Here is a 72089-nt window from a genome sequence, read left to right on the forward strand (position 1 = left end):
TATTATATACGATATGGTGTCAAGTGCCATGCTATATGTATGCGAGTGAGATAATAGCTAATGTCATAGCATGATTGATGCATTCACATCATGGAGGTAGGAAAACACAGTATGATCACATCTTATAGCAGCCATGCCATCACAGAAGGGTAAAATTGTTAGAAATGTTTTTGTTTGCATTTATTTATATTTGAGTAATTAACTTAAGCAAACCACTGTACTTTACTTAGTTGTTGAGGAAATTCTTAGCAGATATATACATGTTTTATTTTCGTATATCTCTTGTAGAACCAGATGCTTGTGTCTGGGTGATTGGTAGTGGTCAAAAGAAGAAAAAATCTAGCAGTGTTCGGGCAAGGTCATCATCACCAGCACGTCGTATTACCACCAGTAGTAGTGGTGGTAGTAGTAGTACAGGTAGTGGTAGTAGAATGTCTAGCAGATCAAATAGTGGTAGAACACCAACCTACGGCAAACCACCTACACCAAAAACCAATTCAGCAGGAAGTGTTACAAATCAGAAAAAAAGATCTGATTACAAACCTGAAAGAGAAAGAAGGAACATCTATGGTTCAGAACCTGATTTAAGTACTTTTGAATCTAGTAACCAAACTCCAAATCAGCATTTCAACCATCAAGCAAACAGAACTAGTGCAAATTCATTTGACAAAGGAGCTACTTACAACATTGAACGGATTCACCATGTAACTCCACCTAGTACTGCAACTGATGATCTCAATAATGATGATGATGGTGAAGGATTGATTGGTGGTAGTAAAAAACTTATGGATCCTGAAATGTTTAATAAACTAGCTGATCAAATAGCAAATAGAGTCAAAGCTGAAATAGAACAAGAACAGTATATCAGGCCAAGAAGAACAAATTATAATGAAGACGATGATGCTATTTCTAGTCATAAATGTTCAAAATGTAAACAGTTGATGGTAAGTGTTAGAGAAATAAATCCACTTGTTAACCACTTGGATTTCTAGAAGATAGAATGTTTGCTGTCACAATTTAGAAGAATGGCGTGAGTAAAATATATGAAAAATACATGATCTTCAACATGTATTGTTTTGTCAGATAATGCAAAATGATGTTACTACCAGTAACTACAATGACTGTCAAAATTTTGGTGGCAAAATTCAGACATTAGTACTTGCAATTTTCTCCCTGAACAATATAACTTGGGCACAAAGCCCTACCACAACCAAGAAATGTTCTTTTGCTTGTTTCTAACTGCAACTATAAAAGATGAGCTCTCTTGTTAAAAGAAAAAGAAAAATCTTGAAAGAACTCTTGACTCTCATGAAGAAATTGAGAAGAGTGTTATTATTCATATCAATCTGTTCAGGTATAATTGTAGCTGTATGTTTTATCCATCCTTCAGATTCCTCCAGATCACACACCAACATTATTAATACCATGTGGTCACACATTTTGTGAAGCTTGTGCAGAAGACAGAATCAAGTGCCCAACATGTAGAACAAAAGGTAAGATACAATAAGTATTAACTGTCAAATCCTGTCAGGTTTATAGCCTGGAGGTTATAGGTACAATGAAAATCAAGTCAATACACTACTTTAGATTGTCATGTAGCTGAAAAGAGTTTTGATTGTTTACACCATAATCAGTTACTAGATATTTGATGTGAGAAATACACCAATACCAGTGGTAGTCCGGCTTGCAGATGAAGTATGTTGGGACATGATTCTGATTCTGTCCTTTTTCCTTCTCTGTCCTGCAAAAAAGCTGACAAAACTAGAACTAACATCAGCACTGCCTAATGTCAGATGGTCAAATATTAGCAATTGGTTGACTATTTACTCATTTGACATATCATTGCTAGTCCCTGCTCAGATGACCAAAAATCTCAAATTCAGAACCTTTCATATTTTAAAATGTCATACAAGTACATGTAATGGCATTTCCAATATCGTTTATGCAATGAGGGATGTTTGAAATTATGGAAAGTTCCAATTTCGAGGTTTTGGTTGGTTAAGAATTTTGGTGTGTGAACACATATCGGTAATCGGTACATGTACACAAAATTTCATTGTTATATCTTACTTCCCGTTTCAGTTTCTTCTGTTGCTTGCAACACAACTCTTCAAGCTATCATTCAAGACTTTTTTGAGAAGAAGCCAGCAACAGGAGGTCTTCATTCCGGTACCACTTCAAGTTCAACCCAAGACCATGGACAGTCACAGAGAAAACAATATAGTCCTGCTAATTATGTGGACAGGGGACAGAAGCACAGACAGAATGACGAGTACAATTTTCAAACTCAGAGAACTGAGAATTCAGTAGAACTAGGCAGACACTACGCAGAGGAATATCAGTCTCTTATGATTAGAGCTGAAGCACTACAAAATGAAAAAGAAAATATTCACGATAACTTTGAAGAAGTGGCACATAAACTGAATAAACAGAAGGTAAACAATTAATATCTGAAAGTCAATCACTACTATTATATTGGGGATTAGGGAGAGTGAACATCTCATGATTATGGTATTGATAGCGTGCATATATATTGATTGGTAAGATATTAAAATCAATCAGAATCTGCAAGACTTCCTAATAATCATATCAGTTATGTCATTCAGTCAGCTGCTAGGTGGACTTACTCATTTCCAGTATGCTAGGTGAGCTTTTTCAACAGTACCATGTTTATTTGAACAATCTTTCATTTACCAGCCAATGAAATCCTGTGCTGGAGAAGCAATGTAGATCATAGGATCATTCATTCATTCATTCATTCATTCATTCTTTCAATGATAACATTGATAAAGAATAGTTGTAGTTTGCACGATCGAGGTGCAACTATTGTAATATGTTAATTTATAAGTAGACAATCACGTAAGATTATAAGCAAAACCGATCTGGATATAATTTTAAAACAAAAAGGGACATCTATTCACACTTGCCATACATCATGGGTTACTTCCTCAGTTGTTAAATTTTGACATCTATTACTAGTCTGTTACATATGACATGTCGTGCCACCCTATCAGCTAGCACTCATTTCAGAAGCCTGATAGGACTGAATAACACAATTTGTACCCCAGCTTGGGTGTTATAGTTTGACTGACAGTAATATTAATGAAGACATTGACCAGTCATGGCATCATGGGAAAAATCATAAAGACATGTTAATCATCAATGTATCAACGAGTGCCCGCAAGTGCATGAAGTGTGTTTCCCATGTATGTCATCCAGACAAGAATGATTAGACCTTGGCATTTATTAAATATCTTGCATTCTAATCTTTCCTTTACAGAAACAGATGGGTAATATTGAAAGAGAAGAACAGAAATTGATAGACCAAATAGCAGAGTTACAAGAAAGACTAGAAACACTACAAACACACAAGAATGAATACCAAGAGAAGTTGAAAGAGTTAGAAGATACTCAACAGGAAGATACCCAGAGATTGGCTATGATTGATGAAACTTTGAAGACAATTCACAATAGTATGGAAAAGGTATGATGTAACATTTAGCCCTACTGCCAAAATACTACTATGGAAATCAAGCTATCGGCATATAAGATATAAGCAAACTAAAAATATTGTTATTGCATGTGGTAGATTACTCATGTGCGGGATAGTGATGCTGTGGCTAAGTGGATATAATCACCCTGTAAGCAAAGTAGTGTAGTGTAGTGTAGTGTGGCCATTTGAGGAAACTAACTGTGAAAGATCGCACCCTAATGTGCATGCAATTATATCGATGTCCAGGGATACAATGTAGCTTGTTTCAACATGTTGCAACAATAGTTTTAGTTTGTGTCTATCTTAGTTTGCCTATAGCTTGATTTCCATGGTAGTAATTGAACCAGGAGAAGTTGCAATGTAGTGTAAATACTATAATTATGTTTGCATCATTCACCCCTATATTAGTAGTGCAAACATGTGTAAGAGACCTTACAACTTTAGTCAGGATTCATTATTATATTCATCCATAAAATTCCTTGAATTTCAAACCGTTCCTTGAAAGTCCTGAATAAATTTAATATTCTCAGAAAAATGTGGAAAATGAAATTCATAGAATGGTCAGCTATAAAATGGTAACAGTTATCAGAAAATCCTAAACAAGTTGTTTGTGGAAAATATTTTAGCAGTCATGTCGAGCTATTATTTTTATTATATTCTTAAAAGCAATATTCACCAAAAATGTCAGCCATCATGTGAAATCATTATCATCTGTCTGTTTTTTATTTCAGGCTAAAATGTTAGCTGGCAACTTTAATGTTCACATCGGAGATTAAAGGATTGGGAAGATTTAAAAGCTATTGTTGGTTGGATCAGGATTAAAATTTGGGTCTGAAAAAACAGAAAAAGAAAAAGTTGGTCCTGAATAAAAGTTGGCCCATACAACCTTTATGGGCTCCACTGAGAAGAGAGTATGAATTGGAGAACTGTGTTTTCTAAGAAGACTTTTTGTACACATATTGGTGCTCACACTATATTTGTATCTGTTGGCATCTATCCATTGATTATACCCTGCAATCAGGATTATTCAAATTGAGTACATTTCATCATGGCGATTATCCAAAAAATGTGTATTGAAACTGATAATATAAAATATTCAAAAAACAGATATTAACATAGATGCATGCATAATTTCATATATCCAAAGCTACAGCTTCATATTAAGACAGTTTTTTTGAAGCAGAAGCAAACGTTAGCAGCAGTGAAAGTGCTGTTATCTATCAAATCAAACAATAACCTCAGCAATAGTGTGTTTCCTATTGAAAAGTAATGTGCCATATGACAAGCTGCAAATCTGTAACTTTTCAAGACCGTAAAAATATACATTGTATCTGTTGAAGGATACATACAGTACTAGTGTGGCATAACCAATCAGCAACATTGAACAGAACGCTACTTTTGGAGTCAGGTACTTTTTAAGAAATTCTGTTGATGAAGTGATTGATTGATTGATTAATTGATCGATTGATTGTTTCTTTGCAGCCATGCCCATAAACAGAAACAAAGTTGGCTATAAATGTAATATAAATCTTTTCAATATTTGCAATGTATATCTTAAGTCATGTCAAAAGCTTGTGACCTGACTTGTCATAATAAATTAAAATTCAAAATTCAATTTCATATGTAAATATATTTAGATTAACTCTGATATGTAAATATTTATATATGATCATAGATGTACAGTGTTATATTTATGTACATAATCATTTGTAATAAATATTGATAATTTTACATTCACGCAAAGTATGCACATTTTTTTGTTTTTTGATTGACACTTCTGTCAACCAATCAGCACACACACATAGAGTGATGTTTACCGTTGTACAGATTATGTTGGTAGGGTGAGCTCTCTGGATCAACTGTGATGTTTGTTTATGTCAAATATCTCAAGTAGCACAGTAGTAAAATTAATCAAAGGAAGAAAATTATTTTTAAAATGTCACCTTCATTTCTTCATTGTCGAAACATACCATGGCAAACTAAACGGGATATCATGTGATTTCGTTCTTCGATGTTTGGTAAGATGTATCATCTTCTACCAGTGTTGAAGTGCGCCCTCAAACGTCACTGTTGTTGTTGACCCGCCCTGTTTGATCGACAATGGCGTGACTTAATTTTACTGCAGGGAAGTGAAAGGTAGTGTATCAAGTGATTTTTTATATGTTTCGGTTGCTGTGATAATGAATTATTCGCCGTATACGTCAGTCATTGCTTGGCGATATATCTTATCACTGCAGGTATCGATGTAAACAGCATCCGACATAGGACATATCGCGATGTGCAAGCTCTTCTACATATCCCTTTTATAGCACTGATAAGCTTACGTCAGTGCACTGATTTAACAAATGGGGACTTTGAATTCAGATTATTTGTTAGGAATATTTCACATGATTCCGGAAAGTATTCGTGCAATAGATATCTCCAAATTGAATCTCTCTGTTCTGTATACACCGTGTTGTGATCATTAAAGTGAAAGTACCTCGCGTTGACCCCAAATGACCGACCCATAGACAACTTAACTACATGTATATCATGATGTATACATTCCTATTGAGACGGTAGGACCTTCTATCATGATACATATTGTACCATCGTATGAAGTTGACCACGAGTGTTTTTCGTGAGCATATTTACTCGTCATCCATGCCATATTACGACTGTCCCAGTATCATACCGCTCTCCAGATTAACGTAGTAACTATGTTTTGTCAATTGAGTTTGTCGACTCCTCGACATTCCAAGTACATAGAAACATGCACTCACGAGAATTCACACCATACGTTTGGTATGTGTATGTTTATGATAGTGTACCAAATATATAGTAAATTTAAATAATTATCGATACTATGTTCTAAACCAATATCTCGATTCGAGTCGAGATAGAATTTTTCCCAATTTGAAATTAAAAATATAGAAAAACACAGTCAGCTATCTCGATTCTTTTCAACATTGAACCTGAGTTTTTCGATATTCCGGACGTTGTGTTTCCAAAGGACAGCTCAATTATCCTCGAGGATCGAACACAAAAATACGTTATATAATAACAGAAAACACACACTATAGTCTTATATCTATCAAACGAACCAGTGAACAAGTACTACTGTGTTTCCAGGTTTGCGATTTCCTTTATGTTAATTGTTTTTTTTCTTTTCTATCAGAATTATGCAGACATGGCGGGTAAAATCAATTACTTTCGTCGAGGTAAGGTTTGCTATTCATCGTGGTGTCGTATATAGTTTAATTAGTTTAATTATCAAATATATAATTACGTTCGTTTAATTATGTTACTGTTACAGGTGATCAATCAAATAGACCATGTAGTTGCCGTTGTCTTTGTTGTTGTTGTTGTTGTTGTTGTTGTTATTATTATTATTATTATTGTTGTTGTTGTTGTTGTTGTTGTTGTTGTTGTTGTTGTTGTTGTTGTTGTCGAAGGTGGTGGTGATTAAGAGGGATTTTGGTAACTGTAATTATATTTATAATTTTGTGTTCATGGGTGGCCCTCAACAAATCCAACTTATTCTCATCTGACTCCCAGTCCTTTGATAACACATCGTTTTCTTTTCTTTCTTTTTGATTTCCAGAATACTATGAATACAATGACTTTAAATATATCAAACTAAAAGCTAAGTTACCCGGACTCACAAAATCTAGGGTTGCCAAAGATGAGGTCAAAGTGGACGCTGTCTTTAAGGATACGTAAGTTAATACTGTTCTATCTTTGTAAATTAAACAAGAAGGATACTGTTCTATCTTTGTAAATTAAACAAGAAGGATACTGTTCTATCTTTGTAAATTAAACAAGAAGGATACGTAAGTTAATACTGTTTTATCTTTATATATTAAACAGCAAGGATACGTCAGTTAATACTATTTTATCTTCGTATATTAAACAACAAGGATGAGTAAATTAATACCGTCATCTTCTAAGTAAATTACAACACAACAAAAATAAGTAATACAATTATTACCCCATGTCAATATACAGAGCCACTATCACTATCACAGCTCCATCACTACCTGTGAATGGTATAAATACATTGTAACAAACGCCTATGTTTGTGTTGAGTTTTCTGTCGTATTGCGTTAAAATCTTTGAATGTCTGATAACAGTCACCTTTACCTAGCATGGACTACTGACTAACTGCATCTGATGTGATGGTCGCTAACTGCATTTTTTGTTTTTCATCTCATTATACTTTCTAGGTGTTTCAGTTTGACGGTAACTGGTTTACTAGGGCACTATGAACTACCCTTTAATGGAAGACCTCTCTACGCACCAATAGATCCCAGACCGGGACAAAGTTATGTTAAGGTGAATGCTCTGCATTATACAAATCGGGTTTTGATATACATGTACTAGTAAACAGAAGCCTATATTCAAAACTCCATTACTTGGTTGCTCTACATTACAAACACAAAATGTATTGAGCTTGACATGTAGAGGAAGCAGTATTTTGTCAAAATACATTTTAACTCATACATTACCATAATTTACTTCGATTTTACTATGATCATTATTTTAATGTAAAGAATAGTCTAAAATCGATGGATTGTTGATTCGTGTTTTGGGTTATAGTGTTTCAGTTGCGACCTACGATGAACATCACCAGAGAACATTTTTCTATCTTCCGTGCTCTATTCGCCCCTATTTTCTGATCCATTATCTCAGAGATGAACTTGTTTTGGTTTCTAGATTGAAAAAGATTGGATAAAAGTATATCTAAAGAAGAAGGTTGCTCAGAAATGGGCCGATAAAAGAGGAGAGATTATGCTGCTAGCTCCAGAACCAGACTCGGATGATGAGATGGATGATAAGAAAGAAGAAGATTTAGTATGACGTCGGCTTGTATCTAGGCAACGGATTTTGAGGAGCAAATAGGTTATAGTTGATAATTTACATAGACAAGAAACTCATTTGCATACTGTAGATGTAAAGCTAGTTGTAATGCCTGTCTGGATTGATCTTAGGTCTCGAGTCTGGATAGATGGCACGAATAGAAAGTTACTGTTTCAGAGAGAGGCTGTGATGTTGAAAATAAAGTTGTTGTGATTATATTGGACAGTGGTTCAGCGTTTACATAGTAGAAATTCACACATGTAGTAGTATTTGTATCAATATAAGAAAATGTGTTAAGAGCACTAAATGTCACCGGATTCCGATATGTAATTTTCTTTCCACTTATGCAATAAATGTTCATTTTCTATTATTTAAGCAAGTGTTTGTCCTTGTGAAATGTATGTTTCCTTCATGTTACTGGCATAACCATGTGCATCTTGGCACATACACGCACGCACACACACACACACACACATACACACACACACATCCATACATACATACATACATACATACACACACACACACACACACACACACAAACACATACATACATACATACATACATACATACATACATACATACATACATACATACATACATACATACATACATACATACATACATACATACATACATACATACATGCAGAGGAAAGTTTCTATCTTTGTAGTTTTCAACTGGAAAGGAAACTAGTCCAATTCAATAAGCTTACACCATATTTGCAAGAAGAGATCGACAAATGATTACATGTCTTTTGATATTATATAAATTTGTATTGTACGTTATAAAATTGTTACCATCGTTTGATATACCTCAATAACTAAATACATTTAGACACCATGTGTACATGGCTTTGCAGTTGGGTATGTTTTACCTGGTAATTATCTGAATTTGATCCGATATGACGACATTTCCTGGCTCTGTACTAGCACCTTAATTCATAGTTTGGAGTAATCGACATACGTGACCCATGACCTCATGAAGGTGGTCAAGGTCAAGGTCTAAGTATGATGTCCTATAACAACGACAAATGACATTAGCTATAGTTTTAAATTTGTCAAAGTATGTGAAATAATCATTGTATTTCAATTCATAAGTCATGGTGGACATTTTCTGAAACTTAGCCGGAAAGCTTCAAAAGTTCAAAAGAGAATAATAAGCTTCTGTCTGGTATCATTATTCATGCACTTTTGTTGTTGTTGTTGTTGTTGTTGTTGTTGTTGTTGTTGTTGTTGTTGTTGTTGTTGTTATTATTATTGCTGCTGCTGCTGCACATTTTAAAACAAATGCAGGACGGGGCGGCTACTATATCATGAGCTATGTAATATTAAATTCACGGTAACGTCGGCACTTCTGCGTTCTAAAATATCAATGTCTAACTTTGGAAGTATGCGCTCTGAGAAGTCGGAGCATCTATAAATGTCTATCTAATGTGAATTTACACATCGTTTTTTCTTTGTATATGCGTCAAATAATATTATACATTGGTAAATGCTGCAATATTATTCTATCAAGTTTTCCCAACTACTTCAAATCTTCTTCTTTCACCTCAAAATCTTGACGTAGTTCTCGTTTGCATAGAAACATTCCCTTGTTTTCAAAAATCACTGTTCCCTTTGAACCCTCCTCAACACGGAAGCCTTCTTCATCACCGAAAATTTCCGCTGCTTCCCCTTCCACGTTCGTACCATGCTTGTCTCTTATGATTGCCTTAACGCTGCCTTTCACACGATATCTTATTTTGTACGTAGCAGCGTAATCCTCTTCCCAAATTCTCAAAAAGACGCTAACTTTCTTTTGTGGTTTGACTGTGATTTCTGAATCTAGTGTACTCTTACGATTCTTCTCGAACACCTTTTCTTCTGTCTTATCTTCATATTTCTGACGATTGAACTCTAGGCCAGCTTCGACACAGGAAGAGGGTGGTCTCAAACTTATTCCTCCCTGTGCGCCAAAGGTATGACCGCTACTCAATGTCCAGGTGTACGTGGTCCGCAAACTTCTTTCCGTCGTTAGTTTATGTTTTTGTTCGCTAGATGTGTTGTTTACAAACGTGGTGCAATGGGTCATCTCCCGTGCTTCAGATCCCGCATCTTGTATTCTTGAATATGCGATGTCTCCAATCTGGGTAAATCGTAAATTGTTCCGTATGATGTCGACGTCATACTTGTCACGTGGTCTGCCTTCGAGCACCCATCGTTTGATGATGTCATCTATATCTTCAATGATGTGAGGTACTGTCATATTGCTCGCCATGTTTGATCCTTTATCTTAGTTTCAGTTTTACTGGAGATGATAAAATAAAAACAAAAGTTACGTTTATATGGCAAGGTTGGGGCAGCATGGGTGGTGGCTGCAATGCATGATTGATCTCACAATTGTGTATTTATACATTTCTTACTGACTTTGATATTGCGTTTTGAAGGCTTTGAATCTGATTTGACTTACTGTATTGTTCTGGTTCTCACTAATGCCAAAATAGATAGCAATATGAACGTTATATTGTATAATGTATTCAGACTGGTGACCGACAACGGAAACCAGTTGGTTTGAAACAAACCGTCGTCTGGCGTAACAAAATCGTACCAACATTTAAACATTTTATCGTCTGGTTCGACAACAATCTTACTAATACTGTTACATTCAATCGCGTGGCGCAACAATAATCTTACCAACATTGTTCAATTTTCTTTGCGCTAAATACAATCATCTTCGCAGAACGTCGCCAAACGTAACAGCGTATGATTTTTTTTTCGAACCAAGTCAATGGATTGAAACGTAGCAATTGTACTTTAGTTTTAGTCAGACGATAAGATTTGGCTATGATATAGATCTTTGTCAATCTAGAGTTAATGAAATATAGCAATTTTAGTATGATTTATGGTGAGCCAGACGATGATTTGTTTCAACTTAACTGGTTTCCATTGTATTATGTTGGTCTGCCGTGTGAAATCGAGAGCAAGCTCTGTCTGATTAATGAATTAAATCAAAATTTGAGACAGATAGAGCGCTGATACTTGTCTACTTCTTACTAATCTACAAATTGGAAGGTAATCTCATTATGACATTCACCGATCCTTCACGTGACACAGATATGTCTGTGTCTATGATATCCCTCACAAGATCCGTTCACTTATATCCATTATGTGGATAAGCTATCACATACACAGAACAGACGTAGCCAGCATACTCGAGCTCCAAATTCAATGTTCACCATATACCATGTGATTTTAAAAGCCACCATTTCAATTATACACAGCACAACTCATTAACAATGACACGTAACACACACTATGTCAATGAAACGAGGTAGAAGTTTTCTTCTATCTTCCAATTTTACAAGAATCAAATAACTGCGTCGATATTAATATTGAAACAAATTCACAGACCACTAGGCCCTATAGTAAAAAGAAATTACCGTGGTCTGAGATGAAATGTACCATTTAAAAAATAACCGCAAAGTACACGTTATACTTTATATGCATTGAATTCTGTGCCTCATAAATATTGCAATATGGCTTGCTTTCTTTGTTGTTACCATATGGCATATGGTTGAACTTGTTTCCATGGTAACAATTCATGGTATCCACGGAAATAATTGAGAATTTTTTTTTATTTACTCCGGTCGCAGAAACATATTTTATACTGGTGTATACTTAGCTTGCTGCAAAATAATGTGTGCTTAGCTCGGTAGAGGTCATATCATTCTGTATTATACTATTATTAACTGTCTTAATAAGGGTCAGTATGCCTACTCATCTCGCTTAAAATTCCATTAATACCTAATATGTGTCTATCATATATCACTCCCTACGGTACCACCGTTGTCAAAAAAGGAATCGTCGGCATCGGATCACTGACAAAGTGTCAACCATTGTAAACACTTACAGACATGACACTGAGCACCATTTACTCTACTTGATCCAAAATATTTTCATCTATTTTTTAAAAATTATCTCAACGATCTAATCTTTGTAACTTGTTCGTGATCAGATATGTAAATATGAAAGGAGGACATATATTTTAATTTAGAGTTATTTAAATTATTCATATGCATTGTCTGGCTTGTATTAATTATGAAACACATGTTGTTGTCAATTTCGTGCCGCCATAGGAAGCCATTCGACGCTATACCGTGTAATTTGAACGTTCCATACGATAAACGATTTCATGGTGGTGATAAAAATTTGCATAACAATAACAAGCATGTCATATTGCTTTTTGATACCAGTAATAAAAGCATACATTTCCAAATATCAAATGATTATAATTTTACGCTATTTGACAATGAAACGTCAAGCTCTTTTCCATCTTTCATCAAGGAACAACAGCTTTTGGAAAAATTTCAACAATCTCGAGTGTGTATGTGCAGTGATATTTTTAGACCAATAAAAATGAAACCCACAACATTCATAGCCTAGAAACGATAACCAGCTGTTGCTATTAATCAATTCTCACAAGGCCGGCCATCCTTTCAAAATGCCAGCCATATTTGATGTAATACACGCAGTAAGAAAAAAGACAATGGTTAATTTATAAAACCTTGTCAGGAAAGTCATGTTGTACATGTGTTCTTGTTAGTACACTAAGTCTTGTACCCTTTGTATAAATAGATAACACTAAAAAATTTCAAATTAAATTGCAATGTCAATATTATAGATTTATATAAATGAAGTGTACTGGGGGAGGGGGAGGGGTGATGCTTAAATTAGGATAATGCATTGTGTTCGATCATATCGACCGATTATACCACAATGCCGACAAAGCAAAACGAAATTTAATATGGCTGCGGTTATGTTTCTTTCATTACACATGTAAACAGATGTTGGAACCATAAAAACAATTTTATAATTCATTTTTCATATAAAATTGGTGTAGTACGCTATATATACAATGATGTCATTCTTTGCTGTCGTGTGTTTAGAATAGTCACACATGATTTGAACACACCCGAGACAGAATTTTATATTGAGCTTACAATCGGTTAATCTACCCATTGAAGGCGTCATATTTGTCAGGGTCGATAATATCACAAAATTGTGAGCATTTTATCAGTTATCTTCCATTGCATTTTTCAAGGAGTGCATGAGAGTATATTTCTGATATGGCTGCCGACACGAGCAAGGAGAAGACAATTATTACCCGTTCATCCATCGAGAGAACTAAATTCTATGTATAAAATGCTTAGTTTACGAAAGCGTGTTTTGACTACTTTGTTAGTCTGCTAAATTTGCACCAAACTGTCAACATTTTAGTCTAGAATTATTATCAATTAAAATATCTCCACCCAGTTTGCTTGCATAATAATTTAAAGACACAAATAGCCGATCAAAATACGTCATTGCATACAGGAATGACAAAATCGACAAAAATGCCAGTCCGACTATTTCAGATGATAGCAACGAAATCTCCCAAACGGCGTTATAGAAGTGTTCTCTGACAGTCATTACAATATTTTAACAAGCAGGTCCATCATAATATGCGACCCTATTAATTCTAATATTGGCGACATGCCGGTAAAATGTCATATGTATGCAAATATCGAAACCGGTGGTTGTCTATTGCTGGCATATACTAAGACGAACGAGGATTTGTCTGCATGTAATCTTCACTCCAAAATGATACATGTTGACGATAATATTTTTTTTGGGATGTACGATCGGATGAAATAGGAAACAAAACTATATTTCGGAAGGGTTGTAGTCGCACATCTCTTTCATTTATTAATGATATTTTCCTATTGGTAAGAAAGGGTAGTTAAATCGATGAAAAAATTGTGGCAATTGTAAGAAATTTTCGATACTTACCGACATCAAATTGCCCCTGTATATCACAGCTATCCTTCTGGAATGTGTTGGTCCGTTTTATCCTAAAATTTGTTCATGGAAAAATTATTTGGATGCCAAAATAACTAAGGTCCGGGCAAAATTATAGAACTCGTCATATAAATGAAGAGATGATAGGTGGGGTTCATTCAATTTGATTGGTCGAGAAGAGTCCACGTGATGCATCGACGTAAGCCGCCCTGACACTCTCTAGCTCAACTACATTTGTCATATACACAGCAGTACTAGTGATGTGAATAGCAGTGGTGATATTGTTTTTCAATGGATCAAATGCGTTAAGCGGCTGGTAAACTTATATTTTATCATCTTTTTGAGCGTCATAAATTTTGTTATTCTCTATCGCCCTCAGAGTCTAGCCATGTATTAATAATTAAAATTAGTTTAGCCTGTTAAGGAGCAGTGACCGAAAGGTAGCTATAGTGTGCTATCAAAAACAAAAGAAGTTAAATTAATGATTACTTATGATATGAGCATTAATTATGTTCTACGTACTTCCATATAATGAATAATTTGATAACTCACAACCAAAAATTGTCAAAATCAACACGCTATATACTATATTCCAGTGCCAAATTAGGTTCAGCAAATACTATCAAAATGTGTGCTCATTTCCTTCGTGATCTTAAAAGTAATTATTTTGTGACAAAGACACATATAAAAAATATCATTACATCGATTGCATTTATAAATGGTTTTGCTAAACTTCGTACACCTTAAATTATTCATTATGAACAAAATATAGTTATTTCGTATGTCGTTCCCAGCAGGCCATAGGATCCTAAATGAAATACATGAATTATTTACTATATGCCCTCTTATCGACCAAGTTAAGGGCTGTATGTGTTCAGATATCAATTATACTCATATGAATTACTGTTAATTGCCTCTCTGTTCAGGACAGGTGGTCATATGTTACACATGAGAGTACACAGTTAGGGACTCGCATATTTCATTGCATTAGTTTTTTTTTTATTTTGTATTATACTTACCTTGGAAAATTGTTCTGAGAACCTAACGGAACATCAGCGTATTAAAATTTGACATATACTTGAGAACCAGAACTATACTGAATATGCGAAGTGAGAATAGACTTTAGAAATGTTTCCTGTGATAAGAATTAACGAAACTAGGATGTTGAACTAGTCTGTTTCCTAGACAGCATGTGGCATTTATACTCACTTCTCGTTATAGTGACAGCCATTAACCGAAACATGAAGTCAGATGTAAAACTATTACGGGGTCACGCTTCTCAAACATACTTTCATGATCAAGTTTTCGCATAGCTACCAATATGTTAGAATTGTAAGATCTCGAATACCTCAGATCTGCGCTTTGAAGGTTGCCGAACGAAAGCCGAGGATGACAGTATGTCTGATGCGCAGCGTAAACGCCATTGGTGTGTTTCTACAGTCACACAAAATCAGGAAAGCCCGATAGCCCAGAAGGTACATGAAATATTTTACGAAGGCTTCATCTCTTACCTGTCTACAGCATCTTATAGTGTCTACTCATTGCTTGGACGAACGAAAGTAATCTATTTTAAGCGAAAGTCATATAGAACTATGTATAGTCCTTCCCCTTTCCATCATCACCCACAGTTTTTCCTCATAAGTTTCAAACAAATGTCCGAATCACACTGTATACGTAGTCGAAAAAAATTCTCACACCCACCATTATAGATAAATACGGCTTTGCCTAAGTACGTTAAGGCAAAGTGGCAACATCTCTTCTTTTCATTTTCGACAAAGGCCTATTTCAATTTGTTTATGTTCATACTTTTCTCTGCCCCCCATCCCCCCGGTCAATAGATTTTTTAAAGTTTCATTTGAAAGATCATCATACTTCCAAGTTCGAATTCGTTGAAACGTCACGTTTATGTTTTTTCCCAGTTATTCGTCAACCACGGGAGATTTGTAAAATTCTTGTAGGCCTTCATCAAAACTTTGTATTCATAGATCCTCATAAGCTTTTATCTACTGGTAATCTGGTATCTACAAGCCATATGCATAAGCTTATATCTACATGTTTATAATTTAGGATGCGTGAATGTAATATCGAATATATAGTTATGAATCATAAATATCTATGAATTTCAAATCTATGTTTAATATTCTGTTGAAAATAACAACGACGTGATGAGGTGTCGAAGTGTAGGGTTCTTCAAGCCCCTCTCCAAGAGTTCCGGTGTTTACGTTTTATACATAGTAACTTTATTACACAACTTTTTCTTCAGTGGGTCGTATGGTAAAAAAAAATGGTTCACGGGTGAGGGCGCTCTCACAACTGAAACACGACTTTAAATAAAACATCAGAATCTTTCTTTGCGTCAGTATTATTATTTCAGTCGAGGAATCACTGGTTTGAATATTTGATATTCACATTCCAACAGAGGGTATAGTTGCTCGATCGTGCGATACGATGACAAAAAATCGTGGACCCCGGCGGAGGATGCGGTTACATGCGCAAGGCATTGTGGTTGTAAAACTTTTCATGACGTCACGACAAGTATGGCGGATTTTCGTCTGCACAAATTTATTTACTGATGTAGTTGACAAGCGAAATCTCGCTAAAATTACTATTTATTTTCGGTAAGTATCAATTACATGAAATTCAATTTACACGAATATCTCATTCATCGTTTTAAAGCACATCTATGAAAGTATGGAAGTGTTGAAAACTCAAAACTCACTTTATTTTAACGCCGGTTGTTATGTTAGTTATGTAACGTCTGTTGTATGTACCACTGGTGTTTATTTATAAGTGTACAAAATACCAGTTCGAATGTTAGTCCGGCTTATAAGTTACAGACGGGACTAGATTCTGACTGCCGCTCCTACTTTTTGCCTCCCGTTGCTTCCTGCTGCAGTTGGCAGTTCAGTGGCACCCATTCTTCAAGACTTCTATATCATGTCAATAATTACTAGTATACTCAAGATTACTAACTAGGTTAGTACTAGTCCTGCTTCCATGACGGTGCACGAGTCTGTATTACTGACTTGACTCTAAACACCGAGACAATTGTCAGAATCGAGTCCCGAATTCCTCCGTATGCAAGCAGGACTAGGTTAGTACAGCTGCAGCCTGCAAAATGTACATAACTAGTATTTCAAGCCATACTTACAAGTGCATGTTAAAATTTGGATGCAACAAGGAAATGCAACTTACAATCTACATGTACAGGACATATACATAAGTCGTGTGTATTTACTTTCGTATCTGACTTTGAAATTCGAACGGAAGTAATATGTAACTATAATGTCCTATGGTGTCTTGAATAGCTTTGTTATGAAGGGATTGATTGACTGGATATTGATTATTTTCTTTCTTCCAGAAATGGTTTGAACTTTGACAAACAAGATGAATTTTTCTCAAGATTCAGAAAATAATGCCAGTGACAACAATTTGGGAAGGGATTGCTTGAAGATGGACTTCTCCATGAATTTAAACAGGTAATTGTTAACGTTCTTGTCCTAGTATTATCAAGGTAGAATGCACATCAGGCAGGGACTCATTTCCATGGAAGTCAAAGTTCTTAAGATCTCTGCAATTTTGTTACATGAAAATTTGTTTTTGGTTCCTTAAAAATATATATAAAAAAAGCATTCAGGGTTCACTGTCTTGTTTCAAAGGAAATTGACAATTTTTTATTTCCCCATCTAGTTAAACATGCAGTATTTGATGGCCATGTGAGATTCTAAAAAGCCCTTTGTTTTGATATAATTTTGACCTTTTACAAAAGGCATGGTCCCCATGTTACTTTACTCAGGGAGAACAGAACACTGAGAAATAACACTCTTGATTGTTATTAGTTTTAGTGAGCACAGGCTGGAAGATAAGTCAGCCAAAGAGAATGGCAGTTTAGATGATATACAGGAACAACACAGTGATGGTCGCTTCCTAGAAATGATGCAGCCTGACGTAAGTATAACTCATATTTGATATTACATATCGTGTACCCTGAACAACGTTAGAGTGTTTTACCCAGATTCTGTGAATAAAAATTCATTGTGTAGACTACCCAGATATTCACACAATTTTGTGTTTATTATTGGTGTCTGTTGTACACCTCTTGCAAACTTACACAATCTGATTGCAGTGTGTCAATTTGTTGCAATATACTGACACAGTACCAGTAATTCCCAGGAAAATCTGCTTTTTTTATTAGACTTTTTAGAGGTATTGTTGGTAAATCCAAGTAATGTAATGTGTAATCCAAGTAATATTATAATGTACACATTTTATATTGGATGTTGTCTTTTAGGCTGATGGGTTTGTTCCTCCAGGACCAGTAACTTCACATAAGCAAAAGGATTTACCTGAAGAAAACAAAGCAGAAGGTATCATATCTTAATGAACATTCTTGCATGCACATCACTCACCACAAAATTTCAAATCCATTTCCATCTATTTTCCAGAGCATGACCTTGTGTTTTGTCATAGATAATATTGATATAACATGGTTTTGCTGTATATTGTTTGCAGAGAGTATGTCATTATAAATACTTTCCTTCGTCATTATCATTTCCATCTCCCAGATTGTAACTCTGAAATGCTTGGTACTGAATCCAGTGCAGTTCAGGATATCGGTGACTTAAAGGGCTCTACAAACCTGACTCCACAGTCATCATCAGAGTTTGATACTCAGAATAGGAATAGCTCTCAAGTACCATCTGCTGATGACATATTAAAAGGTAACATGCCCTATACTGCTTGCTCTTGTTTCCGGTGTCATCTAACAGCTAAACATTTCAGTGACCCATATGTAGGTCATTACCTACTCCTGCATTATGTGGGTTATTACCTTCTCCTAGAGTTCCTCTTTCCCATGTAAAGTAAGACAGTGTTATATTAACAAGTATTATAATAGTGCTATGGAGTCAAACATGTTCACATGCAGAGCAAGTTCATGATTGTTTCAAGATACCTCAAGTTGGTATCCTAAATTACAACACAGGTTCATTAGTGATATTTTCATAGCAATAAACATATTCTGACTAAATACCTGAGATATGAGTTAAAAGTTGTGTTGCCCATGTAAACAGGACTCATGTAATTTCCTAAGGTAAATAACTATTAAAGTGTAATTAAAATTGAAACTTCATGAGAGCACAGACGAGATATTACCAATATAACAAATTTTACTTCAAAGATGTGTCTCGGGTATGCTGTATACAATAAAGTTACTAGTATTTGGATGATGAATTTACATACTATACATCCTCACATATAGGTAACACAACATGGATAGAATGTGACGTTTGAATTGGAGCATGATCTGGAAAGTTAGCTAGGGTGGGAAAAAGTGTGGTTAAATATCCAATCTTACCCTATGTATTGGTGTTTGTTTCAGATATGGGGCAGCAATTGAAAATGAACTGCACACACTGGGCACAAGTATTTGAGTAAGTCGTACTTTGTTTAAAGTGATGTATTTATATGACCCATTTCATTTAGGAAATGTGTATGTTATACATGCTATCATGCTGCATTTAGTTCAAAATTACTTATATTTAATGTTTATTTACAAACAGAGAGAATTTCCAGTGACATTATTTACACATTATTTGTACACGTCATAAATTTTATCATTCATTGATGGGTGGTAAATTTTTTATTTTCATCAAATGTTAAAATCATTATAAGTTTAGAGGTATGCATGTACGCATGCACATATGCATGCACACACACGCAAACATAGATACATGTATACATATGTAATAGATACTTACATTCTAGAAGTACATACATACATACATACATACATACATACATACATACATACATACATACATACATACATACATACATACATACATACATACACACAGCTTTTCTGTAACATATATTATATATGGACGTTGTTGTCCGAATTAAAGACTATAATAATAAAAAAATAAAAATACATACATACATACATACAGACAGACAGACAGACAGAGAGACAGACAGACACATACATACATACATACATACATACATACATACATACATACATACATACATACACACACACATACATACATACATACATACACACATACATACATACATACATACATACATACATACATACATACATACATACACACACACACACACACATACATACATACATACATACATACATACATACATACATACATACATACATACATACATACATACATACATACATACATACACACATACATACATACATACATACATACATTTGTTAACACTGCTCTTGGTACCGGTAATAACTGCAGAAATATATGTTTCAATTTCAGTTGAGTGTGCTGAATAAAAAGTTATGAGAAACTCATACTATCATCAGTACATCACTATTGAATAGAAATCTATTAATCATGACTCTTTTGTCAACAGTGAAAGTCAGCAGTTTGAAACATTGTGTCCTAAGAGGTTAGATAAGATGCTGATTGAGGCCAAGGCCTTGGAACAAGATCTGATGAAACAGAAGGAGCAGTTACGTGCACGGTTACAAGCTATTTCAAAAACACTTCAGACTGTAAGCTGAACAAGGTATTCCAGGTTCTCAGTGCCACATGTTTACGTCATCTAAAACAGAAGACGATTTAGTACATATTCTGTGTCAGATTTATATGACTTAATAATTTGTATGAAATGTACAGAGTTGTTAAATATATTTTAAGTGTTACAAATTTAATAGATTTTATTCTGAATGTTTTGTTTTCCTTGTGATGTATTATGGTAGAGAATTTTCCTGCCACCAATATTTCTATTTATTCATAATTATAAGTGATAATACAAGACATACATTGACGTACTAAAACTTCATGAAAATAGTATAAATGTCGAACACAACTCATTTTTCGGATGTTCATCGTGGGTTTTCACTACCACAAATAGAATGGTCATAGTGCCCCCTAGAGGTGAAATGTAACTACTAATATTCCACACGGACATCTGCTCTTTACATAAAATTAGTGTAAGGAAGAAGGGCCAGGTTTCCTGCAACTTTCAAGTAGAGTTGAAGAGTAATCATTTGTCCGACATGACTGTTCAATAAAAACACTGAATCAGTGACAAAGACATAAGTCCTGTGAAAACTCAAATGATTTGTTTCAAGGCAAACCACATGACTGAAATAAGGACCTCTATATTATTAATGTCTGGTATGAAACAAAAATTCAAAAGATGTGAAGATGTGATGAAATAGAATGTTGTTTATTGAATTGTGAAATATTCTTATTGTGTAAAATATTGAAATAAGTGTGTATGTATTGTTCTTCTTTCAATTTGTTCATGAAATAAACACACTTTATCAAATGTATTGACTGATATGTTTTGTATTGTTTATTTGTTGACTTGTGAAAACAATTACATTTTAATTTGTGTGATGAGTTGAAGTTGAATTGTGTTTGTTGCTGTTAGCTTAGACAAATGCAAGAAAGAAAGGGAACTAACAAATATGTATTTTCCTGCTTTCAAAAAGCGGCTGCTTTAAGAAAATCTATAGTGATACATGTAAGATATGACTGATATAAATTACTTGCTTAGAAGGCGAGGTGAAGTGCGCCGCCAATAATATGTCTTAGTAAACTTTCGTTTTTCATTTGTGTGGCAGTCGGTTAACGGAGCCTAGATCATCGCGTAAATGCAAAGTCAATCGATATCAATGACGCATTTACTGAGAGCTCTACTTGGACTTTGAGAAGGTTAAATAAGGGGGTCGATGTAATATAGTGGTGAATTAAACACTAGTGAGCGCTTTGCTGTGTGATACGGTCCACGAATTGTCCAAATCAACACACAGTTTAAGTCTTTTCATTGTCGATTTACGGTACATGCACATTTCAGCATTCCATCAACTGCTCAGACAATGAGCCATTTAAACTAAACATACGTGAAAAAGTACATTGAAAATGTTGTATGCATGTGAATAATATTTACCACGTTATTAACGACGTAAATGTACACTACAAATAGTTAAAAGTGAAATTATCTACCATCTGGTGGGGAATTTGACAAAATGATTTATGCTTTTGTCTCGGATACTATTTTTTAATGTTTGACATTCAGAAAATTGTAATGTATTTGTGTAACGTTTCCCATCATGGTGTTTACATTACACAATTTCACCCACACAGACTTGACACAAAGGCACACAGCAATTTCATCGCAATTGTGCCATACATAACCTACCCATTACCCGTATAATTTATTTGTATAGCCTCGTAAACGTATAACCGACTTTAGCTCACAGACTTTCTCACCCAGCGACAACGTATATCGCCGCAATAGTTAAATTCCGAGAAAAGGAATTTGCACAGCATTCATTCTATCTGATTTGTAGCTAGCATAGTCTGAAAACAGTCATTCCAGATACATATCAAAACATTGACCAGCGAAGAACGGACTCATTAGATTGTTTCCATTTCGACATATCGACTAAGTATAAACGTAGTATCAAGCTCAGCTACGTCTAGCGTCTAACAAACACCTAATAGTTATTTAATTATCTCTGTCCGCCGCATCGTCCGCGATGATTATACGAGAGCGTCCTAAGTCTGCAGAAAGCAAAAGCACGTTTTTTTTTGTAATTTAACCAGGGTAAATATGATGACTACATAATACTTATCTGAAACTAATGGCTTTGAATTCCATTTATCGGTTGCACAAATGGGACATTACAAACAGAGGGAGATGGGAAATGGACTCATTTTCTTTTTCTAAGATCTGCGATAGTTTATCCTTACGCCGACGGCAATTTTCCAATTGAGTAAACTGGTATAAATAGGTATGCCAGTCTCAATAGCAATTCACTGTTAATTTGGACCCAAGTGCCAGTTAAATAATTCAGCCTATATAACTAGTCGTGACGCTTACAATATCGAATCGTTCGTCAAACTGTGTTGAACGGAACTGGTTTTGTTTGTTAGCTTTTTTTCTTTTTAACACCGAATATGTAGGATTCACCCCTCAATGCAGTTCATTTCCCGATTTGTTCTTGTTTCTTTTTTGGCCCTAAATATTCTCGCGAACCAAAGCACATTTTTTTCGCTGACGAAAAAAAAAATAATGACGTAAAGAGGCCAGCAGTTTTACGACGATTCCAATATTACAACCCGTAGAATTCATGAAAGTTATGATCATTTTCAATTATCATAAAGACTTGCCAAAAGCAGAAGAAATATCCATTTGGTATTATTAAAAATCAAATCTTGTTGTTGAACAACAACAACAACAACAACAACAACAACAACAACAACAACAGCAGCAGCAACAACAACAACAACAACTAACTGAAGATAGAAACGGCAATGAAATTTAATTTTTTTTAAGAGATCACCATTTGACAGGATAAACAGAAAATAGCATAGGGGAAACAATTAGACTAAAGCTTGCACTCTTAAGGATTGTCATGTTAACGATTCATAATATAACAAGGGGGAATGTTCAAAACAGGAAAAGAACACAACATGACCATCTTTCAAATTATTGTGAGAAAGGTACCTTGCACTTTTTTTTGTTCCAGTCTGAGACTGTATTCTTCCGTGAAATTGAGAATGATGCAGGACAAAGCAACTGTCGTTAGTTTACTTGAACACAATTCATTGCTCATACACCGACAAAGTCCTTGATTTCCTGGGTGATGTTATACTGCGACTCCGGTCTTTGTTCAGAATTTCAATAGATAAGCGGAGTGTTGCCAATGATTGTCACTGAAAGAACAGTTCAATCAATCTATATGAGTAAGAACTTTCGAAATCACGAAACATATGGGCACAGTTCCCCCTCGTTCTTCTTTTGAATTATTCACGTGTCTTACTGACCGTAACAAGCGTCGGAAATAACCACTGTATAAACTGTTAATGTGTCATGCAAGGCTCCTATAAATTTAGAAAATGGGCAATGACATCGCACTAGGACTTCGAAAGTCGCGGCCTTGTTCTCGTGAGAAAAAAAGGGTTTTACACCGTCCTACAGCTACAGCTACAGCTACAGATACAGCTACAGCTACAGCTACAGATACAGATACAGCTACAGCTACAGATATAGATATAGATATAGATACAGATACAGATACATGCATAGACACAGACACATACCGACCAGATACAGACACAGATACAGGCACATACACATACACATACAGGTACACGTACACATACACATATACATACATAGACACACACACACATACATACATACATACACACATACATACATACACATACACACACACGTACACGTGCACATACACATACATATACACATACATACATACATACATACATACATACATACATACATACATACACATACACATACATACATACATACATACATACATACATACATACACATACATACATACATACATACATACATACATACATACATACATACATACATACATACATACATACATACATAGACACACACACATACACACATACACATACACACACACGTACACGTACACATACACATACACATACACATACACATACGCATACACATACACATACACATACACATACACAAACACATACACATACACATACATATACATATACACATGCACATACAGAAACAATCTAAGGGAAAAATACTTACCGAAGTGGTCGTATAGACAACCTGCTATAGAAAGATTTTATGCCCTCATGTCATGTAATAAGAATTCTGTAATAATCAACTTAGCAATTATTGTGTACAAATCTTTCAAGTTATTAAAGAAAGGAATGTATTTTATACATTAATTACATTTAATACTGTTTCATTCATGTATGTATAATTAATTTTATTTTCTCTCTATATGCTGTAAATTAAAATATTTTGCTCGTTTTTTGTAAATGTGCGATTTGGCCCGGTGGCCTTTAAGAACAATAAATATTTGACACATACCGACACAGATACAGACACAGACACAGACACAGATACAGACACAGACAGATACAGACACAGATACAGACAAAGACACAGATACAGACAAAGACACAGGTACAGACAGATAAAGACACATGAAACAAAGTGTATGTGTATTTAGTAATCTATCTCACATACTACTTGCAATATAAGCAATAAACACCTACATGACAAACTATTGCGGTCTCATTTAATTTCAAAAATGATACACACGAGTGTCATAAACACGAAAAATAAGTGTAACAAGTACACTACTATACATGGTGTATTAGCAATACTAATCTACAGAGTGCGGGGTTTTCGTTTTAGTTCATGTTCTCTTTATAGATATTCATATCTTATTTTGATCGTCATGACTGTAGTTGGGGTTCTTTTCTTCATATTTGTAACTTGATATCATAAATATGCCACTTTGTCATATTTTTGTAATGCTGGCCGGGGACAGGTTTCTTCATTATATCGCGAGCTTAAAAAGTAATGTTTTCTCTTATGTATCTGTCCCTCTCTGTACACTATGCTTAGTGTTTTCTCTCTCTTTTCTTACTCTCTCTGCGTTTTCTCCCCTTCTTATCCTCCCTTCCCACTCTTCTCCATCCCATACAATCCCACTCTGTCTGTCTGTCTGTCTGTCTGTCTGTCTGTCTGTCTGTCTGTCTGTCTGTCTGTCTGTTCTATATATCTCCCATCTCTCCATTACCACATCTCTTTCAATAAGAAACACTGATATATATATTTTCGGTATTACATTTATTTCCTGAACAAAGCTGCCACAGCAAGTGTATCAAAGTGGTCCACAGGGAAAGAATACAAACATACTATATACATTAAGACAGTTCTTCTAGCACGGTTGCGAAGATAACATCTCATCTTAAAAACTATACATAAGAAACAAAGCTTTGGCTATGTTGTAATAAAACAAACTACAATATCCTTCACACTATTTTTTTTATGAACGATTCCAGCTTTATTAAAACAGCCTACTCCGACCTATCAAATCAAGACATTCTACGATAAAAGGTTATATAATGTGAATTTCTCTCCTCGTTACTCAATATAATAACAGTATATATACATACAAACACACATAACGAGAAGGATTTTTATGGGATCGTCCTTGAACAAATTTTGCAAAGGTAAAGTTACATCAGTGCATGTTTGTTGAGATGTTATTATCTAACTCATTATTGCCAATGGTGGCGTTTGTATTTGTCCAGGCTTTAGCAGTCCTAGTCAGAGCACAACTTGTATGGTATAACTTCCCCTAGTCAAATTAGCTATAACAATTCGATACTATTCTTGATAACTTTGCTTGTTACAAGCAATGAGAACATTCCATACAACAGACCCCTGTATTAATGGAATAAGGGTAACATGTACAATGTCTTTTATTTTCAATAAACGTGTAGCACATAGGCCTACGTTAACTAAATAACAACTGTGCCGATTCGTGTCTATTTTCGTCTTTCATTGCTGATGAAAACGTTCTGTAGATATTAGACTTGTTGCAGTGCACAACTGTCGATATCAATCAATCAATTAATCAATCAATCAATCAATCAATCAATCAATCAACCAACCAACCAACCAACCAACCAACCAACCAACCAGTCAGTCAGTCATCCGCCCGCCCGCCCGTCCACCCACCCACCCCCGCTCGCTCACTCACTCACTCACTCACTCACTCACTCACTCACTCACTCACTCACTCACTCACTCACTCACTCACTCACTCACTCACTCACTCAATCTAGCTAGCTAGCTATCAACCAACCAATCAATCAATATATCAATTATCATATCAATCAATCAATCAATCAATCAAAAATAATTTCTATCACGCCATCCTCCAATACCATAGATTAGATTTGTTCAATGGCACCGAAAGGTTCGTTTCACACCGAATGCTTGTTTTAACAGAAATGTTTTTAGTTTGTTATTGAAAATGTTCAGATTTTATGCTTGCCTTAAAGAATTCCAAGAAGGTAAAGAAACACATAGGGATTGTTCACGAATTTTATAGAAAGCAGATTCGTGTTAGCTGAACAAAGAGATTGAACACCTTAGGTGTATTACGTTTGGAGTAGATTATAGATGTAGGTGACAGCTTTGTACGTACCGTGTCTTCTGAAGAGGATCAATATAAACATCCACACAAGTCGTTCAAAATATGGACAGGACTTAATCTTTGGACTAGTATCGGTGTATAACTTAAACGTTTAGTGTACGTACTGAGATTGGATTGTTGCAAGCAATGAAAGAAAATTGAAAACATAAAATTTTAATTTTTTTAACATACAAATTGTTTAGAAATGTACATTAACGCTTGTACTTCTCTAAGCGTGCTGTTGAAAAAAAACCCGGAGGAGCAACTGAAAATGGGACTGATGAATATATTATATAATTATGGCTTCGGAATGATAAAGATATTCGCCTGCCCTTAAACTGCATAACTCTGCAAATTAGTAAATTAACTATTCATTTTTCATTCCAATAAGCCACGAAAGGTTCACACATTCAATGTTGACGGTTGTCTCGATTGGAAAAAAATGTAGGTTTGCCATGTTTTGCTTCTCCAAAACGTCTTTAAACCAATATGGACCGTGGTAGTAACTTTTCGTCGTTTTTTATAACTGTTGGCATATCTTCATCTATATTATTAATATCGGTGTCTTCATTATCATTAGTGTCTGGATTTGTACTGGAGGGGTCACACGGTGTTGTGTCTGTCTGTGGGGTACTGATTCGTCGCTTCACACTGGTGTTACCTTGCGAATTACAGTACTTGCCGTCGGTCATCGCCATCGTGATAGTTCCTGGCCGGTCGCGGAATCGTAGACTCCCCGACGCTGGGGCACAACAACAGTAGAACACTTCTTTAAAACGACGTCTAAAGTTATCACTCATGAAGGCATAGATTATTGGGTTGAGGCAGGAGTTAGCATAGGACAAACAATTTGAGAATAATTGGAACCCGAACATAATCAGGTTTTCGTGAGGAAATTTTACATCTACTCTCTGCCAAATATTAATGATGTGTATTGGCAACCAACAACCGGCGAAGACGAGAACCACCACGCATACCATTCGTGTTTTACGGATCTTCTGACGTTGTCTGGCTTGTTGAGCCTTAGACTGCGTCCTGTAGAAAAGCGAGGATGAATTCCATACCAAACGAAGTATCATTCCCATACAGACTGATATGGTTAATAGTGGAGCGAGGTAGGCAGCGATAAACATGTAGACGTACCAGCCGATAGCCCATGCGTTATTCGGCCATGTTTCGATACAAAATGGCCGATAACCATACCAATCCATTTCAACCACTTCCCTGTACAGTGCAGCCGGTACGCAACAAGCTAGGGACACTGTGAGAAGAATGAAAGAATAAATCAGTGAGATGAAAAGGTAGCAATTTGACGGAAACGATTACAATATCATAAACAATATCACCATGTATCATATCCTCATATATCATATCATATCATATCATATCATATCATATCATATCATATCATATCATATCATATCATATCATATCATATCATATCATATCATATCATATCATATCATATCATACCGTATCGTATCATATCATATCATATCATATCATATCATATCATATCATATCATACCATATCATATCATATCATATCATATGTCATGTCATGTATTATATATCATATATCATATCATATCATACCATATCATATATCATGTCATATCATGACAATATGTACATATATAATGTCGCTTGTATCATCAATCATAATCTTATACATTATAAATATATGACATTTTATTATACCTGATAAACTTATCATATCATATCACATCTAAAAATATAAAACAATAATTTAGATTTATAGCTGTGTTAGAACAAGTGTAATAAAACGAAAGATGTTTAAATTGTACAATCGCAACCTTTTAACAACTCACAAGATAAGATCAAACGAGTTAGAAGGAATGGCAACAATATCATTGGGTAAAAGTGTACGCGTGAGTACCGAAACTATCGTACTTTTCAGGTCTTGAAGTAAGGATGCCTTCAGTAATTGCATGGGCGAGGGGCAGAGGATTTGTAAATTGTGATCGTCCCCGGCCCCCGATTAGGCTTTCCAAAAGTGCACCTCCCTCAATTTCCTTTGGGTGGTGGGTTGGGGTTGGAATGCATTTATAATCAGTCACCATATCCGACAAGATGGAATGCATGTCTTCAGAATGAGTACCTACAGCATTGTGAACATTCTGAACATTTGTAATCACAGGTCACACATAATATAAAAACCGGACAACATATCTATTACCACTATTAGTCGAATAGCAATGTAAGTTTATATGAAAACAAATGTTATTTCATTACATCACATGCGATGAAACGTCGATGTTGAGTCATACATTGCATAAATCAATACAGACTTGTAACAAGTAAATTACAGGTAACAACACTATCGTACACAACAACTGTATAATATAACACTTTGGCTAATCCTCCAACAACGTGGAAAGGCTTCGGCATCGATTTATCGACAACATTGCTCCCATGCGAAAGAATTCCCGAGGCTTTTCTATTACGAGCACTAACACTTTTGTCTGATATTCAATCACACGTTTTACCAGGAGTCGTGAGTAACCTGTGGAGATAAGTGTCTATGTAGAGCGCAGCTTTAACACAGATAAAGGCTTGGGAATTTGCCGACTAATTACGGAGAGGTGGATAACCACGGTCATCTTTGACCAATTTCAGACTGAAGGAGTACATATACACGATTGAAAAAAAAAAGTGTAGTTTTTATTTTTTTGTTCTGTTCAGCCTATCAAACAGAAGTTACGAAATGTCAGGACCTTGACTAGAAATGATGAGGTGTAATATTAAAGTGATAAAGTTAAATAAGACACATTTAATGGCCATATAAAGAGGATCTAGGTACGTTGACTGTTGATATCCCCAATTTTATTTCTAATTATGAATGATTCCATTCACGCTTAGCTGCACACATTGAATTTGGGACATCAGAACTGTACGCTGTAGTCTGAAATTTCATCAACGTTAACTTCATAGTGTTTACTACAGGTCATTACGTTTTGTCGAATTCAAATCTGCATTCCCCATGACAGCACATTTACTAAAACGTTGTTTTTTACAACTCGATCGAAATGTACAATATAAACTGTGACCTCTGTAAATGTGAGTTGATTCAGTGTTTATTTCACGGTAGATTTCCTGTTTGGTTTCAAGAAGGTTATAATTATGGTTTTACATATGTATATGTATGTATGTATGTATGTATGTATGTATGTATGTATGTATGTATGTATGTATGTGTGTGTGTGTGTGTGTGTGTGTGTGTGTGTGTGTGTGTGTGTGTGTGTATGTATGTATGTATGTATGTATGTATGTATGTATGTATGTATGTATGTATGTATGTATGTATGTATGTATGTATGTATGTACACTACTTGACAATACAGGATATCTTTCCAGGTTTTTTATTTATTCATAGTACTCAATTCATGTTTAAGTTCCAATTTATCTATATCAACCTTAACTACCGACTGTATTTGTGTCTATCATTGTGACAATTGCTGCCATTAGTGGTGAAAGCAGACTTTTTATTGGCCTATTAAAAAGTTAAACTTGTCATCCGAGGACCAAATTCTTCAATTTTTAAACCTGCGTGCATGGTGACATCTGGTCGCCTTAAAGGCGTCACTATTCATCTTGACGAATACACACAGCCAAGCCACACTTTGCGACAAAAATCTACGCAAGCAAATATATCTGCTGATAACGGTTAACACATTTCGTCGTCTATCTTTGGTGTTTTCAAAGTAAAACTTGACATTAGAGTCACTTAAATCTGTAAAACAGAATATTTATAAAATAACGACTTCTGACATTGATTATTAAAAGGGGTGGTAAAATTGAATACTTTATATTCATACGCACCACTTTGCACGATGAACATTTTGTTTATTTTATTGAAGAGTGAAGTACCGTACTAGACAGTTAACATCCAGGAGTCGTGAGTAACCTGTGGAGATAAGTGTCTATGTAGAGCGCAGCTTTAACACAGATAAAGACTTGGGAATTTGCCGACTAATTACTGAGAGGTGGATAACCACGGTCATCTTTGACCAAAATCAGACTGGAGGAGTACATATACACGATTGGAAAAAAAATGTAGTTTTTATTTTTTGTTCTGTTCAGCCTATAAAACAGAAGTTACGAAAAGTTAGGACCTTGACTAGAAATGATGAGGTGTAATACGCACCACTTTGCACGATGAACATTTTGTTTATTTTATTGAAGAGTGAAGTACCGTACTAGACAGTTAACATCCAATTTCATAGCATTTAGTGAATAAAGTATCTGATTTGGAAACTTCTGCACCTCAGGAGCATAACATGTAATCTGACCTGTAAAACAGTGCAGAAGGACGCACTAAGCATTTTTATCCTTTCATATTCAGATTTCACCAATCAACAGCTGAATGCATACACTCTTTAGTTTCTAACCTTTTCTTATATCCCTAAAATGTTTATAGAACATATTCGATACAGAAATTAATGAAGCCACTTATCAGCGCAGACCACGAGATTAAAGTAAATGATTTTACCACGCATGCGCTTTGCAGCAGCTGTAAGCAATGTATAGGCCCATTAGAGTTGGAATTTCTTCGCGCTATATACACTGTATCTGTAAAGACCTTCTGTCACGTACATTGTATAGTAGAGAGTCACACTTTTACATCAAATCCGAATCTTGCCAGCGGAAAAGAACACAATCGTCAAGAGGACCCGGTAATGTAATGGTGTTATCCGTCACCTGAATCAGTGATTTTAGTGGAGTAGCTGACATGAAGCTACAGAAAGCTATAATGTGACAAACAACACCAGCACTTAGCCTGACACACGTCAGATAAACAGACTTCACCTTTATCAATCACAACGAACATAGGAAATTCATTACAGAGGATATCGGTAATTAATTAAAGTCATGGATCAATTTTATTATTCATGACTTCGTGGGGGGGGGGGATTTGAATCATTGAAGTTGCTTGTATTACTGTCTGGGAAGGACTGGAGGGGTTTTTGAATCATTGGAGTTGCTTGTACTACCATCGGGGAGTGACGGGGGTATTTGAATCATTGAAGTTGCTTGTACTACCGTCTGGGAAGGACTAGGGTGGGGGGGATATTTGAATCACTGAAGTTGCCTGTATCACCGTCTGGGAGTGACGGGGGTATTTGAATCATTGAAGTTGCTTGTACTACCGTCTGGGAAGGACTAGGGTGGGGGGATATTTGAATCATTGAAGTTGCTTGTACTACCATCTGGGAGTGACGGGGGGTATTTGAATCATTGAAGTTGCTTGTACTACCATCTGGGAGTAACGGGGGGGGGGGTATTTGAATCACTGAAGTTGCTTGTACTACCATCTGGGAAGGACAAGGTAATAAGACGAGTGAGCCCATTCAATCATGTAAACGTCTCAATAGTACTGCACCATCAGCTCAGTACGCTGTAGCTCTGAACAACTGATGGACATCTGATACGTACTGATTGATGACAAACATCGTCAAATATTTTACGTGCCATCATAGATTAAGATATTGGACTATTTGAATTGTGACCTTGTCTTATTCCTCTTTAAAAGAACAAGGTCGTGATAAAAACAGTGACGTTGACCTCAGGTGCAAAGTAAGGATAAAGGTCTGTCAACTGCACGTTTCACAAACTAAGTTAAAATCAATGACACCAACCTCATTGTCTGTTTATACCGCCAATCTGTCACCATTAGGCAACATGGACGATTTCACGAAGTAAACAACATTTTGGACCTATCAAACTGTTACCTGTGAACTTAAAATAGGATTTTCAAGGCCACTATATTGAAGATTTAAATTTACATAAAGTAAGGTATATATTATAACATTGATGTTTTATAAGGTTGTCCAGTCAATGAGAACTGCCAAGCCGACAGTCGACATAGTGGATATATATATATATATATATATATATATATATATATATATATATATATATATATATATATATATATATATATATATATATATATATATATATATATATATATATATATATATGTAGTTTTTTACCAAAACTATTACGCTCTGCCACTGCGGTATAGAGCACTGTCTTAGCAGATTGATACTCACCGAGTTATATATATATATATATATATATATATATATATATATATATATATATATATATATATATATATATATATATATATGTTGTCTGATGATCGCTCGAGGCGTGAAACTCTGAGTAACGACTTATTACATCCTTATTCTTTTGAATTAAGTCTATATAATGCTCTGCTACTAATATTTGCATCTAGCACTGTTCTCTCCAGCGAGACACTCATATTCATATTCATATGTATGTATGTATGTATGTATGTATGTATGTATGTATGTATGTATGTATGTATGTATGTATGTATGTATGTATGTATGTATGTATGTATCTATATATATATATATATATATATATATATATATATATATATATATATATATATATATATATATATATATATAATCCACTCAGTGGGAACTGCCAAGGCGACAGCGTTGTTCAAACCGCTAAAGTAAGGAGAAATATCAAGGAAGATACTAAAAGTCCAGAAGAGTAAGTTACAACACGTTACACCAACATGTGCTCATTTAAACATAATTTTGCAAACAGCATACCGTTCCGAAAACAACATTTGTGCAAACTTTGGTAAATGGGCAGCTGTACAGTATTAATTGGTCTAATGTCACCCATACGTATGCCGACAAGACAAAAAGGTGTAACATCTGTCTGGCGGGAAAACACTATGTATGATTGATGCAGATAATTCAAGGCTGCTGAAGAAATCGAAATATTTGATGTAATGACCCCGATCAATCTATACACTCGGCTACAAGGAGAGATAGGAGTGAATTCCAATACTAGTATAAGGACATTAGGAACGTTACAATGTTTGCTGGAATGTATAAAGTGTCTGACGATAGCAGTGTGAAACATTACGTTAACGAAATCATTATCTCATCTTATTTCTTTTAAGTTCTACATTGTATATGGATGAGGCCCACCCAGGTAGCTAAGGCCAAAATAAAAGAATTGTTTCTGGTCAGGACATTTTGTCTAAAGTGACGACGCGATGTTTTTTATTCTCAATCAATCAATCAATCAATCAATCAATCAATCAATCAATCAATCAATCAATCAATCAATCAATCAATCAATCAATCAATCAATCAATCAATCAATCAATCAATCAACCAACCAACCAACCAACCAACCAACCATCCAACCAACCAACCAACCAACCAACCAACCAATTAATCAACAACCAACCAACCAACCAACCAACCATCCAGTCAGTCAGTCAGTCAGTCAGTCAGTCAGTCAGTCAGTCAGTCAGTCAGTCACCCAGCCAGCTAGCCAGCCAGCTAGCCAGCAAGTCTGTCAGTCAGTCAGTCAGTCAGTCAGTCAGTCAGTCAGTCAGTCAGTCAAACAATCAATCAATCAATCAATCAATCAATCAATCAATCAATCAATCAATCAATCAATCAATCAATCAATCAATCAATCAATTAACCTACCCATAACGAACTACCTAGCCCTCCCGCCTCCACACACGCCTACGTATCACCAGTCGTTTTAATGCTTTAATAATGCAGATGTAATTAGTAGGACAAAAAACATCTGACGATTGAACTAGATGAAGGCGTGGCAGTTGATAAAGATACACCGGTGTCGTGATCACTAAAGAGATAGCTTGTTTGATCAGTTAGGCTATTCTCATCAAAATGCATTCATTAACAGGAAAGATGGATATTATGCTTCCAGGAAAGCTTAACTTTGTGTCTGGCCACGATAATGTTTGGTCTTATTTCCTTTTCAATGAATTTCTCTCATCTGGGGCAGAGCTATGCTAACGGCAACAATCAAAATGCCCACGTTAGTAATAGCTTTGTGATGAAAAGTTCGTATCTGTTATTATCTTTTAACAACCTTTGACTAGACAAGTACACGCTGCATTGCATGATCAATCCTCGACTGAGGTTCACGGAAATGAAGTATGTAAGCAAATGCTTTGAAAGGGGCGGATAATCCAACAATCATCCGCGTCTTATCTGAGGTAATGATTTTCTTGAGATCACCATCTTTTCTATGTACTCTTATGCATGGTATATATCTGACCACACCACGACTCAATTTTATTGAACTAATTGGTCATTATGCACATATTTTGTTTAGAGAGTTATTGGTGTTCATACAGGATGAAACTTAAGAGAAAATCACTGACGGGCATAATGACCGATAGCTCATAAAAACTGACTGTCCTTCCGATAAACTGTTGGTCATATATATTGTATAGTTGTATTACGTACATGTATGTGTACATTATTTCAAATAGTATTGATCCAAATTGAATACAAACAGATAAACCTTGTTAGGCCACAAGAGAAAATAAGATGGAATTGCACAACACTTTTTCTAGCGCTTTATCTGATAATGTGCCAACATTTCCTAAATGGGATTTACTAATCATACAGACGTCCCAATTACTTTTGATATCTTTTTGATGAAGTTTGTTTCATATTTGTTTCTTAAAAATTCTCGTTTCAGTCACATTAAAATATCTACTTGAAATGTATGAATCAGGTTATCCAAATTATCAAATACTAAAAGTCAATATTAAAAAATAGGACTTATAGATGCGACTGTCATATTACATTAATGTCCATTTGAATATCTGTGTCTCCTAATACCACAATTCCTGCCACTTCTTTCAATGCGTCACCAACTCTTAGAGAAAGATATGTGTCCCCTTGGTTAACGATTACGTCATTATATTCTTGTGTCTTCAGCAGACTTGAATTGTCTTTTTGACAATTCTTTTCGAATCAGGTGCCTTTAGCTGGGATGTTGGTACGGGCAATGTTTCAACTAAATCTCTGGTGATGGTACTACACAGTACATAGGTACAATGCCTACAGAACTGAGGTTTACATAATGTCGTCTCCAGCTTCATTTTCAAATGAAACGAGTTCTCAGAAATTGCAGTTGATGTATAAACAAGCATCGGATTACTTAAGATGTCAACGGACTAGCATTATAAAATGAGACCTTGAGCATTTAATACGTAAGGATATCAATGACGACATCGGCCTCAATGTATACGTACATTATCAATGATTCCCAGCCATTAAAAAGCATCCCTAGTCTGTCTGGCAGAAAAGTACCTCCGTCGTCTCCAGTATGTAAAATCGTGTGTAAATCTCGCGTAACTTGTGAACCATGCAGTCAAGTCGTGCACTATCAAGCCACACAATCAGTATTTTCTCATGTTTTCTTTATATTCAACATCCTATCTTTGTGTTCGTTTTAATGTCAGTCGCAGCTTCTGTTTTTTACGATGCAGAGGAGTCAAAACGTAACTATAAACGACATAGAAATATCACGACTTACCGCCCACAAGTTTTAGCGCTCATGATAGGACTAAAATAGTCGTTGATATACTTATATCTCAATAATGAAATGCAGTAATGCATACAAAACGCCAATTTGGATTTTTGATTTTTGGGCAGGATGGCAGTGAGCAAGATAACAAAATGGGTTGAACAGATCTAGAAATTCCTTTGTGGTTAATTTAAAGCCCGCAAACTTCAATACTTCACCCTTACTTTATTACCTAGAAAAAACCTAGGTCTCACCTCTAGATAAATATATAGACGAACTATATAGATGAAGACAGCAATATCCCAGAAGTGGTAATTTCTCTTGACTCATCAGTTACACTGGATTCAATATACACGTTTTTAATATTTGATTTCCCTTCTGTAGATAGGACAGCAAATGTGCTAATGGAATGATACATGATTCACTACAAGATTGCAAAATAGTTCAGAAGATCTAGAACACCAATGAGTTCAGCATAGTTTATTCGAATGCCATGAATTAGTTTCGACAAGTCTTCATCGAAGAGATAACCCCCAACTTGGTCATTCACATTCGTATGACAAATATGGCTACTTATTCGGTTGCCAATACGAAGGTCGCGAAGTAAAAGAAATGTGCATAATTGGACTACAGTATCTGACAGTTGTGTTAGGTGTGGCAGGTTTGGTGAAACAGGTCAGGGGTATAATGAAAACTTTGAAGCTTTTTGTTCTGCTAATGCTTTAATAAACTGGCAAGAAGCTTTTGCGTTGTTTTCCTCACGTCAATCAGAAATGAAGAAGGCACCGAGTCTTTGACTAGCTGAATACACTATTGCTAAGCCATTTAATTTTTGTTATGGACATATTATTGAATATCAATTACATCACTTGTGATCTCAAAGGGTCGCACTTTTGATTCATAAACTCTTGATTCGTCATCTTCCCATTTTAATCAATGCTTTCAATATGGAATTTACTCGAGTAGTTTCATAGAATTGTGACATTTATCAACACCACACAAATCCCGAGACGGACTCGACAAGATGCCGAATAACTAGATTTTTGGACTCCTTTGCCAATTTAAATTTGCAAAATATACCATATTCTTGCATTTTGTCACATATTAAGAATACCTTATTATCAATTCAACCCGACGGAAAGGTTGAAGTTGATATCCAGTGATTTTAAGGAACAGTCTGTCTGTCTGTCTGTCTGTCTGTCTGTCTGTCTGTCTGTCTGTCTGTCTGTCTGTCTGTCTGTCTGTCTGTCTGTCTGTCTGTCTGTCTGTCTGTCTGTCTGTCTGTCTGTCTGCCCATTCACTTATCCCAAACTGTCTGTGAAATCTTCGATAATGATGATATGCAGCCTAGAGATAGCTCATTGTTGGCCTTTTGACTGCACTAGAAGATAAATGCGATCCTGTCACACTGTACAAACAACAGAAACGTCAACAGAATAAACAGCCTATTTCTATTCACGTCTCGTTGACACTTGTCACACATTTACATTAACTATCGAGATCAAACAGAAGCGACGGGATAAAAGCTTTTTTATATAGGCCTATATGCTAGACGTGATTTTGTGTTGTTTTTTATGTAATCACGGAGCAGCTCAGGAGATGCTATAACAAAATACAGAAAGTAAAACGCATTGTTGGCGCAAACAAATGTCAAGTACCTCCTGAGCTGCTCCACATTTGATTGAGCAAAGAATGGATTTTACTTTCAATATTTTTTTTATCCTCTGAGTTTACTGAGTTTTCCTCGACCTCCTTTTAACATCCGTGTAGCTGTCATGACTATGGCAAGCGGGAAAACATCTGAAAAAGATGTCAGTCACTTAGAGAATATTATTTCTTCCATTTAGTTCACCTTTCGCAGCTTCCATGATATTGGGAAATTTGTTTCCTTTTGGTTAGGTGACAAAAGTGCCACGCTATAAACGAGATAATGTGGTAAATGGTGCACGGCAGCGCTAAGTGTTCTCTGACATATTACAATTGAGTGACGCTGATGCTTGCCCTTCTGTTTCATAACCTACCAGCGACTATTACTTTAAATGTCAGTATGACGCCCGGCCAAATGTATATCTGACACTTAGCAGTCTCGATACCGTGTTATATACATATACGTGGGCAAAATCACTAAAGATTGTCCCACTGTTTAATTTTCAGGATTGAGAACATCATGTTTAGATAATTTGGTTCTAGTGAACAGGACAACGTATTTTTTAAAAGTAAAAAAAGCTCTGAACCCTCCCACATCAACTCACTCCCATGCTTCCTAAAAAAATCGCAAAATGTCACAAAAACAGGTATCTTAGAGTTGTAAGCCTTCAGGTCCCTACTGCACAAAACATACAAATGTACAGAGACAAAATATCGAATACAGGAGGCCAGCAGAAATGTCAAATTGTCATATTGTTTCACTTTTTTGTTTCATTTATAGTGTGTAAGGATGTGGTTTTGAATTATTGTTTCTTTCCGTCTGGTAACACCTAATGTTACTTGTTGATTTTCGTATCTTCTCCAGCCATAAACATATAAAGAGGTAATTAAGTCAGATTGCAGTCTTCATGTAGTCCAGTGCAGTTCTCTATCACCTTATGGGAGTTCTGTTAGTCTTAAAAGATGTTATAGAGACTGTTTTATGCGTAGTCGATGGGGACTTCTACAAGTATTTGAAACATTACATGGTTTCGAATTAGCATGGAGCAGTCTAAATTTTATTTCTTCCTGCGTATGAAGGTAGTCTGATAATCCTTCAAAGATATCTCTTTTTCTCACAAAGGGACTCGTGGGGACAATTTTAAGACGGAAAATCCCAGGTCAGGAGGCGTTGTAATAGTATTGTCGTTTCTATATTCCGCATGGGTGCTTTATGATACCCGTCTCACCTATTTCCATCCCCAATTGCACCTTTTAGGCGTTCAATCTTATTACTCACGTACAAAGTCGATGTAACCCTACCAATGTTTCTTGATTTCCTGTGATTACCACAGGTATTAACAATGAGGTCGTCACTTCCTTTTTTACGACGGAAAGTAAAAAGCTCACAAGGGTTTATCTTAATATCATTAAGGTTTTCTCTTTTGAAAAAAGAGCAACAGAATTATATACGTGACCTCATGCTTTTTACAAGTCGCCTCCCCTTTATCCCGTTGACCCATTAAAATCATAAACACAATAATCAATAACTCGGAGCTCTAGCTTAAAAAAGGAATTGAACGTTGATTGATTGTAATAAAAATAAACCTACGGACGAGTTCCAGTCATACCCTTGCAAAACGAGAGACACTGTAAATACACGGCATGGCACTATTGCTATCCATCGTACTGAGTTCTAGTCCCGGGTTCCAGTCCATTTACTCTTATTGCAGGACTATATCATTACTGTGATTTATAACGATATTTTTATAGAACATATCTATGATGAAAATCTTAGTTAGAATATCCACTTTATGAGTTACCATTGACCTTGGGTCAAGCAATTTACAGTTACTCTAGAATAGATCCTTAAGATATTCCTTTACTGTTTTCAGTATTGATAACGTCTTCAATTCTAATACTTTGACCGTGAGAGCAGAGGTTAACTTTTTTGTGATATTAAATGTATTTATCTTGATTACCAGGGGTATACTATTTACATGTATGGATAAGATTCATGGAGTCGAGTTCATGATAAATCATGTTTATAAACTGCTATGTTTTCTTTGTCTCTCTATTTACATTATGTGACCTACTATCCTGTGTTTTCTCGATTGTGTAATGTTGTTTATTATATCAATACTTGGATCTCGGGATATTTCAATCATGTTGGCTAGTCTTGGTCTCTATAATTTTCTCGTCCCAGATTGTCCAATTAAGTCCCAAAATGGTCATTTTCAAGAAGTGCATTAATTCTGTTATTTTAAATGGGGTTACCTTACATGGAAATCTCATCCATGTGTACTTATTGTTGCACAAAGTTAAGAAGGCAGTGGTAATGATATGATTATCAGCTTCAGATTTTCGTTTCTCAATTGAAACAAACACTGACATAACATTTGCACTTTAGTCCTGTCACTGGTATGTGTTCAGGATTTAAAAGTTGCAGGCGGGACTTATGATTCCCTGAAACGCACAGTGAAATACGGAAAGAGCAGCGCCCAGACCACCAATAGAGCAAGAGCCTCTCTTTCAAGAGCGTTTTGCACAATCCGGATGTGACGTACAAGCTGAAAGCAGCGAAAACAGTATCGTCACAGATAAAAGCGATAAGATAACCATGCCCACTCACCGAGCCATACTCCCGCGCTCACCATCATTGCTACTGTCGGTGTTCTTGTCTTCAGAGACTTCAGTGGGTGAGCGATGGCATAGTAACGATCCACCATCATTGCAGTCAGAGTAATACACGTTGCCTGCACCGTTACCTGTAAAAAGACAGGACAAGATACATCCATAATTTAGAAAAAGGTTGGCACAGACACACTATGATCAAACATCGATATCGTTCGGTATGTTATTGCCATAGACGATACTATAAAAACATCCATTAAGTAGGGAGGCCATAAAGAATGATATTTACGACTGCCAACTTACAATTTATTCATTACCTGTGCGTTTTTTTCAAACTGGTCATGATTTGTAAAGCCAAGTACTTCAAATGGACAGTAAACAATTTTGTTTCGAGGAAATATAAGAAAAAAACCGCCTACTCTCCCTGCCATATGAACTCAAGTATCCGGAAATTTGTCGACTAGTAAAGTACCTCTGGGAGGTCATACACCAATGAATAGGGTAATTGAATTGCATTATTTTCCTTGAATCTCTGCTAGGTAAAGTCGTTTTCCATAAATTGTCGTCTTACTTGAGATCATACGATAAGCCACTTGAATGCTTACTAATCACTGTATATCATTTTCAGAACTTTCCTAATAGAGACGTGTAACTTTGCATTGCTGTAGAAGCAGCTCGCTTGCAGAACCAGCACCAGCACCAGCACCAGCAGCAGCAACAGCAGCAGCAGCAGCAGCAGTAGCAGTAGTAGTAGTAGTAGTAGTAGTAGTAGTAGTAGTAGTAGTAGTAGTAGTAGTAGTAGTAGTAGTAGTAGCAGCAGCAGCAGCAGTAGTAGTAGTAGTAGTAGTAGTAGTAGTAGTAGTAGTAGTAGTAGTAGTAGTAGTAGTAGTAGTAGTAGTAGTGGTGGTAATGGTGGTGGTGGTGGTGGTGATAGTAGCAGCAGTAGTATTAGTGATAGATTATTTTATTATTGTGACATGAATTAGTTCCTACCAGCCCCTCGGGCTTATATGTCACTTTCAACAAAAGTCAATACATTGGCAGTACAAATAGGTAAGAATGAAGAAAAACACAAAAAAGTTAACTCTGATAAAACTTTTCTTTTCATAAAGATGCGACCTCAATAATTTTAGCTGCATTCCTCGTTTAGCTTGCAGGTATATAGCTGAATTGTTGTTTCATGTATGTATGTATGTATGTATGTATGTATGTATGTATGTATGTATGTATGTATGTAGGTAGGTAGGTAGGTAGGTAGGTAGGTAGGTAGGTAGGTATGTGTGCGTGTGCGTGTGAGTGCGTGCGTGCGTGCGTGCGCGCGCGCGTGTGTGTGTATATATGTATGTATATATGTATGTATATATGTATGTATGTATATTAGGTAGAATCCAAGTCAAGAACATCTCGCCCTTTGTAATATGCAGTGGAAACGTTCTGCCAAAATCGCAAATCTGCGAGCATGATAGTAATGGATGATGCGTACTGTATATCCCTTGACTTATGATCACAATTTAGAAAGGTGCGTGCCAGTTTAATGGGACATTTCCTCAATCACTATGTGTAAATGTCTTTATGTCATCCATTTGCCTTGAACTATTCTCATCTTGGTTCGTTCATGTACTATCATAAAAAAAACTACTCCTCAAAACACACTCTCGACCTGGAAACATACACAGTACATGATTCCTCGTTAATTGACACTCATTGTTATTACGATGGAATATTTAAGTCGAATATTTAAGTGATAACCACTCGGGTAAAAACGTTGTACTCAATGGTGGTCAATTTATTTATATACAAAATATAGATTTAAGTGGCTGTATTATTGACAATTTCTACGATTGTGTGTTATAGTCAATACTATCAAAACTTCGGCTATTCGAAAGTGACGCCAGTTATAGACGCATGTTTTCGCTTGGCTTTACATGCATACAGATATTTCGACAGATTGAAAATAAGACGAATCTGATCTTTATTTCAATCAGTAAATTATTTGAAAATTATTCCAAGATATATTTCTCCGTGAAGTCAAATCCCACTATCCATAGTTCACATCACAACTGCTGTATTTCATATTGCATTGCCGTTACACAAATATATATCCATACCCGTACTCTTGTAATTTCACGCCTTAAACACATCAACAGGAGTTAGGATTGTTAGATTCTAGCACAAGATTAAAAGTTTTAAACACACAATAAGCTGACCAATCTTGCACGTTTACTTAAACACAAGCTTTTTACTATGCACACAATTGCCTATACTAACAATCCAAGAATGCACAAGAGAAGAGAACAATCGTGAACTAGAGAATTATGTCTGCCCTTGGGCAAAGTGTAATTACTATCATATGATGTTCACCAAAAGCAAAGATCGAACGGTTCAGTTGATGTTATTAACATTAGGATAATCTTTATCTCCAGGCTTTATTCCTCTATCTGGATCAACCTGCTTCTTGAAATAGTGACTGCGGGGATGCACCACAGAGTCAATCACAGTATCTTGATAGTTCTGACAGAAATTCGTCTTCTTTATGAATGATCGAGATAGTGAGATTTACAAAAATGTGTGTCATGCTTCTCGAAAATGAGTACGTTGATAATCTATTATTGTCACTTGTCAACACTGGGATTTGGAGATAACATAGCATTATGCTACCAGAATTATTTTATTGCACGTTTTTGTAACGATAATTAAAACTAACTGGATTACTAAGTTTATATCCTTGTCATACCGGTTATTGCACTTGTATTTTAATGAGTATGCTTAAGGCGGACACGTGCGATCGGCTCGTAAATTTTGAGTCACAGAAGAAAATCCGTCTTGTGAAATAAATTGCAAAGTACATATCCCAAAGCATACGACCCGTGTGTTGATGCAAGGATACGTGTGCACGGCTTACAATATCATTTCTCTTACTTTGGACATGTTTGCACGTCCGTGTTTCTGTCTGGAGTTGTCTGTCGATGTACGTATATACGTACGTACGTACGTACGTACGTACGTACTTACGTACATACATGCATGCATACATACATACATACATACATACATACTTATGTATGTATGTATGTCTGTATGTATGTATGTATGTATGTATGTATGTATGTATGTATAGTATGTATGTGTGTATGTGTGTATGTGTGTATGTATGTATGTATGTATGTATGTATGTATGTATGTATGTACACACAATATATACACCCTACTGAAGTTTAGCTAGATAAGTGTATAGCTCCTTATTCCCCATGCCTGTGATAAATTAGATTGTAAAACATATTTGCCAATTCACGAAATGCATTAAAAAGACAACACATTTGTATAAGTCCATTAAAATGCAATTAGTATTCGTTGCTACATACCCAATAGCCTTCCACATTTCCTTCGTTGATGTGTCGTGTACTTCCATACGTTAAATGAAAAACTAAACGTACACGTTCAATTGAATGTTAATAAGGTTTGTTATGACATTGTTCTGTCAATAACATGTTTATTTACAGTATGGGAATGCGCGTGACAAGTCCCAAGGAACACCCACTGGTGGACGTCACTCAATTTGGGGTCTTCTTGTCTTGTACATCAGTAACATTTACAGTTGGAGGCCCTGTCATAATCGTAATCAATGTTGTGAATAGATGCGTTATGCTTTTATGGAAGAGTCCGTCTGTAAACTGCAGTCACAACAAGTTCAGGATGATCGAATATACCACATGACAATAAAATAAGGCCATCTTCAGCCAGACCATCAAATGTGATAAATGAAGTGCGACAAAGAGTCATTTAAGCGTACGCGGAGTACAACGACGGCAAATTTGAGCAGACAAGTAAACATGACACACTTTGTATAGCCATTCATCTTTTCAAATCATTGCTACCACAATGTGCACTGATTTTAAATTGGTTATCGCATAACGGCATTTTAACAGGGCCCAGGAGATACGGTGTGGAATTACATACATTCCTCAATACGGTTTGAAGTATATGTATAATTTGTAACAAGTCGACCGTGTTCACGTATTAACAAGCTGTAAAAATATTGTATACGTCTCTTTATTATGTTTTGACCTTCTCTCAATACCAACAGTTGTGCACGAGTTTAAAAATCTGCTTATATAGTAACAATGTAATCCAGGCATATGAATGGCATGCGCAAATAAACCAAAGTCGTTGTGTAGAAACTTTCTACATTTGTTTATGTAGATATTAAAGAATAGTAACTCTGAAAATATTATGCAAAGTTAGTCATAATCCAAATTGGCAATTACATGCATATATTTTGTTATTATGCATACCCAAGTTTTCTTCTCTTAGACTGGGGAAATAAGCATTCTACAAGGTCAACAGTGTGAACTCAACTATATAGCGACAGCAGATGTGAAGTTACCTTATTTTTCACACAGATAAAAACAACCTTTCTATAAAAACCTTTAACACTTAAACTTGACATAGACATAAATTACTTCAGTTATTTGATGAGTTATGCATACAAACGTTGTCACCTTCCGAGATTGATAGCTTTTCCCCTCATTAAAGGGGCACCAACATATATATACATCAAAGCAGCGCACCAATATATGTATACATGCAATCAATCGGGGAGATTCCTTGTAGATTGAATTATTGTTGCTAAATCATCAATAATGGAACAAAACTATTACATTTGACTAAATGAATAATGGATAAGTGATAAATAAGAGCGCAAAAGAGACTCGGGATTATAAAATATATATTAACATGGAAAGATTAATCGAGTCAATCTTGGCCTCTATTCCCCCTAACCATATTGATATATTAATTCTAATTATCATACCACGTTAACATTTGTTAAATAATGTGAGTAATCGTCTCTAGAATGAATATTTACAATATACCAGAATCAAGACATCTCGCTCTTTCAAAACAGGAAGTCATAACATGACATGTGTCAGGACACTTTACCTCTATGGTAGTTTCTTGGATTCGCAGAAAGGAAATGCCAATTCAGTTAAAATAGTAGCTACCAATACCTCTGTTAAATTATATATATATATATATATATATATATATATATATATATATATATATATATATATATATATATATATATATATATATATATATATATATATATATATATATATATATATATAAACACATATACATGTTAGTTTAACGTCATAATGCAATTCGAGCGAGAATTGTAGTCCGCGGAATCATACGGGGAGTATTATGACGTAAAGTTAAACAATGATTTCGTGAGATTATATATTTATCACATAATTTGATTAGTTTTTCCACATATTTTCCTACAATTTTTAATCAAATTTTACGAATACTGCATCGTTTCATCGTACTTTTCTCTTCATTGCGCATAAAAAAATGGCGTCCGACGGCTAAGCAAATTACGTAATCGCGTGACCTGTTGCGAGGTCAAGCTTACTTACACGGTGCAGGTTATACTGTGCTGTGGTTTCTCAACCAAAATTATCGGTTGTAACCTTGCGATGTACACGTAATATCAAATTTAGTTTAAAAAGTTACAAAAGTAATGTTTGTGTGAATGCGACATTTGTTCCGTCATTTTAATCATATTTGCTCGGGATGTGTTAAGTTTGGAGCTCTGCGCTCGACGTAAGCTTGCCGGCTGCTACATTCATAGTCGACATGATTTTTAGATAGAATAAAATTTATTGAATAAAAATAAATGTACCTCTACGTAGCAGACTCATGCCACCTAAGGATACGTGTGTAATGTAGTGTGTGCATTTACGCGTAGCGTAGGATTGACAGGAACAGTCGAACAGTAGAGAGAAAAAAATAGTTCGGTAGAACAAGGGGTGATAAGTCTTATGGGTTATTGATCTACCCTGTTTGACATCACACAAGTGAAGATTTGCACGTATTTATGTAATAAATATATATGTATATATGTATATATTTATATATAAAAACTATCGATACTCCTTTTGCTTAAACGACAGACAAATAAGCGTTCAAGTGTAGTCTATTCTGGATCCGCAAAGTTTCGTTATTGGTAATACTGGATAGTTTATTATTGAATATACAGAAGCACCTTAACTCTGCGTGTCTGACCTCTGCACAGCGGTACTGACAGACGGCAACAAATTAGTTACGTTAAATTAGTACTCGCTTTATTCTTTAGAAGCAGCTTAAAGAAGAGCGGCTCGGGAGAGAAACGGGGAACTTTCATCTTCTGGCGGTAACCTTTGAAACTATTTGGCGTCATCGCAGACGAAGGTACGTCATGGACAATCACATTGGGCGTGCGCAGTAAATTACTTGTACATTGTTCAACGCTACACAATAACATGTACTACAGCACGATAGTTCGATTAGAAATCTTAGATGTCCTACACTTTTTAAATTTTTTTAAGGTCTAAAACTTTCAAAACGATGATCATAAGTTTAATCGTCGTTTTTAATCCCTTGATCGTTGATATCGGCTAGGATTTGGAATGATTATCAGGGGATGAGAATTTGAAGTATTATCCATTTGAGATAAGAAATTGTACGTCTATAAAGCTTATAAAATCATTGTTTTCTGTTTTATACGCCCACATGTGAACTATCATCAGAATAAGTCATATTTAGCCTTAAGAAATTGATATGACTATTTACCTCTTTCACCTTTCTGATAAGCTGAAATGAAAAATGAGAAACAATTGAATTTCTCTGCCTGATATGCAAGCATGTTTACTGCACTCTAGGGGCAAAAAAAAATCTCTGTAGAGCAATTTCTAGTTGGCGATTCTGATAATGATTATATTCAAATTTTGTTCGAGGCTTAAGAACAAAACGAGATGAAATGTTTCGTTCGAATCTGACGTCACGACGCAAGAAAAATCACGTAAAGTATCCAAAACAACGCTGGAGGAAGTATTGTACGACATCACGACGCACGGTCGTGACAATATATGGGTAATAAACAAGTCTAGAACAAAAAACTAGAAAAGCTAATGTCAGGCCCGTTCAATTATATGTGCATGTGTTTGTTGACCCCACATTTTGCAACGCAACTATATGAACTATTCTATTCGGGTTAGTATTTCACGCACAGTAGACTGGAAGAGGCTGGGAATAGAGCACTGAAATGACTCGTCGTTACGAGCGGCCGATTGTGATTTTATATGTTCACACAAACAGCACTTGCAAATGGAAAGCTTGTAAAAAGTGAATAGCTCTCCATGACTGTGATTACTGCAATAAAACTAAATTAATCGCTGCTGCAAATTCCTTTCCCCACGTAATTGATAGGTATACATACCTATTGTGTAATACAAAGAGATTATGATATGTATTGATGCCTATAGGCGATACATTTGTTGGAATTCCAAATATTACGGTAATTTGTTCTCGAATAGAAATATAATGAAATTACACAATATCCCTCTCAAATATCCTCACGATAAATTTGACAGCAATACCATATCTTTATTATGGGCACAAGAATCCCAGGTACGGTTCTACAAAAGAAAAGATGACACACTTAAAGTTTATCTTAGAAAGATATTTCCCGTGGACGTGTGTAAATGCATGTGTATAACGTTCAAGTTATTTCGATACTTATGTTGCAGTATTCTTTATTACACATACATTTCACCTCGTGACATTTGATAAAATAGTAATAGTAATAGTAATTACTTACGCTCATAAGGTAGTAACTGAACTTGCACATCAAATTTCCGAAGTGCCATTGGGTAGCGTATATTGATGCAGTGAACGGAACACAGAAGAGGAGAAAGGAAAAATCTGTAATAGCCAGACTAAGAATGTAGTAGTTTGTAGCTGTCCGCATTCGTTTGTGCTTCAGGATCACGAATATTACAAGGAAGTTCCCAGTCGTACCGATTAGAAATATCAACGCGAATATCAACGGCATCAGCCAAGTTTCCAGGAAGACCGGGTGGTCCGAGTCCGACGTGAAATTGCTGCTCTTGGATTCGTTGTAATCGTCATCGTAAAAGAACGGAAAGTTGCTCAACGAGATGTTATAGGCGGTAGAATTGTCGGTTTCAATTATTTTTGACATATTGTCTCTAGAAATCCCGTATGAGTTGAGTTCAAAGCTACGGATTAGCTGATAATCAGTCCAAGATCACTGTCGGAAATCTTCACTTGATCAAATTACTTGACAGGAAGTCAGTGGTACCTGTCGCATTACAGATATCACTCACAGGGTAGCGGCGAAGCTTTCTTGAGACGTTAAGGCAAGGTTAAGTACTCCCAGGGATTTTCAAAGGATTTTTTATGCTATTTCAAAAGCTCGCTGTCGATGCCTTTTCCCGTGGCTGTCAATATTTCTTAGTATTTTACAAATTCTTACACAAGAAAAGAAAAAGGAAACATGCAGTAAGCGTCTCAGTTGAAATCTTCGGTTTGTGATGAAATAGTTCAATAGTTGTGTCAGCAACCTGCTGTATAACAGGTGTCATACGTGACATAGATTCTAGTGTCAAGGATGCTGGCTCTCAGCAGATATATAAAATGTTGAACAATCGACGAAAAATGTTATATATCTCGAAAATGACATTTACAATCAACATTTTTACGAGATGTAGCTCCCGGTGAAATTCTGTACAGTACTTCAATCTGTAAAGTGCTCTCCTCGTATTGAATATTTTAGTCTCTGTATTTTGTTTTTCCGGTGAGTGAAATCTCAGTCCTGCTTTGTGCCGGCAATCCCCGGTGATGGAGGTAGTCTCTTCACACGCTGTCAGTAAACCGTCCTTCGTCCCTGTAAGGTACCTGTGTTTTAAACCAAGCCGATGCGATATTCACGTTCGAAGAAATATAGGAAATAAGCTTTCCAGTCAGTAATCGCGAGGCAAGGTTTACGGATCAGCAACAAGAACGAAGTGAAGAAATAAATGAGTTTGAAAATGATAAATAGAACGTGTTCGTAAAGAGGCTGTAGACAATGTGATACACCGCCTCGAATGGACAGGTACGGCTGAGTGTGTGACGCGCGTTCGTGCTCCGTAAAGTGTACAGTGCCTAGTGTATTCCGATGTGCTTTCACCGACGTTATATGGTTAGTTGTGTCGCTCATTGACCAGGTGCTTATCTCATCGTTAGTCGGTAATTGTGGTGCGCTTGTCAACCCCGCCTCTATCCATAGGCATCGTTCTCGGTGGGTGGACACGACATCACACGCTGAATTGGAGAAATGACTGGCTGAATGATCAGCATGAGGCTATCAGTTTGTACGAGATACAACTCACTTTGCTATGAACTGTGTGCTACTTTATACCCCTGTGATAAACGTGGCTGGTTCGTAGACCGCCCTCCAACGTCATTTCTGACGTCACAGTATAACATCCGGGACTTGATTCTCTTAAAAATGAAAAGAAAAACTGATGTAAGTTAATTGAAAATGTTATATTAAGTGTCTCGTTAACAGCCAGTTCTGGTAATTATGTAACTTTTCACGCTTTTGTCAAAATAGGTGGATGAAGCCTTTTTTTTACATTACTATTTTTTCTTTGAAACATCTCCCGTGAGAATTACTTTCCTAGAGGTACTCAAATATTTTGACAACAAGTGGCGCAATTAACAACTAAGAAGACAGAACTGCATTTTGGCCTAAATTTTGCAGTACAATCCTGGAGACGCCATGTGCAATTCTCTGAAGGTTCATCCACCCTGCCGAATAATTATGATTGGACATATTATTATGATCGCTATTTTACGAGACTTAACGACCAAAAGTAAAGCATTACATTTTTTTACTGCAGTCGGTTTAATCCCACAAGGGGAACACAATTCCCCATAATTGTCATATCACTGATTTCACGACCCAAAAACAAAGTACACAGTAGTACCAGAGAGAATATGTATAAGATACTGAAGAATTAAAGCAAAGTTACAAACCCGTGATAGGATATAATTTGTGAATGCTAATGGCTTGATTGTGTTCCTTTTCCACATTGCTTAAGACAAACGCCCATTAAAAAGTGCACTCGATCCCCGGACTCGATCTCTGAGAATTAGGAAAAAGAGGCGATGCGAGAGATGAGTTATCTTGCGTGAAATCGTGTCAGTACATATCATGATATACCGCAATCCGCATGTAAAGTTGATGTGAACGCTCTTTACTAAGCTTCAACTATCAAAGGAAAGAACATCTAAAAACCCGCCGATGTCTCACGTAGCAACAGTTGATAACATTCACTTCTTAGCAAGCTACTTTTATTGTGAAATATCCCCGTGTATGCGACTTAAAAGAGATTGAGTAAAAAAGTACCGAGACTATCTAAAGTACCCATAGTGAGTCTTACAAATATGGTCATCTGTATATGCAAATAGGACTTCATCTCTGTAAAAATTGGAAGTGATTAACGACCACATGGTTTTAGATATCTCCTTATAGCAAGTCAACCCGTTTAACATTTACAATCATGCTAGATGTATTAAAAATTCATAATGCATATACAGTCTGTGAAAGTTATCGCACCATGAAATTCCAATATGTAGAGAGTGTAGAGTTACCAGAGTAACAGGTGGCCGTTCAACTCTAATTATTTGGGGGTTTTTTGTTAATTAGGTTATAGAAATTGGGGTTTGTGGTGATATCAATGTTTGATTTCTCGATATGTAATTCATCCATCATCATCGTTGGAGATTTCCAATCCGACCTATTAGATAAGTGCGTACGAAATCATAGTCACTTTTAGGTAAATTGGTTCATAAAATTCAATATTGACGGAACTTATTAAGATTTCATTCATGTTGTTTTTTATTCCACATTTTGATCATTCCAACCGTTTGGCACAGAGTCAATATTTATTTTTATCGAGTTGTGGTCGATTAATCTCAGACGATGAAATCAGTTCCACGAGACTGGAGAATCTGGAACACTGAACAACCGTACTCAGCTGCCCTTAGAAACAGAGAGACAGCGGGGCCTTTGTATATTAAAGCGGTAATATGTATGAGAAATGAGTATTAACTTTGGATGTTTGATCAATGAAACAATTACATTATATATAGTTGATACTGTTTTATTTGACACAACATAGAACAAGTCCATGTTGGTAAAAATCCGACTTAAACATGGGTTTAAAGTTTGTTATTGTAATGATTTTACAAACAAACCAGGGAAACACAAATAATGTCGCTATTTGTGTATGGAGACGTTTTAAATATATGAGGAATCTAAAATGAAATGCCTGTTTCAAAGTCATGTTACACTTTATGATAGAACTATTGAACTATTTGTTTTCTACAGATCGCCTTCTCTGCCATATTTCTAGCAATACAAGAAATACAATGAAACAACATTCACATGTACGCACAGTGAGCAGGCTAGCTCAGTTACACATTTCCAGAAATATGAAATATAATAGATATGAAATTGATAGTCTAGGATCATCTCGTTCAGAAATGAATATCAATTTTTGAGAAATAATCATTAAATATGTATCATATATACATATGCTCAAAGTTCAACAAACCACGTGCAAAGCCTGTAAATCTCTCGTCTGTATCAAAAAGATAGCGTCAACAATAATTGGATTTGAGTGATTGAATTTTCATGAAGTTGAAATATTGATTAATACAAAATAAAATGAATCAGTGAGGCGTAATGGAGAACTGACAACAAACATATGGTAAACACACTCACAATATTGTAACTGTGTATCGTCATATGGTATGATATCAGAAGTACGATTCACCTTCAATACTGATGAACTTTTGAATAAATGCCTAATATCTTATTGAATGTATAATTTAGTACTTTATTGATTTGACAGGTTCTAGTGGCATTTATAATTTCTTAATTGTTACCTAGTGTTTTGAGTGAACAAATCCTCCATTTTGTGTAATTTTCTGTTATTACGCTGTACAGATGTGTATCACTGTCGAGTGCTGAGCTATAAAATATACGTCTCAAGAGGTTTTCATATTTACAGTATTCCTGTAGACATAGAAGTGTGGAAAACGTGAAAATAGAGTAATCGTGCTATTTTTCGAGAGACACAACCAACATCATATATTGTATTGTCATTTTCATAGAATTTATAGTAACTTCACAGCAAAGAATTTGAAGAATGTGTGCCATACAGTAAATATATAAATACATGGATTGCAAAAACGAAGAAGCACTATCTCATTCGAACTGACTATTCACAAGCTCAGCACATGCTGACGGCAAGGTTGATTCATATGATAAATAACATCTCCTTTAACATCGAGTCAGGAGTTCTACAATTAAATATGGATCAGCTGTATGATTTTCTCAGTGACTAATGGCTGGTACAATTGATTCTCTATATGCATGGTTCTCGCCTACAAAATATGCCTGGTAAACTTCTTGTAAATATCCATCGACCATTTTGTTGGGAAGAAAGTTTATAGGAGTACCACACCTGAATATCTAACTAACAGTTAATAGTTTTTTCAGGCTCAGCTCATTCCGTATGTATGTCTCGACAGTCTTGTTAAACACCTCCATTGAGAACTTTCCGTGTTACAACCAGCTGTAATCCTTGTCAACAGCGACCTATTAAACTTTCTCCCGCATTTGTGGCCTACACTGCCCTCAGCAGATCGTTATGAATCGTTTAGCATTGAGAGCATGTGTGGCATTGTACATAGACGAAGAGTTGTTAATTGAGCATTAATAGTTCATTTTCACTCCATTCAATCGAGGTAAGATTTATGAAAAAGAACTGACTTTGTAGGTACGGAAATCTAATTATAAAAAAAGTGACAGAAGCCCGCTGGACATGTTTGGGCGACGACGTCGTCTATTCACTCATGCTGATATCAGTAAAAAGAAATTTATGTATACATGCAAGTAATAGTAAACTGGCCTTATTGTGGTAGTTTTCCTACATCTTTGTAGGTGCATGCAATAGGCTACTTTGAATAAAAGAAAGTTTTGCAATGCGACCGACAGATCAAAACTTTCAAGTCTGTAAACCATAAAAACAGTTTATAGTTACAAAAAGGTGTTTCTTAAAGCTGAACTACAGTCAACACATTACAAATTACTTTCTTGATATCAAAGTGCCAAACGATGATAAAATCACCTACTAATGTTTGTTGAATATGTCTCGAATTTTCGCCCTTTAATTTCGAGTGCTATCGTTTACATTTTATGTATGTCTTTAATTTGCTAGTAATTAAGTAATGGGTCTCCGGGGAACCCATGTGCGCTACTTTTTGTTCATTTCTAATGAACGCAAAAGGAAAACCTCATCGGAAATGCAAACTCAAATTGGCGTTATGGCCATATCACTTTTTTTCAGCCATTCTTGCAGCTGGTAACAATTACATGTAAAAGAGATGGACGCCGTTAAATCATGCATCTTTTTTTCAGTTAGTCTCCCCTTGTCTTATACAATCAATTGCGATTTTTGTGTTCACATTTTTCTCCAATGTATTTCAAGGGTATCAAGATAGTTTACTAACTAAAGCGTCTTGAGCACCATGCTATATTTCGTTGAGTTTGAAAGCCAACCAGTAATCTCCGTACGCATAAGACTGCTACAGTAACATATCTTTAGTCACGATAGAATTGGCTAAGATCATTCACATGGCACTATAGACTGTTTTGTGAGTTCACCCGACTGTGAAATACGCGGAACAGATATCATCTCAGCTCTGTGTGTATTGAAAGAAAGCCATCACAGCAATTAGTCGCCTCGAATTATCAAGCTTGGAGAAAATTGAGACGACAGCTTCTCCCTACAGCTATATTCGATTGAAATGTGTCAAGACACGGTATCATATAGATAACCAACATTTTCAGCAACCTTTGTGATTTAGTTTTCCATTGCAATCACTGTGAACAATTTACTATTTTTCAAGTAATTGCTAGTTCAAAGAATACCATAGTAAAGTCACCGAGTTTAATAATAAAAATAATTACAGATATTTTCATAAGTCCTGCCATTATGTATTAGCGGTTTACTCGTATTACAATTCACCACAACGAATTCCTAATCACGTCATCATCTCACACATTCTGATTGTACCAATATATTAGCAATGAGCTACCAAATCTTGCCATTGCCTTATCGTCATACAACTATCATTAAAACTTGTGGAAATTGTCCTTGATTTACGATCAAAATATAGACCAAAGTAAATGAACCCCATCCTGTGAACGATACTCAAATATAGCCGTTTGTTATTGAAAGTCCTGCACCAATTAAGTAGATTCACTAAACCTATAATAAAACACCTCGAGAAAGTGCAAGTATGTATATTGGGCAATATTTATTAGCTCAGTTTACTAATGTTTCCCTGACGTACAACTACTTTACGTTTACGTGGATACAGTTTTACTTTCATTAGCTCTTCAGTACGCTGTTCCATATGCTAATGGTGAGGAGAGTGCCCCTACGGAAAAAAAAAAAGAAGAAGACAGTTGTGTACATGGCAATTATCCTGTCCACGCCATGTATTTACAATGCCGGACTCGCACAACGCACAAAATACAATATAAAACACATCTTTATTCACTTGATCTGCACAGATGTGCGGTGAACACAGAGAGAACAAGCAAAAACAACAGAAATACGCGGTTCAGGTGCATATAACTATGACTCAAGTGGTAGCAATGGGATACCACTTAAACAGCGAGTGGTTGTTAGTTTCAACCAAGACTCCACTTGTAATGTCTTTGTGGTTATAACCTCTCGTAAACTGTAGATTTTATGGTCTCATACTAATAAACTTTCATCATCTGTCCTCAGGGGATATCTGACAATATGCCTCGTGAGACTGTGCTATCATCTACAAATATAGTCCTTTAATAATACATTATGTTTCGCCATTTCATATATTAATTAGGGTCATTATGGTTACTCCCTAAAGAATTGTACAAAGTAAGATAGAGATTATAATGTCAGTTACGTAAAAATAACATGCATGTGCCATTAACCATGAGTACAATTTTTTCAGCAGATAAATCCTTCGCTTAATCTTCAATATATTTATGACTCTACCACGAGAGATATGAATTTTGTGAATGCCATGTCCATGAGGGATATGTAAATTTATGTTGTGGTGTAAGATTTATATCCCTTTTCATCGCATCGTATGATGTCACAATAGCTTTCTTCCTTATATAATCCAACCGTATCATATGCATATATTTAGTGTTGTAGTTTAAGTGCTATATTAAACGTTCAGTTTGAGGCGCGAGATCAATAAATTGTGTACTACGGTAAAAGTACAAGTGCATTATGACGTCAATCTTAGAAATAAAAACATGGTATAATACTGTGTAACACATTAAGGTTGGGTCAGAATTTACGGCAGGGGGCCTGGGAGAAATTGGAGGACATGAAAAATAATGAGGGTTCAAAGGGGTGGGGGCATAAAAATTCTGATGGTCTGAAAGGGGGGGGGGCGACATATTTTGCTCATGATTTGAACCAGGAGCGGACGTTTATCGAGTAATTAAAAAAATTCTCACTGCTTCGCTCTCTGTCTCCCTCCTCTGTCTCTGTCTGTCTGTCTGTCTGTCTGTCTGTCTGTCTGTCTGTCTGTCTGTCTGTCTGTCTGAATGTATGTCTGTCTGTCTGTCTGTCTGTCTGTCTGTCTGTCTGTCCGTCCGTCCGTCCGTCCGTGTCCCCCCTCTCTCTCTCCCTCTCTCTGGAGACTCTTTTCAACATTCAAACCCCAGGAGCAGTCGTTTACCTTGTAGTTTGCAAAATTGTACACTTCATTAACTACCATACATTTAATTATGAGGCTGTTAATAGCCAAGCAAATGTGTCTGCCAAAATATATCTGAATAGGTAAGTTAAAGTGTAGGTAATATAGCCACACAGTGTATGATGATGTATTGACTCGAGTAAAATTGGAGTATTGAAGACATTTTTCTGGTACTCAGTTGCTTTCGATAATGTGTATGGTTTGAAGTTTCACGCCAATAAATGTCCTCCTACATGTCCTTATTTTTTAAAAGAGTGTATACAGTGGAAGGGGGACAATAACCCTCCCACGCCCTCTCCACTAATTATCATGGGGGACGCTGTTTATGCCCAGAACCAATATTGAAAGATAAAACCCTGCTGACTAAGTATCTCCAAGTACAGCCCAATGTGAGACCTTTTTCGCTAAGCCCACATATATTTGTATGTGCAGCCGGGAGAGGGTGGGGGCTACGGAAATTCGTGGGTTCATTTCGGGGGGGGGGGGGGGCATGACATTTTTTGAGAGTGCAAAGATGCTGCGAAATTTTTTTTGATTAAAATTTTTTCTTGCCAGCCCCCCCCCCTCTGTACATTCTGACCCCAGCCTAATATACTTTTAACATACATTGACACTACATATCGACACCTTAAACAGTCTACCTTAAAACAGCCTTCTTTCTTTCTGTCTATTTTATGATTCTATTCAGCAAATGTTGGGCTTAAATTATGTAAATTTGATTGTCGAGTCATGGTAGTCTGGCATAGCATATATACACGCATATTTATGTTTGTTAACGTGGAAGTAAAATAGTTATGTATTCGTTTCTGACGCTTTTCGCGTTTTCATGCAGTATTTAATGAATCTACATTGTGTGAATAACAAAACAAAGGACCCTTCATTAATATACGTGGAAATAAAAATATATACAGTATTTAATTCAATGTAAAGACATCATCTCGATATAATTTAATTTGTATTCTGTTACGTACCTTTCAGAGAAGATTAATTTGACACCAAAGACGTGTTCATGTAAACCTCATTTTCGTGAAACGATTGGAAAGAAAATATGGAATGTGATGATTCTGGACGTGGATAGATTTTGCGTCTATGTATAGGTGATACAAGAGTACCTGATAAGTAATGTAGTGTAATTTAAAATGTGCATGTTATTTATATATAAAAACGTCTGAAAGGCTCTGTTTTTAAAGCATTTTGTTGACTTTTCTTAACAGTTCGCCTTTGTTTCATAATGTCAGATATTATACGGATGATAGTATATGTATTTGCTTTCAAATATAAATTGAACACGTTAATCAAGTCTGAAAAAGAATGATGACACCATGACTATGCCAACATTACCCTTGAGATGATGTCAAACTCATTTCCCTGTCGCTAGCATGTGTCGACTCGTGCTTCCAGTCGGTAATGGACGCAATGCATACATACATACATACATACATACATACATACATACATACATACATACATACACACACACACACACACACACAAACACACACACACAAACACACAATGAAATTCATAGCCACAGCTCAAATGTATACAATAACGCTGTGCACAACGACTATAACCGCGACTGTGTAATCCTCACTGCTTCTGTGTGATGACTTGTATAACTGCTCTTTTGTATGCTTACACTTATCTTAACGATTATCAGATTGTACGGTTCGTAATATCTTACACTTTATTACAATTTGAAATGGTTTCATAAATTGTCCTTGTTTTAATTATGCAAAACGAACCTTCCTACAGTAAAGTTGTTATGCAACTGTTACAGTTATTCATATCTAAGTGTGTGATAAGTTGTAGTTGAATGAAACTATTATTGAAACTTTACTTGTAACCATAGCGATCATCTACGCTGGGTGATAACAACACGGTACTACTACGGTGGCACCCCATCGACCACTTTATCGACAGAGAGTCAAGTGTCATAATTAGAGAGAATATATGATCTCCTGATCCAATTATGGCAAAGAACACGATCGATTTTATGTCGATATTAGCTCAACCCTTCACAAAATAAGTGACCTAAAGATTCATGTTCGTTTGAAAGCATTTACATACAAGTGTGTTTCAGTCTGTGGAAATATTCTAGCATCGAATACAACGTAGTGAAGTTGGTATTGTGAAAAAAATCAACCTGCCATAAGCTGATGTTTAATCGTATGGAATTGTTACATTTATTATCTAAAGCAAGAGTGATTGCACGGTAATCATACTCTACATCACCTTAATACGTAGGCTATGCTGTTGCAGAAAGTAATGTGGGCCCTCTCTGAAATTCGTACTTGAGAACAGCAGATTGCGCTGGATAAATGATGGGGAAGAGGGGCGGTACAGGTATTTGAAATGTTATGGCGAAATAAAACCGATATAGTAACCACACATGGAGTAACAAAGGATGATTTAACGTTTTAAAGAAATAGTTTATAGTTAAAAACAATTTAATTGACATTAACCAGTCTAATTTGAAGGATACAGTTTCAGGTGCTGCGTTTAAAACTTCTAAAGAAGAAACCTGCTCTCTTCAACAACGCCCAATCGAACCTTTAAAAGTCATGTGACGTCATGCTTTGTTCATACATTCTTTACGGTTTCGGGTACCTACGTTCTGGAAAGGTCTGACATAAATGAACTTTTGCACAAAGATTAATCAAAGTCAAACGATAGAAGTATGTAAATATATCATGTGTCTGTGCTACAATAGGTCTAATCTATCATCCCCGGACAACCTCTAGGGGAGTATCAAATCGTGTTTTCCGATACCTAAGCTGTTTTTTTTCTCCCTAGTCACCGATTACGGTCTATTTCTTTGCAGTTTCGACCACAATTCATCCGATATAATAGACCTCTGATTCAGTTCGATAACCTTTTCCTCATTTAATTTTGTACAAGCTGTCATTGCTTCATCGTGTAATGATATTTTGCCATATATATCATTATTTTCCTCGGATACACTGTGATTTTAATACACATAGGTACAAATCCTATTTGTACCAGGTATAAATGATTTCCTCTGTGACAAGGTATTGCACACTACAGCCTAAACATGTATAACAGTTAAACATTGGACTTTGCACTTCTTGCCAAATAGGATAGAAGACAAATTTCTGGCTTAAGTTTAATACATGTTCTAATCCTCGAATTGTTGTCTTTTCGAAGTTCTCATTCTCGTTTTCGAGGCAACACTATTACCATTTTTAGGTATTTGATAAGGGTTTCGTATTAAGCTCGCTTGTCCATTCTACTTGAAAAGATTACTTTCCTAATTAGAAATGATGTTAGTCATTGCTGCCTCTTTTTCTCTCTCTCTTGCAAATGAAACTTCTAAAAACAGAATAAGATCAAATTATGTTGCTACAAAACTAGGTGAAATGCTTTTTTGAACAAAATGATACAAAATTATATTCATTTCAATGTGTGGAAATAAGACGACATACCAGTCCAATATCCAGCTGCAGGTGAAAGGACCCGAGAGTTAATTGAATAAGGCGACACTGACAAAAGTGACAATAATTGTAGACATTGACATGCAGAGCACTGAAAAAAATAGGAAAAATGGATAATTGGTGTTTTGTATGAACGGAAGGACAGACAGAACCACGCCAATATCAAGGCCTGTGGCGATTTGATATCACCACTGGGATTTAATGAATAGATCGATTAAGAGTCTTCTTCTTTTATGAAAAAGACTACACGTTTGTAGGGTCAGCGATAGCATTGAAAAGCTACCATTATTAGCATTGCATTAATGTGCCCTTAATAAGTTTACAGTCACTGCTCTACTAATCAAATTTATCATGCTTGAAAACAGGTAGCAAATAGTTTCAATAGAAACAGCAGCTCCATGCAATCGCACCGGAAATGTGCCTGTGATATCCTCGAGGTCAACTGGGCAGGAGGAGGATTGATGCTGTGAAACTTTAATTCAGAAGGATAGTGACGTAGATATTTTTTGAAATATGAGCTAATGTCAACATGGTTTAATTTAATTTGTGTGATATCTCATGTATGAAACAGGAAATCCATAGTTTAGCAGCAATCTAAGTTTGTATAAATGCGACCCGGGTAGGTGTGTTGGAACAGGAAACGGTAAATATGAAGTAAATGGTTTTTCTATGTCAATGAAAGGTGAACGTGTTTGGATCAAGGAGAGTTGTGGAACTGTGGCTTGCAATGACTAATAGTCCAGTGAAATGCACTATATAACTCGAACGTATGTTTATTTTATTTAGTTATTTATTTATTTACCATCCAACAGGCGCTGCCCACTAACCTAAAGAGAGTTCAGTGTTAGTGTAAGAGCAATCCGGAGTACCAGGGAAAAACTGTGTTGTTCGGTAAAGTCAAACTAAACGTTACTTACAGTGTTGTAAATTTTATCAAATCCAGAATGGGTTCGAACCTCTACCGCAGTGGTAAGAGGCAAATGGTTTAACCACTCGGCCACCGACAAACCCGAACTCATGATAGTGATCAACTTGAACATTTGCAGACACTTACTTCAATTCTTTCACAAACGGAACCCATACTAATACCATACCAAACCTATGTCTAAATAGTCCAACTTACTGTTGATAAATAGGTCAATAATTTATTTAGAAATATCAGTAGTACAAAAGAATAACGAAATTGTTTCTTTTACATACAATTTACATAAACACACTAGAAAAACGAATGGTTTCAACAAAACTGGACTAAAAGGGTTTCAAAAACTCTTACTCGTTCGCCATTTCAATAGAGCTTCATCAGGTCAGCGACTATACATCAGGGCTACTGCGAGCTCTGAACACAGTCTATAAGATTCATACATGCTTTAGTTAGTTTAGTAACTTTAGGAGATTTCTATACTAAACCAAAATCATCGCAAAATAGGGATTTGTTCATAATTCTTTAAACCTGTCATTACAGTTTGAGGTTGGTCATTAAATACCCATTATCAGTGTACAAACGTTTCACTTATAACACTAACACCACGTCCATATGACTAAATGTTAAATGGCCTCATCACACTGTTCTGTAAACCTTATTTTAATAAATAACGTATACAATACCATATACAACATTTGCATGTAAGTCATTAACTCTTGTTTGTAGTCATACAAAATCAACACATTTCAACTACATATAATAAAACAATGAACGGCATACGTCCAGCATGACATCTTAATATTAGTATGTGTTTCATGTTCTTTATGTTGAATATCAACTATATTGTCACGCTCATTCATGTTTCATTTCGCCTAGAGGTTTAATTTAAGGTGTCCCCTTATTCATTTATACACTAAATGTTATCCGGTAAAAATAAACAAAACAGGGTTCAACAATGTCAAATCACATTCACGCAATAAAGTAGTTTGTCAGGGTAGTATTACATCGGGACGTGGCATTCCTAAAGGTTTAAGTTGTTGCTTTTATAACTGAAAGTAGAGTTGATTGCGGATCGATACTTTTCAGCTCGAGTTTAAGATTTCAACCGACCTGTTTCGTTTTACACGAATTAATGTATAATTTTGTGATATTTACAGAAAATAAACTCACCGGAGCTAAAAGACCATCAAAAAATTGCGACATATTTATCCACTTTAAAAGAAATTAATACTACAATATACCGAAGGAAATGCTATTGAATCGACACATGTAAAGCAAATTAACACTAGATGACAATATCCGCTCTCTTTTGAACCTTTATTTGGTTTAGACAGGTGCAATAACAGGAATTCCCTGCAATACTAAATTATAAGTCCATAGGTTTGCGTATATCGATTGTATTATGAAAATCGTTACCATTGATCCTAATGAGTTGAAGGAAAAAAAATCCCCAAGTAAGGACTAAGTGATTTGATTCTCAGTTCACGTTGACCAAAAAATACTTTACATTCTATCCTGATTAAGATAGATGATCAGGGGAGAGTGGTCGAAATGCATTGAATTCCAACTTTTAATGGAAGAAATGATTGAATGGCTCGGGGAAATCTTTCTCTTTCCGAAATCTCTGTCCTAACCATTGCGGTGTGATTTGTACTTTGTTCTGATGTAATCGCATGCATACAAATTAGACGCATTTTGTATAGTTTGTCTTAAAGTATTCTTAAATTTGACAGGATTGAGTGACTTTGTTAAGGAGGTTTTCTGCCCCATATCAAAGGTTAGACAATTTAATATGTAGGGAGGAATAATGTCATGTGTTTTGGCTTCAGCTCGTTTCACTTGTGCCTCGAGGAATTGACATATGAAACACTAATGAGTTGGCTGCATAGAAACAATTTTATTCCGGGTTCTTAATAGAACGCAAGGTGATTTATAAAAAAAAGATGGCTGCCACTCAAAACTATTTTTATCGCACAGATCTAACCTGTGTAATCGAGGAAAGTGATATGTATTTGCGTTGTACTTTAATACAGAGATAAAGTATAGTCTACGCCAATCCTAATTGTTTTTTAAGTTAACAACTAAAAGCTCTGTATAGATGGGAGTGTTGATAGTGACCTGTTATACAGTATGGGTATACAGTAAAGTACAGAAGAGGAATTCGATCACAAAATATTCGCAGTGTTTGTTTAAATATGTACGTTAGTGAATAATTCTAGCGTATGTAATTGACAAGTAGCTGTATCTTTGTAGTCATTAGAACAAGGTAAGAAAAAAATGAAGTTTGAAATTTGGACTAGATTTGGTGTACGGATTGTTCTTAGCATAATCATTACTTCTGCTATACAATGAAAAAAATATCACTGATTTGTAATCTGATCGTGTAAATCACCCAGTCTTTCAATTCCAAAATGATTATTCAGGCAAAAATAATGACATATTAATCAATCGATCCTACAACTAGCCAACTTATACACCAGATTTTAATAAGTGGTTGCTATTGTTATCGGTACTCCTGTATATTTTGTAACGACAAAGACAGCTGGTCAACTATGGGATTATAGGGTTTCGACGATGACTTCATTTCATCAGCAAAATTATAGTTTCTCTCCAGGTTGGCCAAGTTGGTGGGGTTAATGGTTTCAGGATGCATCAAAATATACACTAGAGATACAGCAACCCGATTGGAAGAACCAACAGTGTTTAACAATGTACTAACTATAGTTTACACAGTCTTACACTGTGAGATTTAAGATTAAGCTCAGAACCCAAAACGTGTGTTAGTTTTCAGCAATGCATTAAATAGGAAGTAAAAATTGGTGTCTAGCAAGATAGCGGCAGTTGGGTACGTTGTAAGTTGAGCATTATCAACAAATAAGTCTATGTTTTATGACTATAATATGAAAGCTGGAATGAGTTCGACGGAAGATTGACTTTGGGGTTGGCTCCGTTTTAACAGCACTAGTTAGTTCTGGTATCAAGCTGTGCATTCTCTCGACGAACGAACAGTTGTGATAATGCTTCCAATCTCATCTACATTCTAATTATACTTGCTCAGCTGTAATTTCCCTATATACACTATTTCATCAATTCTCTGTTACAAAATCTGTGAAGTTTACACTAATCTCAGCTGGCATATACGATTGCACATGAGCATCGAAAAATGAAGGCGATTATATATTAAAAATATGATTTGCATATCAATGCATAATGTTACCCACGTATAAATCCTCTTTACATTGAATAATGCAATATTTTATCATTCTCTGTAATCTTTAAAATTGACACTAAGCTGACATACAAGATTGCAATTGAGCATCGAAAAATGAAGACGATTATATTCAAAGTAAATGGGATTTACACTTGGATGATAACACAATTCGGCAATTGATATGCAAATTGCATTTTTTATATGCAAAAAAACTTCGTCATCTAAGTCTAGCAGTACGCCATCCAGTGTAATAGGATACCTCTGTTGAGTTAGATTTCATTACAACAATTCCGTGTCTAGCTGAGATCAATTCTTATTGATCAATATGTAAATTATATTACTTAATGGCAGGGAATTGTATATTAAACCTAGCCAGATATTATAGAATGTACGTACTGAAATTCATTTAAGAGTCGCCATTTAAATACCTTCATTTTGATGTATCCCTTTATAGGCAATATCATTTGAACTTTTCGAAATATGGTTTGTAGATTTTAAGTCTTTTGAAAACTTTTGACAACTGAACACATATTATATGATTTGTACAAACAACCAGGTAGATGTATCTGAAATACGTAATGGCACGAAGACACTAAATTGTGCATGGAAATTATTCTCAAGATGGTGCACCTTGTTTCGTTTTATATTCGGGTCTATGCAATATTAAAAACTTGGTGTATCATGTTCTTTCTGTCTATGAAAATCTCCGATGCGCTATTCAAATAAGCAATTACGCATTTTTATATCAAGAGATCTTGAGTTATCTGTGGTGTCATTTAGTGTTTGGTGAATCAAGTGTCTTTTGATTTCAAAAATTAGTTAAATTGACGTAATATATAAAGTATATTGTTTGTCAAACCATTGACTCTTGATCGCCAAGGTCAAACTTCAATATTATCACATGTTCTTTTTCCGATTTTCTTATATTGTCTTGTTTTTCCATCTCTATCCTACATTCTAAAACAGAATTTTCGATTTTACCTTTAGTGAATCAACTTCAATAATCATTTGACATCAACAGCTGAGCACAAATACATGTAACTTCATGTCGTATGTTCTAGCAAGGATGCTTTCCTAGATTTAACTTTGTAAGGTTATAAGTGTAAGCGTGAACAACCCATTGCAGTATGCCAGATATGGTCATTCTTCCCTGGTCTCTATGTAACACCAAAAATAAAATTGAACGTCTAATGGTCATTCAGATTTCAGACTCGTTTGCGATTTTAAATGTATAAAATATACAAAGAAGTTACGTTTAAATGAAAACATATTATTACGAAGTACGAACATATACGAATTACGATGGATCAACGGAAGAGGACCTTCTTCGATCATTTTTCTCTCAACCTTTTCCCTCACTTATTAACTTTCATGAACTGTTAGAGAAATTGTCAATGATACCATTTCATTCTCGGAGAAAGTTTTGTTCATTCTAGTGTTTCTAACATGTCGATTAAGTTTTGAACTGACATCTTTATCGACATAGCACAGTTCACTTGTTTTAGTTCTATCAGTTCAAGATGAAGAGCAAGCCAAAAAGCAAAATCCCTTCGTTTCGCTCTGATTCGTCTCATTTTTATTACCTAATCATCCGTGCACATCCCATGTTTGCAAATGCTCCTCAGCTGAGTGAAGAAGCAATAAATACGGACCCAATGTTCCCTACCAGACGGACGTCTCAGACCTTTTCATACAAATTTGCTAACCTATATTCAACGGACGTAACTTAACCAACATGTACCATTTGTAATGATACACTTTAAGTATAAGGAGGTCTGGAAATTAAAGAGATAAAACCGAATGTCTAAATATGTTCATTAAAGTAACCAAATATACCGAAAGTGTGTTATTTCACTTTTTGAAATGGCAACAATTTGAAGTACTTATATTGGCATAGCGGTAATACGACACGCAATTTACTTTTAAATACCCCTGAAGTAGGTTCTCAAATTTAACCGTTGTCAAATAAGTCGTACTGATTTCGTTTATCACGGATGCAATTTCTTGATTCAGTGAGCGTAGAGAGAGAGAGAGATAGCAAGATAACACATTTAATCAGGCCCCTCTTTGGCTGCCAAATCGTGCAGTGTCTCTAAAAAGCACATTCCATATCACCTTGTGGGATGTTGTCGAGTGAAATGTGTATCACAAATACAATTACTCTTAACGTAATATGTGGCTCAGAAACATAGTTTCTCGTTATAGTTAAATTCAAGAGAGAGAAGAATAGGGATCACCGCACAAAATGTTGAAAAAGAGGTCAAGATGACATCAAAATTGAACTGTTTTAGAATCCAATACTGAGTTAGCTGTATGGGAAAACAAGAGATTGTCAATTGCCCTGAAAACATGATATTGAACTCTCAAATTTCTTTTCTTGTTTTGAAAGGTTCAAGGACCAATCTTTGATGTGGCAAAGCTCGCAGAAATCTGAATAAGTTTGACCTTCAAGGAAGCTGTCCGCGAGGCGTATTTACCTTAATATTAAATATTTAGATTGGACATTTCATTTGATTTTGACCTTGACCATGACCTTTTCCTAGATATCACAGATCAGTTGAACTACAAGAAAGTTTCTCAAGTATCAAACATACAATTATTACCATAGGTTCTTTAGCCAAGCAGTTGCATAATTTGCGTTACAGGAATTGCATTTGTATCCCGTATTGTGTTAGAATTTTCTTTAAAATGTTTCATGGCCGCTCTACTATACAATGGAGACCATGTGAAAAACAACGCAGTAAAATCTTACTGTCTTTGCTGGATATATAAAAATCTTACTAATGCTGCTTTGCTCAGCGTCTGACGTGGCAAACCATCTTACATCTTACCAAAATTGCTACATCTTGTTTACGTGAGCTAACATATTTCCTTTACTTGATCATCACCAAAATCATATACATGGTAATGATGAATACTTTTTTCAGGCGAGCCAAATTGATGAAATCGATGGACTGTGTAACTAGTTCATAACCTATAGGTTAACATCCTTTCTCAAAAGAAAATAAAAATGAACAGATGAATATGAAATTGCAAATCTCAAGCGACGTTTATGTATATAAACCCTGCTTTAGACCAGGCCTAATATCCGTACCACGTTATTCAATATAAATAGTTTATGTACATGACGTACGTGAGAGAAATGGTCGAAATATTGTAACAGATGGTTAGGATAACCATACTCTAATAACAGAAGTGGTGAACATAAAGGCTTTAAGTTGACCTTAGTGGATTTGACAATTTTCTAACTATGCGCTCTTAATATAATATAATATAATATAATATAATATAATATAATATAATATAATATAATAAAATATAATATAATATAATATAATATAATATAATATAATATAATAGAGTACAATAGAATAGAATAGAATGTAATGAAATGTAATGCAATATGATGTAATATAATATGATATATTGTAATGTAAAGTAATGTAATGTAATATAATATAATATGATATAATGTAATGTAATATAATATAATATAATTTAATATAATATAATATAATAAAATATAATAAAATATAATATGATATAATATAATATAATATAATATAATAGAGTACAATAGAATAGAATATAATATGATATAATGTAATGTAATATGATGTAATATAATATGATATAATGTAATGTAATGTAAAGTAATGTAATGTAATATAATATAATATAATATGATATAATGTAATGTAATATAATATAATATAATATAATATAATATAATAAAATATAATAAAATATAATATAATATAATATATAATATAATATAATATAATAGAGTACAATAGAATAGAATAGAATGTAATATAATATAATGTAATGTAATGTAAAGTAATGTAATGTAATATAATATAATATGATATAATGTAATGTAATATAATATAATATAATATAATATAATATAATAAAATAAAATATAATGTAATATAATATAATATAATAGAGTACAATAGAATAGAATAGAATGTAATGAAATGTAATGTAATATGATGTAATATAATATGATATAATGTAATGTAATGTAAAGTAATGTAATGTAATATAATATAATATGATATAATGTAATGTAATATAATATAATATAATATAATATAATATAATATAATATAATATATTGTAATCTAATGTAATGTAATATAATTTAATGTAATGTAATGTAATATAATTTAATGTAATGTAATGTAATATAATACAATATAATATAATATCACATCACACAATCTTTTATCCTATCATATATCATATCATACCATATATCATCTCATCTCTTCTCATCTCCTATCCTATCCTATCCTACCATATCCTATCCTATCCTATCCTATCATATCATATCATATCATATCAATTGAGTTAAGCTAGACCAGGCCGAATAACAATACACAGTATGTGAAATTATATCAAAATGTTATGATAAACATATTTAAATGATAAAAGTAGTAGTAGTGGTGTATTCAACTGTAGTCAATAAAAGACAAAAATATTATTGATAAATGAAAAACATTAAATCATATACTTTACATGGTGGGTGAGCTGTCGCATCTTAACGTGACTGAACACAGTGTCTAGTTTTTGAAAGCCAAGAGATATTCACTCATTAGTTTGTCCCCTATGAAACAGTATTTTCAGGATGGTACATTACTTGTATTTTGTATTATCCTGTCCAAGACGTTAAATGTAATGTTTCTGTGATTAATTTTACATCAAAAGTATCACCATCAACTGCTTACATGAGGTTAGCGGCCAGAAATGACTTGTAAGCTCCCTCCCCTAATTAAACCCTAATTGGTAGGTTGTCGTGGTTACCACTTATACAGAGACATGATTACACCTATGATGACGTAATCAGTACGAGTGTGCCATACACATGTACGCTTGTATATAAAAAAGCACAAAAGGTATGCCTTATAAGTCTGTTTTTTAACAAAGAGTTGCGATTTTCACAGACAGGATGTTGAAAATTACGAACTCTAATCATGTCTAAATACGTTTCGCACTGTCAGAAATCCCCACTTGTTAATAATGCTAAACGTGTACAGGAATACAACGCCTCTTTACTGCTATTGGGTTTGTATAGAGGTTTTTGAATCATCGAAATAAATATATGTCTTGATGTCATCATGTCTATGTCATTCTGTGTTACAGATATATTTAGTCGAACTGTCAAGGAGTGTGTCACAACTTAACAACAGAGACGTTGCTAACCTACCAATGTAACAGATTCATCTGGCGTACGCGTCTCAATATTCGATCATTATGTAACATTGTGTGAATTGAAATCTTCGCGTGGGATGAATAGTGAAAAGACGGAAACACAACCGTTCCGCTATGATAAAGCACACGAGTTCAATGCTCGAGATAATGACCGGCAGATTCGTAATGATAATATAACGCTCACTTTATAGGTCCGTGTAACACATTCAGAGATTGAAGATTTTATTGTGACTTACATTAGTCCTTGACTAATAGTTATAATTGTACATTTCCTATTCCAATGAATTTGACACACATATCTGACATATAACGTGCGTGGTCAGCTCACTATGAGGAAAAATAAAAACAATTCTGTGTTTCATATATGCTTTATTAAATTCAAACTTTCGTATTATGCATACTAAAGTTAGAGCACAAAACCAGTTCATCATATGCTTTTTAGGTTTCAGCTAGCGTTGGTCTGTTATCGTCTCCAAAATAATTCTTTGTCTTCAAATGATTGTTCTATTGTTCATCCAGAAATAATTTTTCTGTATTATAATTAGCTTACATTACATTACAAAATGTCATAATCTCACAAGCTTGTATGATTCAGTCATTGACAAACATTTTTTTGGACCATTTGTCCACTGATACTGTGATATTCCCACATACCTGGCTAGCTGAAAGCTTTTGGAAAACTCACAGGACAGATGTGTCTGACTGATTTACGACTGACGTAGGCTAGATGGAACTATGACCTAGCTCCAGGACATGGAGTACTCATTAATTTTAGACGAGGTAAAACGCATATATGCTAAGCACATATATTTCAGCACGCAAAAATATATAATTTTGATAATGGAAATATCCATACCGTAACCTGCGTAATGGTTTATATCAAAATTACTTTTAAGAACTTTTGAAAAAAGCTTGTTAATATTTAAAGGACCAACTGCACAAAATTTTACTAACAATATCGTATTGACACCGAGTACATTTATAACCTAAAACTAAATGCAACGGTAACGTTCTTGTTTGACGTTCTCTGTGTGTTTGATACATCTACGTCTGCCTGTCTGTATATCAGCCTGTCTATCTGTCTACTTCCTACGAAGTATATTAATTACAGAGACAAACTGAGACAGAGACACGGACACACACACTCGCTTGCTCGCTCGCTCACTCACTCACTCACTCACTCACTCACTCACACACCCCCCCCTCCTGTATCAGAAATTTTTTCGCGGGTTTTGTAATCGTGCCAGTCTTTCTTTAGTGATTAGGTTTTGTTCAATTTGTCGTCAACCATCGCATATGAATTGCCAGATCTAAAGCACAAGCTGTCTGACGTAACAATTATTCTCTCTCATGATAATGTTATATTTGATGGTGAGCGATCCAGATATACATTTATGCAATCCAGGCCTATGAAGTAGTCTGACCAGTAAATGCCGTACAGCGGGGAACAGACTCTGTAACTAAGCTTTTAGGAAAGTAAATTAAGTTGACTTGAAACAAAGGGTGACATGTCTGTCTAAAAAAATTTAATATAATTTGTTACATTTTTCTTCAGGTGCAACAAAAATCTTACTAACACTGTTTAGTTTTTTATTGATCATTTGGCGTGACAAAAGTGACATGAAGAGGGAAAATTGTCCTATAAAAGAACTCGTATATAATGGCAGACACAATACATATGCGCACATCTAAACCATGACCGTTGATGGAGAAAACTTTGAAGAAAACAGAATAAATCAAATTGATAAAGAGAATTTTCAAAGAAATCCTTCACAGTTAGTAGTTACATGGAAAATAAACATAAACATTTATCACAGTCCCTGTAGGACTAGGAAAACATGTACAACAGTAATTACGCTCTTGAAATATTGTTTTTTATCGGATAAAACGTTACCACTACTTTACCACAAACGGCTGACCGATAAAACATGAATCAACCATGCACTGTGCGTTTTTTAAACATAGTATTAAATATGTACCAGGCTGGCAACCTATGGGAGCATCTTAAAATCCCGAACATAAGCATGTTCTGAATTGATGATACCATTGACTGTTCCTGCATTGTGAACCCACCTAATCTAGTATGTAATCAACAGTAACGTTTCTTTCATAACTATTCCCGGAAATAATCACCTTAAAATTTCTTGGGAATTGTACTCAAAGAACGCCCCGAAGCATACGTAAACTGTCAATATCCTACGTTACCTACGGTTATCCTGGTCTACAGAATATTGAAACAGCGCACGGTTTTATTAGCAGAAGATGATCAACCCACCTAGCAGAACCATTCATGATTGCTCTACACTTCAAATTTTGCAAAGAAAATGTGTATACACCGAAAACATATCGACTCTATATTGAACTACAACAGATGCCAAGAGATTTGTTTGTCATAGAAAGTTTTCCCTAGGCGTGCGCTATACACTGGCGACATTTAGCAAACTGTACCCAGACAATATTTAGATTAGACACGTGACGGTTGTAATAAAGCGATCAATAGTGTTAGTTGTTGGCGCTTGAAAAATACTTTTAAGGATTTTAACTAAATCTCTAATGGGTGTCATGACATTTTTTTTATTTTCCCTATGGAAATGAACACAGAAAACTAATAACCGCAACCAAAGCCTACCAAGAATATGTCTATAGTCGCTAGACCCATATAGTAATAGTCCTTTAGGTCACGAGTATTTTCCGACTTAAATATTGGAGAATAACATAATTATACCAGCGCCAGTAATATCAAAGAAAAATCGGGGAAAGTAATGACAATTTTGAACGTTTTACCC

General features: G+C 35.3%; 4 protein-coding genes across 4 annotated transcripts in view; 2 read left to right on the forward strand and 2 right to left on the reverse strand.

Annotated features, from left to right (window-relative positions):
• LOC144434348 (uncharacterized) overlaps positions 1 to 4412 on the forward strand; it is a 5383-nt gene extending 971 nt beyond the window's left edge. Inside the window, exons 3-7 of the mRNA XM_078122800.1 lie at positions 289 to 944; positions 1391 to 1493; positions 2083 to 2435; positions 3281 to 3484; positions 4225 to 4412. Of these exons, the coding sequence (XP_077978926.1) occupies positions 289 to 944; positions 1391 to 1493; positions 2083 to 2435; positions 3281 to 3484; positions 4225 to 4269 (1361 nt within the window). The 3' untranslated portion in view covers positions 4270 to 4412. The remainder of the gene's footprint in view (positions 1 to 288; positions 945 to 1390; positions 1494 to 2082; positions 2436 to 3280; positions 3485 to 4224) is intronic.
• A 1164-nt stretch (positions 4413 to 5576) lies between these two features.
• Positions 5577 to 8673, forward strand: LOC144434620 (uncharacterized). The gene is made up of 5 exons (XM_078123104.1): positions 5577 to 5629; positions 6651 to 6693; positions 7077 to 7191; positions 7699 to 7807; positions 8189 to 8673. Exons 2-5 carry the CDS (start codon positions 6663 to 6665, stop codon positions 8330 to 8332), a joined length of 399 nt encoding a protein of 132 aa, XP_077979230.1. The 5' UTR covers positions 5577 to 5629; positions 6651 to 6662; the 3' UTR covers positions 8333 to 8673.
• Positions 8674 to 9584: 911 nt separating this feature from the next.
• On the reverse strand, positions 9585 to 14438 carry LOC144434543 (uncharacterized). Its single transcript, XM_078123006.1, has 2 exons — positions 14144 to 14438; positions 9585 to 10622 (listed from the first exon to the last, which is right to left on the reverse strand). The coding sequence occupies exon 2, from the start codon at positions 10590 to 10592 to the stop codon at positions 9861 to 9863; it is 732 nt and encodes a 243-aa protein (XP_077979132.1). The 5' UTR covers positions 10593 to 10622; positions 14144 to 14438; the 3' UTR covers positions 9585 to 9860.
• A 13139-nt stretch (positions 14439 to 27577) lies between these two features.
• Positions 27578 to 48852, reverse strand: LOC144434350 (G-protein coupled receptor 54-like). Its single transcript, XM_078122801.1, has 3 exons — positions 48469 to 48852; positions 40822 to 40957; positions 27578 to 28440 (listed from the first exon to the last, which is right to left on the reverse strand). Exons 1-3 carry the CDS (start codon positions 48850 to 48852, stop codon positions 27659 to 27661), a joined length of 1302 nt encoding a protein of 433 aa, XP_077978927.1. The 3' UTR covers positions 27578 to 27658.
• Positions 48853 to 72089: the final 23237 nt, after the last annotated feature.

The sequence above is a fragment of the Glandiceps talaboti genome, chromosome 4 (assembly GCF_964340395.1).
Source record: "Glandiceps talaboti chromosome 4, keGlaTala1.1, whole genome shotgun sequence".
Lineage (NCBI taxonomy): Eukaryota > Metazoa > Hemichordata > Enteropneusta > Spengelidae > Glandiceps > Glandiceps talaboti.

What these genes read in the sequence shown, in the direction of transcription:
- LOC144434620 (XM_078123104.1), top strand. Translation starts at nt 6,663, where the DNA reads ATGGCGGGTAAAATCAATTACTTTCGTCGAG. An exon ending in AATCAATTACTTTCGTCGAG is followed by an intron (nt 6,694 to 7,076) that starts GTAAGGTTTGCT and finishes TTTGATTTCCAG; the next exon opens with AATACTATGAATACAATGAC. An exon ending in CGGGACAAAGTTATGTTAAG is followed by an intron (nt 7,808 to 8,188) that starts GTGAATGCTCTG and finishes TTTGGTTTCTAG; the next exon opens with ATTGAAAAAGATTGGATAAA.
- LOC144434543 (XM_078123006.1), bottom strand. Translation starts at nt 10,592, where the DNA reads ATGGCGAGCAATATGACAGTACCTCACATCATTGAAGATATAGATGAC.
- LOC144434350 (XM_078122801.1), bottom strand. Translation starts at nt 48,852, where the DNA reads ATGTCAAAAATAATTGAAACCGACAATTCTACCGCCTATAACATCTCG. An exon ending in TCAGTTACTACCTTATGAGC is followed by an intron (nt 40,958 to 48,468) that starts GTAAGTAATTAC and finishes GTCTTTTTACAG; the next exon opens with GTAACGGTGCAGGCAACGTG. An exon ending in GAGCGCGGGAGTATGGCTCG is followed by an intron (nt 28,441 to 40,821) that starts GTGAGTGGGCAT and finishes TTCTTCTCACAG; the next exon opens with TGTCCCTAGCTTGTTGCGTA.